This window comes from Peromyscus maniculatus, chromosome 4 (genome assembly GCF_049852395.1).
Source record: "Peromyscus maniculatus bairdii isolate BWxNUB_F1_BW_parent chromosome 4, HU_Pman_BW_mat_3.1, whole genome shotgun sequence".
Lineage (NCBI taxonomy): Eukaryota > Metazoa > Chordata > Mammalia > Rodentia > Cricetidae > Peromyscus > Peromyscus maniculatus.
Window position 1 is genome coordinate 52,695,574 of NC_134855.1, and position 72,089 is coordinate 52,767,662.

General features: G+C 38.2%; 1 protein-coding gene, 1 long non-coding RNA gene, 1 other non-coding gene and 1 pseudogene across 11 annotated transcripts; all 4 read left to right on the forward strand.

Moving 5' to 3' along the window:
• The first annotated feature begins 3,130 nt into the window (after positions 1–3,130).
• Positions 3,131–57,653, forward strand: Mtx2 (metaxin 2). Of its 9 annotated transcripts, none has more exons than XM_076569712.1 (12): positions 3,155–3,375; positions 7,127–7,222; positions 7,755–7,830; positions 25,564–25,611; positions 26,601–26,647; positions 42,632–42,704; positions 46,957–47,033; positions 48,040–48,132; positions 48,604–48,642; positions 49,026–49,151; positions 50,300–50,376; positions 57,223–57,653. In XM_076569712.1, exons 3-12 carry the CDS (start codon positions 7,827–7,829, stop codon positions 57,392–57,394), a joined length of 756 nt encoding a protein of 251 aa, XP_076425827.1. In that variant the 5' UTR covers positions 3,155–3,375; positions 7,127–7,222; positions 7,755–7,826; the 3' UTR covers positions 57,395–57,653. The 9 variants fall into 9 exon arrangements, with proteins under 9 accessions (XP_076425825.1, XP_076425827.1, XP_076425830.1 ...); XM_076569713.1 differs by lacking the exon at positions 3,155–3,375 and adding an exon at positions 3,436–3,575; XM_076569711.1 differs by lacking the exon at positions 3,155–3,375 and adding an exon at positions 3,443–3,587.
• Positions 7,837–22,591, forward strand: LOC143272896 (uncharacterized). Its single transcript, XR_013050529.1, has 2 exons — positions 7,837–17,127; positions 17,503–22,591. It is a non-coding gene; the product is annotated as an uncharacterized LOC143272896 (long non-coding RNA).
• Positions 33,999–39,334, forward strand: LOC143272803 (large ribosomal subunit protein uL16-like; annotated as a pseudogene).
• Positions 50,475–50,610, forward strand: LOC121829221 (small nucleolar RNA SNORA57). The gene has a single exon (XR_006072004.1). It is a non-coding gene; the product is annotated as a small nucleolar RNA SNORA57 (small nucleolar RNA).
• Positions 57,654–72,089: the final 14,436 nt, after the last annotated feature.

Below are 72,089 nucleotides of genomic sequence, written 5' to 3' on the forward strand. Positions count from 1 at the left end.
TGCATCTTATTGGATTTAATTTTTAGTAATAAAGACCTCCCACATTACACATTCTTTCCAGCCTAAATTTGCCTGTGTGGGAAGCAAAGAACTGTCAGTCAGAGAGGAAAAAGTAAATCCATATGCTGTGGAGGATTCAGCTTCCTTGGCCACAATGAAAAGAGCTGTGTACATAGACAGTGCCCCAGCAGATCTCCTTTTGAATTTTTTTTTCCTCAAAAGTCTAGCTGCTGTGGTCTGAATGCTGGTACCCCTTCAAATTCGAATGTTGCAACTCAATCAGCAATATGATAGTCTTTAAGAGGGAGAGGCCTTTGGGAGGGTTCTTCCCTCATGTATGGAATTAAAACCCTTATTGAAAAGGCTTGAGGGAACTTATTAGTCCCCCTTTCCCTTCCACCATCTGAAGGCATGAGAAATTACATCTATGAGGAGCTGTTCCTCTTGGAAGGCATTGGCTCTACTGAAGCCTTGATTTTGGATTTCAGAGCTTTCCAAAATGAGCAATAAATCTGCTGCTTATAAATTACTCTGTCTAGCTGAGTGTGGTGGCACACACCTTTAATCCCAGCAGAGGCAGGCAAAGGTGTGAGTTTGAGGCCAGCCTGGTATACATAGTTCCAGGACAGCCAGAGCTATGTAGAGAGACCCTGTATCAAAACAAAACAAAACAAAACCAACCAACCAAACAAACAAAAAAACCCCAAAGCAAGCAAACAAACAACCAGAAAAAAAAAAAAAGATAAATTAACCTGTCTAAAGTATTTTCTTCTAGCAGCTATGGTAGGCTGACACTTGTTACAGCAGCAAAGGTAGGTATGTCCTAACCCAGTGCTTTTGATGCATCCTAGTTTATTGTGTCTAGCAAGCTATGGCTGCTTCACTAAAATTATGCACAAACATCCTATTTGCCTCACTCAGGCGCTGTTGTTCCTACATATTCCCAGTCTTTGGCTCTATCATTTTTTCCATTTTGGGGTCACCTCTACCCCTTATATTTGCTTACTGGTTTCATAGTCCAGTTGCCAGGACTGTCATCTAAGGACTTTGGCTCAGGTTATGAAATAGAACACTAAATCCATCCAAAATAGTCAAAACACAGTATCTGTAGCTTTAGAAAGGCAACAAACGGAAGAGGCCAGCGCAACTTGAACTGGTGACAGATTTTCACTTTTCAAGGTTAAACATACTATCCCCTGTGCAGAGGACAAGAATGGGAAACTTGATTGGCAGGAAGATACCGGAACAGCTCATTTCTCTGGGTCAATAGCAACAAAAGGATGGGGAGGGAATTGGGCACCACATACTCCACTATTAGTGTTTCTCCCTTCAGCACAAACAAGAACAACCTACTATCTTCCTTGTATTTCTACGAGCTTCTCATTAACCTTCCTCATCTCAGCCAGAGAAAAGATGCTTTTTGAAGTACATTGTGTCTATTTAAATTAATGGGTAAGTTTAAATTTGTTTTCACAAACTTCTTATTTGCTGCGGGGGCTACAAATATTGCTATGCTTTAGTCTTCAAAACTTTCTACCATTTTACATCCTCTGAGAAGACATCTACATGCTAGCTTCTGGCATCTACGGATGTGACCTTATCTGGAAGTCAACTCTTTGTAGATGGAATTAACAAGAGGTCATTCTTTAATAGAATGAGCCTCAATCTAATGACTGGTGCCTTCATCAGAAGAGGGAGTCACACAGGGACTCTGCCATGTGATGATGGAAGTAGAGGCTGAAGTGATGTGTCTAAGGTCACGGAATGCCAAGGAGCACTGGCAATCCTAGAAGTGATGAAGAGCCAGGAAGGATGCTTCTTTCTATGTCCTTGAGAAAAAGGAGAGTCTTGCCAACACTCTCACTTCAGACTCCAAGCTTCCAGAACTAGACAATAAATACACCTGTCGTTTGAACCACCCCTTGTGTGGTAATCTGTATGGCACTTTTAAGAAAGCAATATACTACTTAAGTCTAGTTAAGGAAGCAGAAATACGAACAATAAATTGTAACGGAGGGTCAGAGATCTACAGACATAAAGAAAGGAGACATACCTTTCCCAATGTCATGGACAGTAATTCTTAGAACAGCAGCTTTCCTATGTACAAACTTCATAAGCTATGTGATGTTTTTTTGTGGGTGTGTGTGGTGGGACTGAAGATGGGAAGTAGGGTCTCAAGCTAGGGAAGATATTTACCAGTGAGCTACCTGCTCAGTCCTGACTTTTCAGCATACTGTTGGTCACCTTAATCCTGGAGTTTCTGATTCTCAGTGACAGACCCTAGATGAAAAAAAAAAAAAAAATGATGTGGAGAGTGACTCAAGAGGAATTTAGTCACTGACCACTGGCCTGCCCAAGCTGATGTATGTGTATGCCTGGGCTAGCCCGCCAAGCCTGATGACTTGAGTTGGCTCCCTGGAATCCACATGGTAGAAGGGAGAAGTCTGATGACTTGAGTTGGATTCCTAGAATCCACATAGTAGAAGGAGAAAACTAGCCCCCCACCCCTAGTCTTCTTGCCTCTCTGAGACTTCTTCTCAGCATCGAAAGGCTTTCTTTGGCTCACCAAATGATCTCTGAAGTCTATTACAAGTGTAGCTTCATGTTTCTAATTCGGTAATATTTCTGATTCTTCTCCAATTGTAACCTATAATTAAAAAAAATGATTAGGCTAAGAGGAAAGACTCAGGGAATCTAGTGTCCCTCCTTCACTGCGTCCCTTTACACTCAGAAACAAGAAATGGACATTTTTTGATTCTCCAAGCTTCATTTTGGGTGCACGGAGTTGGAAGACAAACTAGGTCTCAGCTCACGAGCTGTTCAAACCTCCTTCTGGCTAGAGCACTTGAATAAATAACTGACACTTAATATCTGTCCGGGGACCTCAAATCCTGCAGGCGGTGGAACTGAGGGAATTCTGAGTTTCTGGGCCTCAGCAGTACCGGCCCGGATACTTTAAGTTCTTTAAGCTTGTTTCCATCTTGGTAGGTTGCTAGAAGCATGCAAAAATATTCAAAAGCACCGACACACGTGTGTCTCTAGGCACCTAGAGACATCACACACGGAGAGCCTCATCTTCAGGGGCTCCCGCGGGGCCGGGGCGCGCGGGGCGGAGCAGCCGGAAGTGCCGGCGCGCGCTGTCAGCGACGCCGGAAGTCCCCGGCCGGCCTGGCGGTAACCTTGCGGCCGGGCCTCGGCGGCTGAGGTGTCGTCTGCGTGTCCGAGCGCGGGCCCAGCCAGGCTCGTTAGCTGCAGGGGCGCCGCCGGGGTCGCGCGGGCGGGCGGGCGCCGAGGGCCGCGGGGCGCAGGCGCGCGTCCAGGGCCCCGCAGCCGCCATGTCTCTGGTGGCGGAAGCGTTCGTCTCCCAGATCGCAGGTAGCCCTCGTGGGCGCGGACGGGGCGGGGGCGGCGCGGGGCCGCGGCGGGCGGGGAGCCGCGCGGCGGGGGGAAAGGGCCGGAGTCTCCCGGTAACCGTGGGACGAGGGTCCTGAGCCCGCAGCCCGGGGGGAGGCGGCGGCGGCCGTGCAGGCCGGGCCTCACTTTGCGCTTGAGGAAACTGAGGACGGAAGGCCAAGGTCACCCCGCAGGCACGGAGTCCGGCCCGCTCCCCTCCCGCGGCGCTTTGTTCCGCCGCTCGGCGGTTTGGGGGTTTGCCGGGGAGGCCCCGGGGTTGGGAGCCAGGTGGGGGCGTGGTCACAGCGCCGTCGGCCCGCCCCCCACCCCGGGCCTCTGTGGGTGGGGGTGGGGCCGTCTCTGGGGGCGGTGGGCTCCCAGGTTGAAGGTGACCCTCGCCGAGGAGCGTCCCCCCTTGACCTGTTGTTGGCCACCGAAGTTCTTGCTTCTCCAAGCCATGTGCAAAATCCGTAGGGTTCTTGGCTCTCTTCTCAATTTGCATGAAGTTTAAAGAAAGTAAACACCTTTGACCTGATGGTCGAACTGGACTTGTAAATAGATTTATTATATATATTATATATTCTTATTGAGTTTTTTTTTTTTTTTTTTTGGTGGAAGTGATAGGTGGTAGAGAAAGTGAAGGTTTTAGGTTAATGAATGAACGTTAACTCCTGCAGTGTTTTCCATATGAGTATGATAAGGAGACAGTCACTACAATAAACAGGGACATTTGAGATAAAGCAGGGAAATGAAAAGCATAATGTGTTATAACTTTGCCAACTGTATTGAGTTTGCGTGGACATAGATTTCCTTTTTCCTTTAAAATATTCTATGTGAGAAGGGAAAAACTAGAGAGATTGTAAGCTTCATGAAAGCAGGGATGCTTTTTTGTTCTCCGTTGTATCCTAGTACCTGTCGGTTGGTTCTTCATAAATACCCATGACTTGAGTAAGTGAGTGATACTGAGATTTCAAGTGATGGTTATTTCTGTACCTTGCCTTAGCTCTTTGTAGTAATCTATTATAGTAGGAGGAAGCATTTCAAGATAGATAATTCAATAAATAGTATTGGAACAGCTCCTAAGTCAAAATATTGCATGAGTAAATTTTAGATGTATTAAAGATTTAAATGTAACACAAACTAATTTATAATAAAATAATTAGAAGAAAATATCAAGGACAAATGCAGGATATTATTTTAATAATACTGGATAGCAGAAGAGGTTCCTAGGCAAAACACAGAATATATACTCGATAAAGGAAAATATTGGCAGAGTTGGTTGTATAAAAATATTGAAAGCTTTTGATGATAAAAAGACAGGTGAATAGCTGGGTGTGGTGACTCTTGTCTGTAATCACAAACACTTGGGAGGCTGAGACAGGAGGATTGCAGGCTTGAGACTAGCTAGCCTGGGCTTTCTAGGAACATGTTTCAAACAAAACAAACATTAACAACAGGGAAAAAACCACCATAATAAATTTGTACATATTAATAAGAAAACCAATTAGAAAAGAAAACCTTCCAAAAGAAAGGCAAGGAATCTAAATGGTATTTCATAAAAGGAGAAGTACAAGTAGACAGTGGACAGGGGGAAAGCTGTACTCCATGAATAACTGATAAATTTTCTACTTAGGTAGGCAGAAGTGAATATGACACTCTCTAGTATTGGCAGGGGCATAGAGATTAGAGAAACATTCCTTAGTGGGTCTGTAAGTTGGGCTCCCTTTAGGAGTCAAGCACAGTAATATTTACTAAAATGTTATACTTTAACCCAGAAATCATCTGTATGTGGATTTATCTGATAGAAATTTGAGAGCCAATTCTTACAAGAACTATACAGTAATCTTTAGTATAGCATTATTTCTGATAGCAAAAAATAAGAATGTTCCAGATGTTTGTCAGATTTTGATATACCAATCTAAGTTCCATTTCAGTACCTAAAATAAGTGAGTTGTCAGAGAGCTATCTTGACTCCATTATTAACACTGTTCATAATAGCCAAGCCATGGAAGCAAACTAGGTGTGTGTCAGCAGATGAATGGATCAAAAGGATGGGCATATATACAAAATGAATACTATACAGCCTTAACAAGAAGGCAGTTCTTTCATTCATGATGCCATGGATAGAACTAGGGGACCTTAGATTAAGTGACACCAGCTAGGAACAGATCTGGCTTTTGTGTTGAATCTGAACGAAGTTCATCTTACAGAAGCAGAGAGTGGACAGGTGATTGCCAGAGGCTGGGGCAGTGGGTGGTGGTTAGGGAGGAGAGAGGTGGAAAGGAGCGCTGTTGATCAGAGAGCACAACGTTTCATTTAGACTCATGGTTTGTGTTCCTCCATGGTGACCACAGTTGATAGGAACATTGTCTTCCTTAGGTTTCTAACGCCATGGTAGAGGCCATGACAAAACAGCTTGGGCAGGAAGGGGTATTTCAGTTGACAGTTGACAGTCCCTCAGGAAGGGAAGGCAGGGCAGGAAGTCAAGTGCAGACCTGGAGGAAGACCACTGCTTCCAGTAGCTTTCTCAGCCTGTTTCTTCATACAGCCAACCCAGCACCACCTGGCCAGGGGTGGCACATGCCCACAGTGAACTGGGCCCTCCGCATCAGTCATTAATAAAGGAAATGCCCCACGGCCTTGCCCACAGGCCAGTCTGATGGAAGGATTTTTTCAGTTGATTGCCCTCTTTCACAATAGGTCTGAGTTTGTGAAAACTTGACAGAAACCAACCAGCACAAGTGTATGTTTCAAAATAGCCAAAAGAATAGATTTCTAATGTTATCACAAGAAAGTTGTTGATAAGTTGATGATGGACATGTTAAGTAGCTTGACTTAATCTTTACACAGTATGTACCAATGTTAAAAACATCACATTTGTCGTTTCAGAAGGCAAATTTATTTCTGACATGGTGATAAACACTGTAATAGTAGCCATTGGAAAGCAGAGGCAGGAGGATTGCCAGTTCCAGGCTAATCTGGACTGTATAGAGAGATCCTGCCTTTAGTAGAGGAAAAAGGAATAAAGAAAATTTATAAAAAGCAGTGGATATACTTGTATGTTTACAGATACTAAAACTGAAGAAATGCTATGTATATTAGCTTGCAGGCTAGAATTAATATATTAAGTAAAAAGTTACAGCATGATATATATTCTGTATACACACATATATGCTTACATAAGCAAAGAAAAACTTGTTAGAAGGGTTCACAAATTCTCCTTAGGAGTTTCAAGTAAGTATAAAATGTTGCTAGAGGGTGGAGGACTGTGTTTCTGAATTGTTTGAATTACTATAGTGAGCCAACTTGACTTCTGTAATTTAAGTGATTATAAATTTTTAAGTTAAAAGATTATACTTAGTTGAGAACTGAAAAGAAAATAATCTGACTTTGACCTTGACCTCTAAGTGATTTATAAGTGTAACTCAGACCAACAACTATCCGCAGTGTTTTGTTTCTGGTTAATTTAGCATTCTTGGAAGAGGGTAACCTGTGGGGTAGAGATATATTTACAAAGTCCTGTTATAACAATAAATAATTATCAATTTTTTTGTAATTGAGAACTCTTTAAGTTTTAATATAAATGATAGTTTGGTTATACTTCCAGTGAACATGAGCTAGCACACTTTTTTGGTATTTCTTTTAGAAACATTTAAGGCCTCTGGTATCTGTCTGTGACATTTCTGCAGTGCCTTCCCTGAGAGACTGATTTGTAAAGGACATGTTTTTGTAGGCTGCTGTAGTGTGGATCTGGAGTGTTCCCCGAAGACTCACGTTTTCTAAAGTTTTGATCCTCTCTGTGGCATTGGGAACTGGTAGAAACTAAGAGGTGAGGATTGTGAGACCTTGGTCACTTGCTGTGTGTCCTCACCTTGAAGTGAACAGCTTTGTTGTGATGTACCTGCTTCCCCACAGGTCCAAAGCACTGATCACTTTTGTCTTTTCCTAGAAGTGTTTCTCTCTTGCTCACAGTTTCCCATTCTTATTCCTTAGTGTGGCTTTCTCTGTCTCCACAACTCTTAACTTGTTTTTCAAGATTTTGTTAATTCTTAATTAGCTTATTGTATTAGTCTTTGAATTAGCTATTTTTTGGGATTCCAATATCTCTTGACTCCTTCTAAAATAATCTGTATATTACAAGTCTCAGTGGGATTGTTGTCTTTTTAAGTTTTATTTTCTTAAAATATTAGTGCAACTTCTCTTGTTTCAACACCTTCCTTGGTTTTCCCAGTGTCAGTAGGGTTGAGTGGCTTCAAAACCTCCCTACACCTAAGTCCAAGCCTGTCTCTCTAGCTTCATCTCTTGTCGCTCGCTTCCCTCAACCTCAGCCTTTCTAAACTGTTTGTAATGTCCATCTTTAGCACATGCTGTTGTCTGCTTGAAGTGTCCACTTAAACAACTCCTGTTTCTTCTCAAGACTGAACACCATTTGAATGTGTAAGTGCCTCCGACATTTTTTTCCTTGTCAAATGAGATTTTTAAAAATATAATAATAATAGTAATGATACATGGTCATTATAGAGAATGAAAGTAATCCAGAGAACTATAAGGAATAAAGTGAAAATCACTTGACAACCTACTGCCAGGATTAAGACTTTAAAATCCTATCTCATATTCAGATCTTTGGTGAGCAAATCTATCATTTATTTCCCCTAAATTAAAATACAGACATAGATAATATAGAGGGTACATTTCTTTTGTCATATAGAATGGATCTCCTCTTATGTCTATGATGAAATTATATGCTGTCATATTTGAATAGCTATGTAGTATTTCATTATAGTAAAGAAACCATAATTTACTTGTGAGATCATTTTTTTGTTTGTTTTTTGATTTTTGTTTTTCAATACAGGGTTTCTCTGTGTAGCTCTGGCTATCCTGCAACAACACTCTTTGTAGATCAGGCTGGCCTTGAACTCACAGAGCTCTGCCTGCCTCTGCCTCCCAAGTTCTAGGATTAAAGGCATGGGCCACCACTACTTGGCCATTGTGAAATCATATTCTGATGGGTTTTTAGTTTAGTTTAGTTTTGTTTTGTTTTTGTGAGACAGGGTCTCACTATGTAGCCTTGCCAGGTTGGCCTGGATCTTACTATGTAGACCAGGCTGGCCTCAGTCTCGTAGAGCTGCCTCTGCCTCTGCCTCCTGAGTGCTGGGGCCTTGACGTTATTATATCAGTCAGTATACATGAAAGATGGTGGCAGTAGGAGCCCTGTGTCTACACAGGAACCCTCAAACCAGCTCATGCTCCTGTTGTGTGTCTGACCCAGCAAATTGAACATGTGAAAAGCAGATAGTCAGGAACAGGGGCTCTAGGGAGAAGAGAAAGCATTTTGGGACCAGTGCTGTTTGGAATGTGTATCTCAGGCAAGACTTAGTCCCTCTTTTAAAGGGCTTTTAAGTTTTTAAGCCAGACTACCCATTATAATCTCTTTTTTAAAAATGATCTGATTATGAATTTTCATTGTATCAGTTGAATTCCTTCACAGCAGCACCTCCATTAGTATTAGAATAACCAGGTGGAGGTGTTTTGTGGGCCTCATGATGGCTGTTGTCTTGTTTTGTATTCCTACCACTTAGTGTGCAATAGTCTGGCCATTCGTATTAGCTGGAGAGTAGACGGGATTCGGCAAGTCAGTTTGGTCATGTTGAGGTGTTATTGTGTAAGTCTGGCCGTCCATATTAGCTAGAGAGTAGACGGGATTCGGCAAGTCAGTTTGGTCACGTTGAGGTGTTACTGTGTAATAGTCTGGCCGTCCATATTAGCTAGAGAGTAGACAGGGGATTCGGCAAGTCAGTTTGGTCACGTTGATGTGTGCCAAAGCCATTGAAGGAATATATGATTTTTCTCTTTGCTATGGTGCTTGCATTTGTGTTTGTGGGTTTTTTTTGGGGGGGATAAATTTCTTAAAATGGGAAGAGCATTTTCATTTTCAAGGCCCTGTATTTGATGTTCTGCACTACCAAAAAAGTAGGGTGGGTTCTTTGCTGGTTTGCTTGTTTGTTTTTGGTGTGAAGGGGCAGTAGTGCTACTGTTCACAAGGCCGTATTGACTCTCAAAGTATTTAATGATGAAAACTACAACAGATAATTGAAGAAATGCACTAATTTAAAAAATGTGCAGAGCACAATACATTCAGTTCTTTTGCTCTTGAAGATAAAATATTTTCTTAGTTGTTTTTAACGTGGTGTTCTGAGGATTTCCTAGTATTGAGAAAGGCACTAAAGAATTACTGAGAAATTATTGAACTGGCCGTCGCATTTCAGATAATCTTTTTTTTTTTTTCATTATCAGTCATATGGATAGTATTATATTATGGAACTTATGTTGGTGATGTGAAGTTGATATTGAAGGGGCAGGTGGTAACACCAAATAGACAGATAAGGTTATACTTTAGATGAGAGGCAATGTATAGTTGATTGACAGGAGGATGACCTCTTATTTGGTTTTACTGTATTCATGAATTTATTGCAAACCAGATTGTTAAAGGCAATGCTTTGCTCCCTTTGAAAACTTTAATATGTTGCTAAGATTCTTTGAAAGACATGTTTACTGAAATAGTCCACAATTGAGCTATAATGTGAATTTTAATTTTCTTGTAAGTTCTTACAATTTGATACTCTTAAATAACATCTTCTCTCTTTGAGATGTATGTGGGATGGAACGCAGTGCCTTGAGTATGTTAGACAAATACTCTGCCACTCAGCAATACCCACAGCTCCATGATTTTTAATGACTTAGCTTAAAAGATTTTGGTGATGGGTACCCTGTAAAATATGTCAGTATTATCTCTGTGAAGGCTTTTGAGTTATTAATATTAGCTTAAGCTTTCCATATTTGAGTGGAAATTAAAAGAAAACATCAAATCTCTTAACATTTTTCAAACATTTAAAAAATATCTTGAGAAGTAGTTATTAGATAGACTGAAGATAATCAAATAGATGTTGAAAATTCAGACTTTCATTTTTTTTAAAGACAGAAATTATAATATTCAGTAAATTTAGCTAAACTCATTTACATGTGGAGAAGTATTCGCCTTGCCAGTAAGAAAAATGAATGCTTTAATTTTTTATTGCTTTGTAAATGACCCTCTATTCTTGAACTCTTTTCTTATTTTTGTATAGTCTATAAATGAATCATGGTTTTGAACTTTTTTACATCAGTAATAAAAATGAAATTTGATGGGCTAGTAATGAAGGTTCTTTTCATAAAAACAATCATTTTGTCATGACAATTTCCATTAACTGTAACTGTGTTAGCAAAATAGAAGCCATAAAATTCATTTCATTGTGTGTTTTTGTGCTAATTGCATATTTTTATCACTAAGAACTTTTCTAAACCACAGAAATTTCTTTATAACTTAGTTTGCCCTTGGATTAATAAAAAGATATCCGGTATATATTTATCCTATTGAATACTACATTCTTCGTCATAATAGAATTTTCACATATGTTTCATTATCTGGTCAGCCTAAGCATTGACTAGAACTTTATGTAAATAAATTTTTCATCTATTGAGCATTAAGAGGCCATCATTACTGGCCATTTGTTAGTTTCCTTTGCTTATCAGTCTTTATGGTAAATGAAAATGTTGGGGGATGGGAACATAGCCCAGTAGAATACTTGCCTAGCATGCTTTCCTAGCACGCTGAGGCCCTGGTTTCAGTCCTCAGTACCACAAAAACAAAAAACAGGCAAACAGAAGCTATGGACATCTTTAACTGTAAGTAATGTTTCTGACTTGCCTGTTTTATTCATTTAAGGATTGTTATGTTTTCATTGTTTTTACCATTACCATTTATCAGTTTAAGACACTGATTTGGCTAGTGATGAGAACTAGTTATAATATGTTAACTGTTTCACTGGTAATTGCTTTTTTTGTTCTTAAGTTGGAATGACGAATGACTCTGTATGTATTTTCCTCTGTATTAGGGTTCTCCAGTGGAGGAAAGTCAATAGGGCACAGGTATAGGCATGAACAGGTGAGAGGGGCTTTCTTGGAGGAGTTGGCTCATTGGCTTATGCAGGATGAGATGCTCCATACAGGCTGACTGTAACCTGGAGATGGGTTGCTGTTAAGTGGGCTCAGTCCAGATCTGAGGTTCTCACAATCAGGGAAGCTGATACTTCAGTCTAAGAGTCAAGGTCTGAGAGAACCCAGGGAGTGACTGATGTTAAGTCTCAAGAGTCCAAAGATTGTAGTTCTGGTGTCCCGGGTAGGAACGAGGACTCTGCTCAGGGAGGAAAGGAAGCAAGAGAAGGAAGAGGGAGGAAGGGAGCACGATCTCCTCTTGTGCATTATTATTTATTTTTGGTGGTAGGGGAATGTTTGTTTCCTCTTACACTTTGTAGTCCATCATCGGGGAAGTGAAGGGAAGAAGTCAGGATAGGAAGGAGACAGGGACTGATGCAGAGGTCTTGGAAGAATGCTGCTTACTGGCTTGTGACCTGAACCCATGGGAATAAGGGTCCCTAATGGGCAGGTGTTGATGGGGAGGACCAGGAATGAGAAGATGACAGAAAGCTGGGTCCAGGAGGTCTTGATAAACTGGTAGCTTATGCAGTTTTATTAAAAGTATAGTATCTTTTTGGTTTTTTGAGACAGGGTTTCTCTGTGTAGCTTTGGGCCTTTCCTGGATCTCGCTCTGTAGATCAGGCTGGCCTCGAACTCAGAAAGATCTGCCTGCCTCTGCCTCCCAAGTGCTGGGATTAAAGGCATGCGCCACCACCGCCTGGCAAAAGTATAGTATCTTATATGCTGTTTGTAGGGGAGAAGAGGACCAAAGTCAGCAGAAAGCTAAATCAAACAATGTTGGCTAGGAGAACATAGGATACTTAAGACACAACTGCCTTAGTGCTGATAACCACACCCTTCAGTGGGGAAAACCAGATTCCCAGGAACTGAAACCCTAACTCTTTCTAGGCCAGTGGTTCTCAACCAATGGCTTGTGACCCCTTTGGGGGTTGAATGACCCTTTCACAAGGTTCACATATCAGATAACCTGCATTTTTACAGATATTTACATTACAATTCACAATAGTAGCAAAATGACAGTTATGAAGTAGTAGTGAAAATAATTTTATGGTTGGGGGGGGTTTACCACAACTTGAGGAACTATATTAAAAAGTTGCAGAATTAGGAAAGTTGATAACTACTGGTCTAGGCCATGGCCCTAGCCTGAGACCAGCCCTTGCCAAGTCTGCCCCTGGGCAAGGACACAGAGCTAAAGTTCTATTTATTCTTTCATCAGGGCCTCTGAAAAAGCCTTGGATTGGCCTGGCTTCCAACAGGCTTGTTCCTCATGGCTTACTCAACCAGCTTTCTGATACAACCCAGGACCACCTGCTCAGGGATGGTACCGCCCACATTGGGCTTGGCCTTCATATCAAATTTTTATTTGCTTTTGCTTCTTAGCTGATTAGGAGAAGCACTTCTTTACCACTCTCTTCTGTAAACATCCTCACAGACAGACCCACAAATAGCACCTTGATAGTTCTCTGAATAGTCCTTGATATGTACAAGTTGACACCTAAAATTAAATCACTGTACTCCCCTAAAATATTTCTCCATCTTGCCATGTGTTTGTGTAAAGAAATCATAGAGTACAGATTAAAGACAGATACTTATATTTCAGTTTACTGTTTTAGATGATCTTTGCACCATAGGTAATCGACTTTATTGGTCTGCCTGTAGAAAAAGATGTGGTAAGATTTGAGTTATGTTAGATGAATTGAATTAATCAGTTGGAGTCTATTTGTTTTTCTTTTTGAATAATGTAGCAACTGCTGAGCAGATCAGCTGTGTGCGCGCGCGCTTGTGTGGTCGGTCTAGATTTCTGTTGTCTTCACTGGTTGCTGTTCACCTTATTCACTGAGTCAGAGCTTCCGTCAGTCTAACCCAAACCTCATGAGTAATGGCTAGTCTGGATAGCCAGCATGCTCTAGGGATTCCTGTCTGTGCCTCTCATGTGATGGGAACTAGGATTCTTAATATAACTCATCTAATTTTATTCTTTCAACAGTCTTAGAAGACATTTACTATTTCCCCTTTTACAGTAAGATAATGAGGTCAGAAAAGGTTAAGCAACTTGGCCAAGGTTACTCAGTTGATAAATTGTAAAATTGGGAGAATCTACATGATTTGAGGCCTTAACTTTTTCTTTACACCACCTGTTTTCACTTACTGTGCTGTAAATGGTTGCTATCCCCCTTTATTTCCTTTCCTTCCATGTTACCCATTCAGTAAAATTAGATTCTGAAGTACAATGACAATTTTATATTCATCTTTTTCTTATTAATTTATGTGTTTTAGGCATTTAATAGCTCGTTTGTTCATTTAAATGGCTTTAATAATATTTTTGAGGGGAATCTTAGGATTACAATATATCACCAAAGTATGTTTTAATGTGCATATATCCACAAATACTTAACTTGAGTAAACAGTAAGATGGCCAAAAACTTTTTGAATTGATCTGCATAGATCCTCAATATCACCTTAGCTGAGCTAAATGAATGAAAGAGATGGAAAGAATGTAATCTCTTTTTAAGTGTCATTTGTGTCTCTAGGACATTGTTTTTATGTGTGTATTATAATAAGTGAACAAAAATTGATTGTAGATTTGCTAAATGTACTTTCTGAAATGAATGCTTGTACAGTATATGTATTCACACACCACAAGCAACAAAGGCTCTGATATCAATCAATAGATTTCTTCTTCCTAATGACTTAAGATAATTTGTAACGAAGAAAGGGCCACAAAATTTTTTTTTTTTTTTTTTTTTTTTTTTTTTTTTTTTTTTTTTTTTGAGACAGGATCTCATATAGTCTGGGCTGGTCTTGAACTTGCTGTGTAGCCAAGGATGGCTTTGAACTTCTGATGCTGCTGCTCTCACCTCCTGACTGCTGAGATTATAGGCCTGTGCCATAGTACCTGGTTTATAGGGTATTAGAGATTGAGCCTAGATCTTTGTGCATGTTAGGCAAGCAATCTATACTGAGGCACATTGGAAGCTCTGCAGAACCCTTATTGAGTCCTTATGAATCTGTTAGTCTTTAATCTTTGTATATGCACATTCTTGCTTTAAATTCTAAATTACTTAACCACTGTGCTACATAATACCACCTACCTGTATTTTAGGTTTATGAAAATGACAACATGAATTCTGCACTTCTCCCTTTTAATAAAAAAACATGAGCCATTTTCTAGTATGAACTGATTTCTCAAACTGTTGAGGTGCTGGGAGAATTTTTTTAAAAAAGATTTTGTAGACTAATTTCTAAACAGTCTTATTAAATAAGAAACATAGAGCCAAATACAGAGATAATAGCCAAAGAGATCAGAGAACTAGCGAAGAGCCACGACTACCTTATCTTACCACCTCGCCACTGTAGCTTCCCCAGAGAGAGTTTCTTCCTGTCTAACTTGTGTTTTTATTGCCTTCCTGTTCTGCCTTCTCATTGGCTCTAAGCCCAGCCACATGACTTCCTTGTCACTGCCCGTCTATACAAACCTCCAGGTCTCTATGGCTGGTACTGGGTTTAAAGGCGTGTGTCACCACGCTTGGCTGTGTCCTTGACCCCACAGAGACTCCGCCTGTCCATGTGATCGGATTAAGGACGTGTGCTACCACCACCTGAATCCTGTTTATGGCTATGTGACCTCCCTATGTGACCTCTGATCTCCAGGCAAACTTTATTTATTAACATACAAGTAAAATCACATTTCAGCACAATTAAAATATCACCACAAGATTTATTTTTATTTTTAATTGTGTGTGTCTGTGGTGGTATATGCATGTGAGTGCAGGTGCCTTTGGAGGCCAAAAGAGGTCATTGGATTCCTTGGAGCTGGAGTTACAGGTGAGTGTATGCTTCCCAGCGTAGGTAATGGGATCTGAATGTGGGTCCTCTGCAAGAGCAGTGTGTGCTCTTAACTGTTGAACCATCTCTCCATCCCTGGAAGAATGGTTTTAAACTCCTGTTTTGGGAAGAGTCATTCCTTAACACATTTGTTGTCAAGTCTTTAAACATCCTCCCTTCACCTGTACCTTGGGGACATTATTTAATCATCCTGTGATTATTAGCTGGGGTTTGTCGTTGCCTTCTTTTCTATAGCTCGTAGGTTGAATTAATGTTGAATTTAATGCCTAATACGGCATTCCTTAAATCCCCATTTTGATAGTCTTATATCATATTTTAAGTCTAATTATCTTTTATTTTAATTAAGAGATTTTCTATTCATTTTACATATCAACCACAGATTCCCCTGTCCTCCCACCCCCCAGCCTTCCTCTCCAACCTACCCTCCATTCCCACCTCCTCCAAGGCAAGGTCTCCCATGGGGAGTCATCAGAGCCTGGTACATTCAGTTGAGGCAGGTCCAAGCTCCTCCTCCCTGCACCAAGGCTGCCCAAAGTGTCTTACCATAGGCACTAAGTTCCAAAAAGCTGGCTCATGCACTAGGGACAGGTCCTGGTCCCACTTCCTGGGAGCCCCCTAAACAATTCAAGCTAAACAACTGTCTCGCTTATCCAGAGGGCCTAGTTCAGTGCGATGGGGCTCCTCAGCAAACCCATTTGATTACATTTGTCTGACAGAAGATGGGTTTTAAATGTAGTGTATTTGTTGATATCTCTGAGATCATCAGTCTGGTGTCTATATCAAATTAGCAAATTTATTTCTTGTTTTCTTTGTGTGTTGTACAGTAACTTTTGATTAAGATCTGCCAAGTGCTTGTTTGAGCATTTTGTTACATTTGTATTTACACCTTTGGCAGAAAGTCATTTGAATTTGGAGATAGACTGCACATGTGTCTTATTCCATTTCTGTAACACTGTCTCTAAATAGTGTTGCTGAGCTGAAGATATGACATCTATGAGCTTTTGGAATATAGTCGCCTAAGGATAAACTGAGTTTGACTTCATTAGTGTACAAATGATAGGTTTGTGTAGAGTTATTATAGCATTAATCAATTTGATGGATTGGAAAAATGACAGAATTGAAGCAGCGTGTAATATTAGTGCCTATTATTCTACAAATTATGTCTTCACCTACGTTCATATGCCAGAGGAGTCATGTTGTGCATTAGAAATGCAGAATTTAAGAAAAGAGAGACCAGCAACAGTGGGCACCTCTTTTCATGGCCTGTCTCTTGTCCTCTTAGATTAGATCAAGAAATGGACCTTGGAATCTAGACTTCTTTATTGGGTCACCACTTTGGTAGTGTGAAGTAACCCTGAATGAATGGGATGGAAGAGTCATCTGCCACCAGAATGACTTATCACTTAACTTGACATTGAGGACACTGCAAGTAATATGTAAATTCTCTAAGGGACCTACTGATATACATATGTGGATTTATTTGCTACCAATCAAATCATTTCAATAGTATTATAATTGACTGCTAGTAAAGAATATTGATTTTTATGATTATATTTATTGATAAGGCTTGAGGATAGCTTAAATACAAACAAATATTTATGTTTGGTGTTGTTAGTTTATGCTTTAAAAAATTTAAGAGCTGTCTTTTTAATTTAATTTAATTTTTAAAACTTAAAAAAGTTTTGTTTTTATTGAGACAGTGTCTGTTTGTTGCTTATGCTCACATGGTACTTATGATACCCCTGCCTCGGCCTCACATGTGCTGTAATCAGAGGGTGGGCCACCTGCCTGTGCATGTTCCTTTGTAATTTGTTTTGTCTTCTTCAACATAAATACATGCAAGAATAGAGAAAGGTCTGTTGCTGGAGGGCTTCTCTCCAGGTTCCCCAAGCCCCGCAGTCCCACAATCCACTTATAAAATAATCACTCAGACGCTTATATCACTTATAAACTGTATGGCCGTGGCAGGCTTCTTGCTAACTGTTCTTTTATCTTAAATTAACCCATTTTTATAAATCTATACCTTGCCACGTGGCTGGTGGCTTACCAGAGTCTTCACATGATGTTTGTCCTGGCGGTGGCTGCAGTGTCTCTCTGCCTCAGCCTTCTGCTTCCCAGAATTCTCCTCTCTCCTTGTCCCACCTACTTCCTGCCTGGCCACTGGCCAACCAGTGTTTTATTTATTAACCAATCAGAGCAATTTGACATATAGACCGTCCCACAGCAAAGGTCCATTTTAAGTTTAAGAACTCAGTTGTATAAAAATACTTGTCTTTATCCCCTAAAGACTGAAATTAGAGGTGCCTTTTTTTTTTTTTTTTTTTTGCTTTTGGTAAAGGAACACACTAAGTAAGAAATTATCAGGGTACTGACTAGGGCAAAATAGTAAGTTGGTAAATGAATGACAACCTACCTTCTCAATAACAATTGGGATAGGCGCTTAGAGTGCTCTGACTTATTTCTAGTTATTTTTTTATATTTACAAAATAGGAATATAATTCTTTATAAAAATAATAAAATTGAAGGAAGTTTACCTGAATACTGTTAAATTGCAATTCTATTGTTTTGAATTTAGATTTCTTTATTACATAGATGAGTTTTGCCTTTATGTATGTCTGTGTACTATGTATGTGCCTGGTGCCTAAAGAGGTCAGAAGAGGGTATCAACTCCCTTGGAGCTAGAGTTGCAAGCCATGATTGTGAACCACCATGTGGGTGCTGGAAACTGAACCCTGGTCCTCTACAAGAGTAACAAAAGCTCTAACCACCGGGCTATCTCTTTTAGTTCCCAGTAATTCTAATTTTTAAAATGTAAATTAGAGTAGACCACCAAGAGTGTCTTTTTTTTAGCATGAAAAAGTTGAAATAGTTTTTTTAATCTTAGAAAAATTATATCCCAGTTTTATTTAGAGGGTGTGCGTGTATGCATGTACATTCATGCCATAACATGTGGAGGGATCAGAAAGTACCCATGGGAGTTGGTTTTCTCCTTACACAATATGTGTCCTGGTTATTGGCTTTAGGTAATCTTTTACCTACTGAACCATATAGTAGTTTCTTTTCTTAGAATGAATTAATTTTTCCACAAGCAGGCAGTAGTTTTTGTATGCAAGTGTGTACCACATGTGTGCATGCACATGTGTACACATGGAGGTCAGTGGTTGATATCAGTTACTTTCTACCTTATTTTTGAGACAGGTCTCTCACTGAACCTGGAGCTCGTTGATTTCGCTCATTGACCTGCCAGCAAGCCCCAGAGATCTCCTCTTTGCCTTTCCATCATTAGGATTCCAAGCATGTGCTGAAGATTCAAATTTTTTCAATGGTTCTGGGTATCAAACACTTTACCAACTGAGCCATTTTCTCTAGCTGCCAAAGTAGATAGTTTTACTTTGGAATTCTTACAACAAATACATTAGCTTGAAATGGTAATTAGACAACAAATTAAGACTTAATAAATTCAAATGTACTATTTTGGCATGTATTATTACAACTGCTGTGATTTGTTTTGATGCAGTTGAGAATCTAAGATTTTAACAAATAACTTCAGAGCTACAGAAAAACATTTGTATCTAAGAATTTATTTGTAGGAAATGAGAGATACAATATTGACCTCACAGTATGATAGGGTAGAAAATTATGACATAAGACAAATACAAACTTTATGGACAGTACATATAAAAGAGAAATAATGTGACAAACTTGGCTCTGAAGATATTTAATTGGGGTTTTGACAATAAAAAGAAATATTGAAGGGAAACTATTTGAGTAAATTTATAAAAGCAAGTGTTAAGTGTTCAGGGAAAATTTGACATATTCAAGTTAGACAGAAGGAGCTTGGTGTTAAGTAAGCAAGTAGACAAGTAGACAGGAACTCCGATTCCCTACTAATTTATATATGTTCCTCAGCCTTTTCTTGGTCTAAAAAACTGATTTTTACCATGAAAGAGAAGGACTCTTTGTTCAGGAGCACATGAATCTCTATGGGTTCACCATAGAACCCATATGGTATTGTAGTTGTACATGTCTCTCCCACCCACCAGTTCCCAAATAACCACTTAGAGGCTTAATATTACTTACAAATGCATGGCCAATAGCTCAGGCTTGTTATTAGCTAACTCTTACACTTAAATTAGCACATATTTCTTATCTATGCTTCATATATATACATTCTGCTCCCTTGTTGACTGCTTCCTTGGTGGCTGGCTGGCAGCTCCTCTGACTCTGGCTCTTCCTCCTCCCAGAGTCTTCTGTGTCTGGGTGTCCTGCCTATACTTCCTGCCTGGCTACTGGCCTGTCAGCTTTTTGTTAACCAATGAGAGTAATACATATTCACAGTGTACGCAAGGATTACTCTTACAGCAGTAGTTATTTAGAACAATAGTCTGCCATGTGGGGTTAGAGTGTATATTTTATGCTATGCTTGACAGTCTGATATGCAGAATGAAATACCTGTAAATTAGCTGTGCATGTCTTACCCAGATATAAACCCTAAAACTTAAAATTTCTATTTGATACTTTACACTAACTACACAGTTTTCATTGGTGTCTTTGTTGCTGTGATTAATTCCTGTGAAAAAACAAAGCAGAAAGGATTTATTTATGGTTTCAGAGGTTTCCATTCCTGGTGGGCTGGCCCCATTGCTTTGGGCCTGAGGCAAGGCAGTCAGTCATCTTAGAGAATGTAAGGCAGAGTGGTCTACTCATTCTCTGGTGGCCAGGTAGTAGGGTAACGATGGACTGGATCAGGAAGGATGGGCCTTCAAAGGCATATCCCCAGTGATGTACTTCCTCTAACCAGGCCATGCCTCCTAAAGTTTGTAGGATTTCCTAGAGTAGCTTCAGCTGGCCACCAAGCCTTTTATAAAACACATGAGCTTGTGTGGGGCATTTCATGTTCAAATCGTAGTAATCAGATATTAATGTTATACTTCTCTAAGCTGCATAGTTAAGGCCCAAACTCTAACATGCTGTCTCACTGTTAATGCTTTCTGCGTCCTGTGACTTTAACCCAGAGTTCATCATTTTAAAATCTCACATCCCTTTTAATGCAGTATTCAGGATGCAGGTCCAAATAGATTTAACAATCATGGTTGTTGATTTCTTTAATAGGTATCAGATACATAAAAAATTTATGCTAGAATTGAAAGTAGGAAGATTTAAAAAAGTAAGTTGAAATCGGAGATCTACTTGTTTTCAGGCAACTGTTTAATAAGTTAGATTTGTGTGGTCTTGAAGTTGTCTGGGTAAAGTTTTTTTTTTTTAATGTTTTTCTACGTGGTGTAGTTTTCTTATCTTCCCTGCAGCACTGTTAGCATATAATGATATAGAGTAATAATAAAAGAAGTGCTAATAAGACCCAACCTTATCCAGCCAGCATTTCCTATGCTAGGGTCTAAGGATGGCCTCAATCCTAGATTCACAGTTTATTTTCTGCTTGGAGATATAACTAAAAACTCAGATTGTAAAAATATCAACTGTGATAAGTGGTGTAAAGGGTGTCTGTGTAAGGGAGCATTTGAGCAATTTAGGGAGATCAATAAAGACTTCCTGGGGATAAGTTCATCTTTAACATTTGTAGGGTACAGTGCAAAATGAAAATTTGAGGTTCTTGCTCACAGACTAAAGACTCCAGGACTAGGACAGCAGAACACTTAAGTAGGTCCTTCCCGAGTGCTGGCTCTGTTCAGCTGCATGGGTTATATATCCACAAACCAGACTCTCCCTGAACAAGTGATGTCTGAACTGAGCTGTGACGTAAGAGGAGAGAAAGATAATTCTAAGTAGAGGAAAGAGCACAAAAGAGTTCCTGGGCAGGAAAAATGGCGGTGGATTCAGAAACTGGAGGAAGAGCATTATGGATGGAATGCAGGGTGGGAAGGACTCTGGAGAAGGTGTGTGATGGGTAGAAAGAGTGACTTTCCAAAGACCAAGAAGGATCTGGCACATCAAGTTGAGGGTTTGGGTCTTCATTCCAAGTACCACATATAACTCTTGGGATGGTCTAGGCATAAGTAACTTGCACTTTGACAGTATTGAACAACCCTTTCTCCCAACCTCTATTTCTTAACCAACTCCCTTTTAAGAAATTATTTTACGGGGCTGGAGAGATGGCTCAGCAGTTAAGAGCACTGGCTGTTCTTCCAGAGGTCCTGAGTTCAATTCCTAGCAACCACATGGTGGTTCACAACCATCCGTAATGAGATCTGGTGCCCTCTTCTGGCCTGCAAGCATTCATGTAGGCAGAACACTGTATACATAATAAATAAATAATTCTTTAAAAAAAAAAAAAAAGAAACTATTTTAGTTTTACCTTTTCTAGTTATTCTGAGGCTGCTCCTTCTCTAAGGATGTTTAAAATGGCCTTTCCTCTTAGGGAGTGGTTTAGTAGTGGAAATTGAAATAACATAGGGGTAAAGTGATATGAAATATACTATTGGAGGTAGTCTAAAACAACAGAAGTCTAAAGTCAACTGAAGAACAGTTAGTTAAAAACTGAAAGCGTTTTATTGTTTTAAAAATAATTTTAAGAATGCTACAGGTATTATAAGTCTATTGTCATCACTATGCTTTAAAAATGTCCGCCTCCCTTTATTTGATACATAATTTAGGGCAAGTGGGGGAGTGGGTATTGCCTTGCTTGACATTGGGAAAGAGAAAAGTGGAAAAAAGGTTGTCTTTTTGGACTGCCTCTTTAGTCAGGGGTTCACAATAAAAAGCTTTAATTAATGTTATTCATGTCAAGAATAGTCTTTGTATCTTGCCATGTGTGGTGATGATTGTTCATGATTCTTGGGTTTACTTAGATCAGTGCTTCTCAACCTTCCCAATATTGTGACCCTTTAATACAGCTCCTTATGTTGTGATGACCCCCAACCCTAAAATTATTTCGTTGCTACTTCATAACTGTAGTTTTGCTGCTGGTAGGAATCATAATGTAAATATCTGATATGTTCAACCCCAAAGGGGTTGCGACCCACAGGTTGAGAACTGGTGACTTGGATAGACTGGCACCTCCATGGATTGTTAATAGATCTAGCAATGTGCCACCGAAAGTGAGGTTTTCACTTTTGGCACACTTACAGAATAGCGCTAGTGATTTCTTTTCCCACATTATAATTATTTAAACTAGGTCACTTAGACTGTGCTAAAAGGTAAGCCAGGCAGTGGTGGCACACACCTTTAATCCCAGCACTCAACAACAGGCAGAGGCAGGCGGATTTCTGTGAGTTCAAGAGACTCTGGTCTACAGAGTGAGTTCCAAGACAGCCAACCCTGTCTCAAAAAACCAAAAAAAAAAAAAAAAGAAGAAAGAAAATCAGTGGTGTTTGTGTGCTCCGAGATGTTCAGGGTGAGTTAAGCAGCAGGTCATTTTCTGCATACAGTTTCTTACCTGTTGATCCATGACACTAGAATTCCCAGGTGCTAAAATAAAATTGCCACATAGGTTTCATCAGTCTACTTGCCTACTTATTTAAACTGATATGTTCTATTTGTGAAGAAAGTATCAAATGTTTGGTAGAGTTTCTTCCTGGGAATTTATTTTCAATAACTTATGAGTTGAAATATAATTTATATATTGGACCAGGCAAAACATTAACCCCCTCTACCTTAGTTTCCAGCTGTAGGTCTTCATACCAGAGCTTTTGATATTGATAGACAACTTACTTGCAGTCAAGTAGAATGTTAAAAAATTTCTATTGCTTTTATATACTCTATTGGATTAGATCTGGAGAGCCCATCATAGTGGAGGTGATGAATTAACTGTGTGTGTGTGTGTGTGTGTGTGTGTGTGTGTGTGTGTGTGTGTGTTGGTTGAATTTGCATCCAGTGCTTTATGTATGTGAGTGAGCACTCTGTCCCTAAACTACTGGAATTATTGAAGCTTGAATTAATGTTTACATTATAGCTCATATTATAAACCAATAGAGTAGCTTCTCATTTATCAATAAACACTGCAAATACCATATTTTTAATGATAAATTGTTTTGAAAATTTGCAGTCTGTGTCTAGTCTAGAGACAAAATAGCTAAACAAAAATTAAAATTACCAAAATATTTTAGAACACCCCATTACAATAATATTAAGTTGCTTATCCATGTTTAAAGAATGAAAGTATGATAGGTTTTAATTAAATGCTTATTTTCTTTTTTTACTTACAGTGGGTAACAACTATATGCAAGGCATGTATATTATGGCTCACAGAGAGGTATAGGACACATCTATTCTCTCAGGAACTGAGTTTTAATATTTATCTTTTGGAAATTTTATAAATGTTATTTTGGTGCTTTATGTGGTACATATTAAATATTTGGTGATTATGGATCTTATAATAAACAAGTCTCATTGTTTTGTTTAGAGAAGTAAATGGTACAGGTGTGTTGGCCATATAATGTATCCTAAAAAGTTACTTTTGAGTAATTTGCTAATGACAACTTACTTTTGTTGCCTTGGCTTTTAAGAATTGTATTATGTATTTTAATTGGGTTCTCATTGAAATTTTACTTTGTTAAAATGTTTGCAGTAAAAGATATTTAACCTGGCTGTGTGTTGAAGTCCAGTGGCCTTTGCATGTATGCACAATATTGCAGCTAACAGTGTAGAAAACTATTCCTGGTCCATTATTTGCTTAATGATTTCCTAGTATTATCACTAAGTGTCTACTTAATTTTATGTATATTAATTAGGTCAAGTGTAACATTTGCAACTTTTGATATGTTTTTCATTTTGATTCTAAAGTATAAGAACACATTCAAGTGGTTTCTTTTACTTATTGTCTCTTATATTATTCATCTTAAAAATGCATTACATATGTAAATTTCTTTTAAAAATCAACTATAATTATATATTAAAATGATTTGTTGCTGTATCAAAGACTGGATTAGTATAAACACAGAAAACTATCAATTATTAACTACCACAGCCCACTTTCTTGCTAAGAACAGCCATAGTTACTGTATTAGGATTAGTTATTTTGATGTTTTATGTCCTTTACAGAGAAGAATTTGGTAAATGAGATCCTCATAATCCTGTATGTTCTGTTAATGCAACTATTGCTTTTTTTTTTTAATTTTTATTTATTTATTATGTATACAGAAGAGGGCACCAGATCTCATTACAGATGGTTGTGAGCCACCATGTGGGTGCTGGGAATTGAACTCAGGACCTCTGGAAGAGCAGTCGGTGCTCTTAACCGCTGAGCCATCTCTCCAGCCCCTATTGCTTCTTTTTTTGTTTTATGGTTTGTTTAGTTTTTGTTTTCAGTACATCTGGTGTGCAGCTTCCCCTCCCTCTACTCCTCCATTTCTCCCCCAGATCCACTCCTCTCTTTTTGCTGCTGCTTCTGTTTTTTGTTTTTTTCCGAGACAGGGCTTCTCTATGTAGTTTTGGGAGCCCTAGCTCTGTAGACCAGGCTAACTTCAAATTCACAGAGATTCTCCTGCCTCTGCCTCCCAAGTGCTGGGATTAAAAGCCATCAAACAACCTCTCCATTATCCCCCCCCCCCCCACACACACCCACATCCCCACATGAGCAAAAGTTGTTTTGCTTTAAGCACTGTTAGGAGACAGCATTTAGAACTGAGGGCTTTTCCTTAGCACTGATAGGTTGTTATATTCTTCTTGTAGTTGGAATTTGGTGTAGATGGGAAAGTGGGGTCAAGGTCAAGCTTCATAGCAGAATTAATTAGTTTTACTGACTTTGTTTCTCATTGTACTCAATGCTTATTATGCATTAATGCTTATCATTTTATAGGGTGGCAGTCCTGCAGTCAAGGCAGCAAAGCCTTTGTGTTCGTTGGGATGCCTGTGTTTTTAAAATACTACTTTTAAAAAAGGAAAGGTGGTCAGGTTGTAACAGATGTGTTTGGTTCTTTCATCTGGTGCGAAAGAGTTTACTTTTTGAAAAGCTTACAGTAAAACGTTCTGAACATTATTTTACTATCTTTTTTGTACTGAATAAAATACCAGTATTTTTTTATGTATGAACAATATTTTGCATATAACTAATTTTAAGGAAGCTAACTTTATTTTTTAATTGTCTTTTTAATTGGGCAAGTTATCTCCCTTTTTTCTATGAAAATCCTTATTACCACACAGTAAACATTTAAATAGGCTAGCCTTCTTATGCAGGTTATCTCATACAATCTAAGGTAGTATGATTCATTGCTGGTTAAATGTCACCTTAACAGTAGATTTTAAATGCTTGCCAATGTACATACTGATGGATTTGGCTGAGTATTAATATACTTTTGCCTCATGTGCCTGATTATCATTGCCTTGTTTCTGCAGCTACGGAACCTTGGCCTGAAAATGCGACCTTATATCAACAACTGAGAGGTAAGTTCTTATTCACAATTAAAAATGGCTTTATGTTAAAATACACTTATAACTAACAGTAAACCCCAAGTTAAACCGAACCAGCTGACCAACCAAATAAACAAACAAAACTCTGCAACCACCAAATGCACTAATATAATTTCCTGCAATGGGAATGTAAAACACAAAGAAGGGATTCCCTCGTATAATTTGTCTACAAGGTTTTGCCTAAACTTGTATCCTGCCAGGTAAACCAACTATTCATAACCTATAAGGTCCTTAGTTTATTATTGACTCATTATATTGGCTGCTGTAGGCAGTGTAAAATGATGTGGTTGCAGGAGCACTTGGCAGATTTACTGCACCAATAGCTGAGACAGCAGATTTTTGAAGTCCCGTGGTAAAGTGGACTCTCAGTAAAAAGGAACTGTGAAAATGTATAGGCTGGGATGGTTCAGGCTCCCGTTAGCAGCTCTTCATATATCATCAGATCACATTATGGACCCCATTTGGGGCTCAGCAGCCTGCTACAGTTGTCAGAAGACTGCAAAGTAATGAAGACTAATAGGCAGCAGCCCCGTCCTCTAAGCATGGAATTTTTATTGCAGCGAACTTGTCATCTTTCTTTTGTGTGACAGACCTAGACACACTGTGCAATAGTAACTATAAGCTGCTTTATGTGGTTGTGAATACTTTTACTTTAAACTACTTCATTTTAATGAAAAGAAAAAATATTTTTAAAAAATATAAAAATGAATGTGTTTTTAAATAAGCAGTTTTAATTGTTGATAAAATGAGATAAATGATCAAATAATTTTAGAACAATCCTATTTTATCACTTACACATGGTAATTTAATTGAAACTATTGCACAACAGCATTGAATAAAAGCTTCATAGCTTTATGTAGGATATCTCTTTAAAATAGAAATAGCTTTTAAAAATATTTTAATACATTTTGCTTATTTAGCAGTTAAACTTTGGACTTAGACCTTTCTTTATGTTTCCACAGGGGAGCAAATTTTGCTTTCTGACAATGCAGCATCTCTTGCTGTGCAGGTAAATATGTAAATAATGTAATTTTGTTCTTTGTGCTAGAGGATGTATATCATTTTGAGTTGCCGTCCACCCCCTACTGAAGTCTGATACTGTATGTTTAGAGTTTTTCTGTGTGACTTCACCATTATCAGTATAATCTTACTCTTCTGTGAAGTCTAATTTTATACAGTATTTTCAGTTGTCAGTATGTAAAATAAACTTCATTATCCATTCCTTTAAGCAAAAGTACTTTTAAATGGAGGACACATTCTGTCTTATCAGTTGTTTTGGTTTTGGTTAGATATAGTATTTTATTTGGAGACAATAATTTCACTTATATACTCAAAATTCTTTTCTAACTTATTTTAAAGAGTTATTCACTACATCTTTTTAATCATCATTCTGCTTATTATACACATGCTAACCTTAATTCTGTTTGTTAATCTTGAAGCAGATAGATTCTTTCTAGCTACTCTTCATATATTTATTGATTATATGTGTATTTATTATTCCCAGCCCACTTATTACGTGCAGTTGCTTTTTAAATTTTATATTATAGTTGTGTAATCCAAAAAAGATGTTTGGCAGGGTAAACTTAAAATTGCACTATGGAATATGTGGAGAATTGTTTATTTGAAAAAAGTCAATGTTTCTGCATACTGTAAAATCATATGAACATTTTATATATTTAGCTGCTAAGGTACTTAGTTCATGTAGTTGGAATCACAGAAGATTGGCTGTGCAGCATGTAAAAGGAATTTGAAGATTAGTGATATTTATTGGAGGTGAGACTGGGCTGCTGGAGGACAAAGAGGGAGGAGAAAGTAGTTATCAAGCTTTTGTCATGTTGGAGGCATAATGCTAAGCATTTAATTTTAGGTCATCCCATTTAGATTTCTTGTTTAGTTTGATAACCTTTGGTTTCAATGCCAGTGTCTAGTACTGTCATTCAGTACGTCAGTAGATAGCATGGTATTCAGTTTGTCTTTGTTTTAAGGTGGAGAAGGAAAGAAAGATGGGAAGAAATGTGCTTGGGCAAGAATTTATTAGTTGGTGGATCTAGTATGTTCCTTTTACATTAGCTTTATATCTTTTACCAAGAGTATAAATTACAGTTTTGCCTTTATTTTTTATTTAAATTCTATTTAATTTTTATTTTCTTTTTATCTTAACTTTTGATAAACAAATTTTTAGTTATGTGCAATAAATATAGCCTTTATACAGGTTTTGTCAATCTCTTTAGTGAGAGAAATGGAATTTAACATTTTGCGCGCACACACACACACACACACACACACACACACACACACACACACAAAACATAGTTGCCTGGAATAAAGAATGCACTCGGTAGATGTACATTGTGTAAATGGTTTGTTAGTATGATGAAGCAGTCTTGCCTGATAAATGACAGTGCAAATAAATTATTTGCTGTGTATAAAATAATATTTTTAGTTTTTGTATCTTTGAAGTGATAGCTTCAGGGCATAGTGAATATTTTAGTTGAAGCACTGTTTCTTGACCCCTTTAATTGCCATTTGGGGGTAGCTCTTTAAGGATTTTACCAAGCTAATTAACATCCTTTTCCCCAGAAAAATCTTCTAGTGCATGCAGTAAAAGAAAAATGTACCCAGGCTATTTTATATGTGATTTCAGCAGGTTTACTCCTTACTAAAGTCATGTAAGGATCACTTATGAAAAGCCCTTAAGATGAAATAGCATTATTGTAGGGAGTACTGCTGTAATTAATTTTGAACAAATAGGAAAGAATTTTGGGTAGGAATAGACTAAGGATTCTCAACCAGGGAGAGTTTGGCTCCTTGAAGCTGTGATGGTGGTTAAGCCTGTGGGCTGTCAGAACTATGGGAGGAGTACCATTGGACATCCCTGTTGGGTAGACAGGGAGGCTGCTCACTCACTAGTCCACGTGTGGAGGTCAGCGCTCTGCAGTGAGCTCTCGAGTTCAAATAAAATGGTGTCAGGTTTGAACAGCCAAAGGCTAGATGGTTTAATCAGTTTCTGTACAAAGCAAATTATCAGAATATTACTATTTTAAAAATTGATATTTAAGTTTTTCTTGGAAGGGAAGATAAAAAGACCCAACTTGGTATATATTATTTTTGTTATGGTACCTATTAATTCCTTTTCTTACCCTAGTTTCTCAAATCACAGCTGCAACTGAAAATAACACCAAAAGACCTTTTAAAATAATTGAATTTTGCTTAACCATCTCAATTTTTTATCCTACATATGTCACTTAGATGATAAATTAACTAGCATATATTAAAAATCCTTGGTTTTCTTCAATATTCTTTGACTTGACAGCTGATAGTAGCCATGACTATAAATGTGACTTTCCCACATATCTGATATAAACTTTATGGAGTAATTTTCTTGTATATAAAGCAAAAGCATCTGTTTAGAAGAACCAGCTAAGGGCTTTATGTTTGATGTATAAAATTGATCAAAACAACGTGACAAGTATCTATAAACTGTATATCTTCTAGAAGATACCAGATATAAAACATTGGACATTTTAATAGTCCGCCAATTATGCCATCAGGAAATTCAAATCTTACTTATCACTAAGGCAGGTGTTTATTATATTCTAGAAGCTAAGTGCTTGGCTATTTGTAATGAAAGGCACCTTTATGACTTCAGTTTAAAAGAAAATCATTTTCTTCCCGGTGATCATTTCCCGGTGATGTGCTTTCTTTGTATCTTCTATCTACAAATATAGACTCACCTGAGTGCTGTTTGGTCCTAATGTGATCTTGATTCCTGACTATAGTGAAAAGTTAGTCTGATATATTTTCATGAGCTCAGTGTTTATGTAACATTGTGTACACATGCATGCATAGAGACATTTCTCATTTTAAAGTGCTACTTTGAGGGACTTAAGCTTATATTGTTTAGTAAAACAAACTTGATAATTCTGTTACTATTGTCTCTTACACTCCAAACTTAGACCAACTATCCAGTAGATAATATAGTGCTAGCTACTAAGTAATACAAAATTTCTAGTACCTTCATAAAAAAATTAATTTTAGTAATGTTTTACTTAGCTCAGTATATAAAAATATCATATAATCAATACAAAATTTATTTTACTTTTTTCAAATTGAATTCAAAGTCTGATGTGTACATTTAGAATACATCTCTTTGTGCTAGCCATATTTCATATGCTCAATAGCCATATGTAACTGTTGGCCCTTATATTGGACAGTGCTAGTTTAGAAACACAGCATGAACAAATACATATGAATTCTTAAGTTTTTTACAAAAAAAAAAAAACTTTTAAAAAACTTAGGTTCTGGGTATGTGCTTTATTCCTTTAATCCCAGCACTCAGGAAGCAGAGGCAGGCATATCTTGGTTGAGTCTAGTCTGGTCTACATAGTGAGTTCCAAGACTGCCAGGGTCTCAACAACAACAGCACTATGATATGTATGATATTTTGTTTGTGTTCTGGCAAATAAAGCTTGCTTGGAGATCAGAGAGGATAGAGCTAGCCACTAGTTAACCATAGAGGCCAGGCAGTGGCAGGCTCACGCCTTTGATCCAAGTACTTGGGAAGCTCAAGTACTTGGGAAGCTCATGTCTTTAATCTCAGCACTAGGGAGGTGGAGACAGGAATATAAGGCAGGTAGAGACAGGATCTCAGCCCATTCAGACTGAGGATTCATACAGACAGGTTGCTCCTATTTAGTGGGATTTTTTAGAGATAAGTTTCTGGTGGCTGGCCGCTCTGCTTCTCGGATCTTTCAGGCAAGCTTTACTTGTCAGAATACAAACAAAATATCATGCAACAACAGCACAAAAGAAGTTATGTCTAGACTGTTTCAGTCAGAATATGTTTTATTTTATAGCAAATTCCACAAGAGAAATGGGCTGCTTATCTCTGTTCTAAGGAGAGAATACCTTAAGAACTCTGTTTCAAGTTTCTTCCTCTATAAAATAGACATAAAGTAGATGCTGCCCATTGGCTAATGGGAATTGAATGTCTTAACATATTTAAAACATTTAGAAAGATACTTGGAGTGTTGTAAATATGCAGAGGATATTGATTATTTCCTTCTGTCCTGATTCTTGGCAGAAATACATTTAATCAATTTCAGCAAGATAATTAGAATCTTATAGGCTTGATAATGCCTAAAGAACATTACTGGGAATAAATGTTATATATAAGGTTTTAAGGAGAACATTTTTATATTGACATGAGCATTAATAGTTTTTATAACCACATTAAATACAGGATTTTGTGAATTCTTTGAGAATTTCATACATGGATTTTGATCATATTTACCCTACTACTCCTTCCCCACCTTCTTCTAGATCCATTCTCCATCCTCACCCTTTCTCAACCTCCTGTCCTTTCTTCTTCTTTTTTTAAAAAATTTATTTATTTGTATTTTATGTACAATGGTGTTTTGTCCACATGCATGTCAATGTGAGGGTGTGGGATCCTCTGGAACAAGATTTACAGACAGTTGTGAGCTGCCAGGTGGGTACTGGGAATTAAACCCCGGGTCCTCTGGAAGAGCAGCTAGTGCACTCTTAATCACTGAGACATCCCTCCAGCCCCCTTTTTCTTCTTTTTATTCCCCATCAAGTCCAGTTTCTGCTGCCCACTGAGGCTATCCACTGGAGTATGCATAACCATGTTTTTGTGCTATGCCTAAAAATGTTAATATTCAATGTGTATACCTAATGTTATTTCAGAATATTCAAATTTGTTTTAAAATTTAACATTAAATATGTTTGTGTATACCCAACTCTACTGAGAGCTTTTATGTAGAGTATTATGATCAATCCTTACTGCAGCCTAATGCAGGGTGCTACTGTACTCTTAATTTTTAAAATGTGGGACTAGAGAGATGTAAGAGTACTGGCTGCTCTTCCAGAGGACCCTGGTTCAGTTCCCAGCATCCACGTTGTGCCTCACAATTGTCTGTAACTCCAGTTCTAGGCATCACATAGTCAAAGATATACATGCAAAATACCCACACATGAAAAAAAATTAAAAAAATCAAAATATGGCACATGCATATAATCCTAGCATTTTGGAGACTGAGGCAGAAGGATCACAAAGTCCAGCTGTGGATAGATGAGTTTCAGGCCAGCCTAAGCTATATAGTGAGACTCAGTTTTAAAACAACCAACAACAAAGCCAGAAAACACAGAACAAAAAGTAGAAATCTTAAAGTTCAGAGCTGATCTTTTTAAATACAGGCCACTAATTATGGAAGAAAACAGAAAGCCATGGTATTGGTTGAGTTCTGTGTATGGGTGACACTGTGCTGAGCACCTTATTTTTATTAGTTTAATCCTTATAGGGGGCCAGTGCTGTGTGAGTTACAAGTCAAAACAACCCTCTCTTACAGCAATCCCGTGGAATTGGTACTACTACAATTCCTACTTCCCCACTGAGAAGAGCGGTGAGGCAGAGAGGGTCAGCTGTTGGTCTAAAAATACATGACCTTTTTTCTTTTTCTTCTTGAGACAGGGTTTCCCTGAGTAGCCCTGGCTGTCCTGGAACTCACTCTGTAGATGAGGCTGGCCTCGAACTCAGAGATCCACCTGCCTCTGCCTTCTGAGTGCTGGGATTAAAGCTGAGTGCCACTACTGCCCCGCTAATAAGTGAATTTGTAATCATACATTATTTCTGATGTTTCCTAGCACATTACAATTCACATTAATGTATGAAAGATAAACATGTCTCAGTTTTCGGAATTTGGAAATGTAGTAAAGGCATTCTTATGTTATTATTAAACTTGTTAGGTAGTGAAAAATTCTTTTGAAAAATATTAAAGCTGTAGAAATAGAAGATATTGAACAGAGAATTAATATTCTGTTTTGACTTTAAACATTTATACACTTACTTGTGAATATCTTATGTATATATAATAAGATAGTACTTTCTAATGGGGTTTCATTTAATATATATGAAGCCAATTTAAACAAGCTGGCTTTTCTTTTTTGTGTGTCTGAATATAAAGTCTATAAAAATTAGAGTTGTTTTTTAGTGTCACAGACTGATGGTCATTATTAGAATACTGCATGAAAAAGTAACCTTAAGTTTAATTAAGAATGACATTTAAGCTCAGATTAAAAAGAACATTTGTGTTTCACTTAATCTTTTTTATTTTCTTTGGTTTTTGTGAGTAAATAACCCTAAAAATGAAAAATAGATAAAAGCTATTTTTTTCATTTACTATATTATATTGTCAAAAAATTCAACATTTTTGTAGGTGTCATTAATGCTATGCTCACTAGCATGTCAGATAGGCTGATACTTACTTAAGCTTACTTTAGCAAATGAAGCTTTGTAGGTAGAGGTATTTATTAGTAGTTAAATGGTCATATTCTAATGTAATAATCTTCGGAGGCGAGCAGTGAGGAGTGCCTTTTTCCTTTGAATTGCAAGTCAGTTGTTGGATGGAGAATGTATGAAAATAGCTCCTTGTCAAGTCATTTAAGTAAATGGCCAAGGTTGACAGCTTGCCTGCAGAATTTTAGATGAAATAATCTTGAGTATTGATGGGTTGCATACATTTTTGTTTTAAATAAGTTGTTATATGCAGTATGAAGTGCCAGCTTAAACATGATATGAATACTGGTAGGATGCATCAGTTGATATATTTTAATAGAGAATGAATAAAATATTATCTGTGTAAAATATTTAAAAAATTAAAGCTGCTTTATAGTTTCATAAAATATGAATTTAAAGATTTTAAAGTCTGTCCTCACTTCGATCATACTCTGTAAAATGAGGTCTTTGTATTTACTTTCAGAGTTAGGAGAAGGCAAGAACAACTAAGAAAAAGAGAACATAGCAACAACTGTCCTTTTTAGTATTCTAAAATGAGCAAGGTGAAGGCAGCAGATGTTTCCTTATTATCACTGAATTTAAATTTAAATTCTTCAATCTTATTGTTTTATTACATTAATTAGGTCATGATGGTAGGTTATAGTTAAAACATCTGGCATGAATTATGAAGTATAAAGTATGAAAAAGTATAAATATGATGTTTCTAAAACAAAACTGGTTTTGGATAGTAAGCTGAACTTAACAGAGTAAAACAATTTCAGTATTCATATTAGTTCTTTAGCATATAGATAGTATGATGTGCAAAACATCTGAACTAGTCTTGTAGGATTTGCAGTCATGAAGTAGTGCATATTCAAAATAAAATAGGTGGCTAAGTTGTCATTTTTAATAATTTGTGAAATAGTTTATGTCATCTAATATTTTCTAATACAATATTTATTTAACTTATTAAAAATCCATGTCCCTATAGGTCTCTGAGAAATTCTAAGTTAGAGTATCATCACTTTTTGTTTGTTTCTATAAAAGGTAAATAGCAAGCAGTATGTTAAAGTTTGTGCAGGTAAATAGAACAATGAAGACATAGTGGTAAGAAGAAGACAATCTATTTTTTTAAGTAGAAAAATGCTAGCATTCTTCATTATTAGATGTACAGTATCAGCATAATCGATCTAGCAGTATTACATTTGAGCTGAAAACACACTTAAAATTGAGACCATACACTATCCTGTGTGAGTGAAACATCTTTCATATAGTTCTAAGATGAAATTACCCTTGAATGAATAGCATCTTCATTTATCTTCAAACCTCTTCTGTGCTTTTAGTGAATCTACTCTTTCAACATTCCACAAGAATTACATTATACTGTTATACCAGAGTACCTCTGCAGTGTGAAATAGATTGGTTTGGAAAATGAACTTGGCTTTGCTATAAATTACATTCACAGGTACAAAGGAATTTGTTATTTTGTTTAAAATAGTCACAAATATAATTACGGTCTTAATTTATGTTAAACTACAAATAGCGCTGTTACTGTAACTGTATTAGGAACTTAATATGTCTCTTTAAGAATGATACCTAACATTTCTCATTTGTAACCTTAGATACATTATTTCAATTATGGGATCTGCAGCTGTTTGATATAAAATGAATTATTTTGTGGGTAGATTTGTTCATGGTTTTTAATTTGAAAACATCTCTTCAGTAAGGTGGAAAATAATTCTTCAGCTGTCCCCACTCATTTTCCTTTGTGTTCTCATGAAACAGGATAAGAATTAAAATCAGAATCATTTTCATTTTGTGCCCTGAAAGGGGCATTGCATGATTGAGAATAAGCCTTATAAAATTTTCACACAAAGTGTTTCACACATAATTATGACATGAATAGAAAGAAGTTTTGTCCTAAAGTGGAAGCCTGGGTAGTGCAGGCTGTGATAACTGTCATTTGGTTGGACTGAAAGTGGGTCATTACCTAGCTAGACGTTGAGCAGCTTTGTTAATGTGCTCTATGTGATGTAAGAAGCTGTATTTAAGCTTTCCACAGTCTCAAAATTTGATTAAAGAAAATTATTTAAAAATTTGAATTATTTACATTTTACTGGCACTTGGCTGATTTACTGCTGATATGTAAGAGTTATGAGAGTATTATGTGTTTAACTCATACGACAAATATTAATATATCTTCAAATGAGGAAGAGGAAAGGAGCTAGCTGGTGCAGCTCACTGGTAAGCATCCAGGGTTATGTTACAATTACTTAACTGAAACGATGTGAGTATATTATATGTCCCTACCACCTGTTTAGCTAATAAAAATTAGATTTTTTGGTTGCTGTTATTTTTCTCAGTTGGAATTATAACGAAACTTTATATCTCCATAGAGTGTAGAAAACACTTTGTTTTCCCCTCACTCCCGGCTCCAGTGCCAGCTCTGTTGCTGGTGTTGTTAGGTTCTTGGTGTACAAGGATTACTCTTTTTCTATGTTTGACTGCTTTATACTTCTTTTGCTTAATTTTCCCTTAAAGTTTATTTTCATTTATATGTAACTTTAATAGGCAAAGGCGCTCTATCTTTTTCTATTCTGATTTTGGTTGCTTTTATAAAGAATCTAATTTTTTTCCAAGCTGTCAGATGTTGATGTATCTAAAGTTGAGTTAAATATTCTGGGAATAGTTTTCATGTGTCCTAAGGATGGTTCTATTCTCTGATGTAATCTGTCTTCATATGTGCTCTTAAATGTCATTTTCATGCTTTGGGAACAGATTTGCCCTATATAAAGCATTTTTTGCTTATTGAGTTATGATTTCTGATTACTAAATAAGTAAATTGAATTCTGTTAGTTTTCTAAACCAATGCCTGCTTATTGATAGCTATAAGTATTGATTTCTTAAAACATTAATTAATAGGAGGTGAGTTACTTTAAAACACTGAGGTTTGGATCTATAGAATTAAAAGATGCCAATCCTTATGGTAGCTTGCCAGTGCTTTTCAAGAACTTACTGTATGCCAAGGATAGGTAGTAAAGACACTCATGGTCTGTTGGTTCTGACAGAACTTACAGTCTGAAGGGAGAGATCTTTTATCTGCATGATAGTACTGTGTATTTATTTACTTATTTTTGCTTTGTTAGAAAAGATTATATAGTTATGTGTGTTGAAAATTAATCATTCCTTTTCTCCTTCGGCTCATTACCAGTATTGTAAGAATAACCTGTGCCCAGAGTCTCACTTCTGCTGAGGTGTCCCTCAGCCAAGATCCACATCTTTGACTTGAAACAGAAGGCAAAAGTTGATGAATTCCCACTTTGTGGCCACATGGTGTCAGATTAATATGAGCAACTCTCTTCCAAAGCCCTGGAGGCTGCCCGTATTTGTGCCAACAAATACATAGTAAAGAGTTGTGGCAAGGATGGTTTTCATATTCCAGTGAGGCCTCACCTTTTTCATGTCATCCAAATCAACAAGATGTCCTGCCCTGGGGCTGACGGTATGCAGACAGGTATGCATAGTACCTTGGGAAGACCCAGGGCCCAGTGGCGGCCAGGGTTCACATTGACCAGGTCATCTTGTCCATCTGCACCAGCCTGCAGGATAAGGACATGTGATTGAGGCTCTGCGTAGAGCCAAGTTTCCGTTCCCTGGCCGCCAGAAGATCCACTCTTAGAGAAGTGGGGCTTCACCAAGCTTGATGCAGTGAGTTTGAAGATATGGCGGTGAGAAGCAGCTCATTCCTGATAGCATCAAATATATCCCCAGTGTATTGGTCCCTTGCATTTCTGAAGGAGGCCACAGTACTCTCCTGTACCCTACCAAATCATGTTCAGTAATAAATCTCACATCCAGTCAAAAACAAATCCCTTAAACCATTCAGTACTTTATATTGTTCTTTCAAAAAATAATTTATGTTCTTTTATTTATCCCTTTAGTATCTAATTGGAGATTTTTATTTTAAACCACAAATTTGCAGTTTGTTTTATATAAAAATATAATTATAGTATATACTATTTTCCTCTTTTTCTCATAAGTAGGTACCCAAAGTAATAAAATATGTAAGGTCGGCTTTCTTTTGAAGTCATCAAAATTAAATAGGCTCCCTTCTCAGGTGGATAAATAAGTTACTGTCATCACCACCAGTATAAACCTTGTATTTGTTGAACAGCTCTGGGCCAGATGGTATCTAAGTGCTTAACAAATAGCACCTTAGTCAACCTACCAGCTAGTTGTTTTATTCTAGATGTTAGAAAGCTTTAAAGGTTATGTAGTCCCTGAGATTCATCCAGATAGTCTCTCACTGGGAGTCTTCTGCTCTGTTACCCTCTTGCTATTTTATACTGACTCGCAGGGATTCCATTTTTCTAGTATGTGCACATGCTAGTCTTCCCGTTAGGCAGCCTCCTTTGAAATCCATCAGATTCTGCTGAGGTACTTAACCCGAGGATGTCAGGGAGTGGGAGAGGCTTATCTAGTCAGGAGAGGGATGGTTAGAGGACTCCTACAGAAAGTAAAATCACTCTAAATGGTGCTGGAGACAGCAGACAAGGCAGCACTACCTTTATGCAAAGTTCATGGCCAAGGAGGCTCCCTTTGGCTGCCTGTTCCCACCATGAGCCTTTCTTACCATTTTCTGAACTTAGTAATGCCCTTTAAATTCTGCAATTGAATCAAAGGCTACTTGATGTTTGAAGGTTTTAATGTTGTAGATTCTGTATCTTTATCTGTATATCTATATTTATATCTAACTTCTTTTAAAAGTCATTAGACTTAGCTTTTCTGGAAATGGGTGAGTTTTTGGTCTTTTGGTTTTTTGAGACAGGATTTCTCTGTGTAGCTCTGGCTGTCCTGGAACTGACTCTGTAAACCATGCTGGCCTTGAACTCACTGAGTTCTGCATCTGCCTCCATGAGTGTTGGGATTAAAGGGTGTGCCACCACCACCTGGCAGCTTTAACTTTAATTTAACCATATTTCCTTTTGGAATATTACTAGTACTTGGTAATAAAGATTTGAAATGTACTATGCATATTATTTGGGATGCTGCTGAGGCATCTTTCCAGTTCTTGTAGGTTGTCTTTATAAAGTTTAGTCACCTTCAGGTGATGTCAGCCTTTCGTGCCTCATTCATTCTCTTCCTTACTGGCTACCCATGTTGTTATACACCCATGTTATCCAGTAGACCTCCAGTAGATATCACCCCACCCCATGCAAGTTTGGTATCTGCTGTATAATAAATGCAGTAGACTTGAGGCACAAGTGCCTCTTGAATATGAAAAAAAAAACTTGATTGCCTGAGAAACTGATTTTAAAATTTTGTACGATATTATTAAATTTAAATTTAACCTAAATAGCAACTTGTTGCTAGTGATTACCATATTGGACAGCTTGGTAATAAAACATTGGGATACCATGTACTAAGGAAATTGTTTCATGTTGTTATTTCTTTGAATTGCTTTGGAATTAAGTGTCCAACTGAAGAATAAGAGGTTAAGTTAGCCTAAATTCATTGTTATAACCAAGACTACATTTGTATTACCTAAGAATAAAAATAAGTATTTCTATTTCAAATCAAAAACAAAATGTGTTTTTGGTTGGTGTATCTTAGCTATTATTTGGAGTAGTTTTAGATTAAAAATAAAAATGAGGGGCTGGAGATACCTCAGTGGTTAAAAGCTCTTACTGTTCTTTTAGTGTTGGATGGCTCTGTAGATGTAACAGTCTTATTAAATAAGAAACACAGAGCCAAATGCAGAGTTAAAAGCCCAAGAGGTCAGAGCAGTAGCTAAGAGCTGAGACTTAAAACTGCCTTCTTACCCTTCCTGCCGCTGCTGCCGTCCTTCCCCTCAGCAAGAGACCTACTTCCTATGTATCTGTCTTTTTATTGACTTTCTGTTCTGCCTTCTTATTGGTTGTAAACCCAACCAGATGACCTCCTTGTCACTGCCTGTCTATACAGACCTCCAGGTCTTCTATGGCGTGGGTTTCCATGCTGGTGGTGTCCTTGAACACACAGAGATCTGCCTGTCATGTGATCGGGATTAAGGGCGTGTGCTACCACTGCCAGACTTCTGCTATGGTTTGCTATCAGCTCTGACCCCAGGTAGCTTTATTTATTAACATACAAATAAAATCACATTTCAGCACAAATAAAATATCACCATGTGGCTCATAGCTACCTGTGACTCAAGCTTTATTGGGATCTGTAACCTCTGACCTCCATGGGTACCCACACATGCATGCACCCTCCACCCCCTCCACACACACACTTAAACATATTTTAAAAATGTGAAAGGTGCTGTTTTGGAACTTCAGCTCCCTTCCGTCTGACAAAGAGAGTACAAAAGTACTAGTTGAGTCAGAACTTCCTTTGCTTTGAAGTTTTTACATACTGAAGATAATCATGATAATGCTTTGTTTTTACATTTTCAGTATTTGGATGGAAGTTCTGTGTTATTATCAAGCTTCTTTGTGAACTCCAGATGAATTCAGAAATTCCTTCTGAACTAGTGATAAAGAGTAAATATATTAATGTTACAAAATTAATCTTTGTCTAACAAGAATCATGCCCTCAGTGGAGGTTTGTACGTTGAGTGTCATTAAATTGGTCAAAATTAATTCAGTTTTTATTAATAAAGAAGCAAAAATTTGGGGGTTTAAGTATGGGTTTGATTATACAACAATATAAGTGAACTAAAGTTCTATGGAATATTGATTGGCATAATTATACTCTACGTGTACAATTTCATACCATATGTACCTTTTTGTATAGTATTAGTAGTTGCTAATTAACAGTTGGAATTATTCAGGGCTTTGAAAAGAATTAAATTCTTTCAAACTCTTGCTCCATTGAAGGCCTTAGTCTCTTCTAGATTTCCCTTCTCAACAAATGATCTCTCTTCATATCTCACAGGTAATGTGAGTACATGCTCATCTCTTGTCTTTGTGTGTTTGCGTGTTCATGTGTGCGTGTTTATGGAGATAGGGGCTGTGTCAGCTGTCATTTTCCACTTTTTTTTAAAAATAGATATAGGGGCTCACTGTGTAATAATCCTGGAAAGCCTGAAATGTCTTATGTAGACCAGACTGGCCTTAGACTCAGAGATGCCTCTGCATCTTGAGTTCTGGAATTAAAATCATGGGCCACTGTGGCCAGCTCCACCACAGTTTTTGACACAGGGTTTCTCACTGAACCTGAAACTCAAATGAGTGGTTGGACCAGGTAGCCAGGAAGGTTGAGGGCTCTGCTTTTCCTCCCCTCCTTCCCTGAGGTGGGTTACTCTTTGTGCTTGGCTTCGTATGTGGGTCCTAGGGATCCAAACTCAGGCCTCCAGTTTGAGCTGAACTTGTACTGACTGAGCTGTCTCTGCAGCCCTGGTCTTTTTGCCTTTCCCGAAATCGGTGTGCAGTCCTCGTCGCTGATCTCGAGCTTCTTTGTGTTACAGTATGAAAAGGGTCCTGTTTCCTGATTGAAGCCCCTCTCCACCTGACTATTAGTCTTCTGGATTGCCTCTTCATAGATGCTGTCTGTTTTTCTGTTTCTTCTGATTATGTCTGTTTCCATTGACTACACGTGTGCCTTTTGTGGTGCTGAGATAGAAACTAGGACCTGGCACTTAGTGTCTGCTGCCAAGACTTCTCCCACATCAGGGAAAGGGGACGACGTGGACGGGTGAGGCTAGGGCAGATAACAGCATCTGCCACAGTCACCTCTTGCCCACTTTGGTTGGTGCGCTTAGATAGCATTGCGGACAGAGTATGCAACATCAAAGTCCTAGCATCCAGTACCACAGTGTTGTAAGTTAGCTGTACGAAAATTGAAGGAGATTGTGAGGAGGCCAGGAGAGATACAAAAAGGCAAAAAAACACATTCTTTGGCTTTCTAAAACATTTCTTTTGCTTAGGGAGATCAGATGTACATAAGTTACAAAACAGTGTAGTGGTCAGGCTATGAGTAAAGGGGATTTTTTTTTTTTAAAGGAAAGCATATCTATGTTTCTAGAGGACTAGAATTTTAATTGACATACTTTTTAAAATAGAGAGCTTTGCTTTATTTTATTGTGACAGGGTCATGTAACAAGATAGGGTTTTGTAATGTAACCCAGGCTGGCCTGGGGCAGTCTTACCTTAGTTTTACAAGTGGGCAAATGGGATTTTTTTTGTATAGAATGTTGTTCATGTTCAATACTGATTTTCAATCCAGAATGGAAAGGAATCACAGGAAACAACACTATGAGAAATTTATATTGGGTATAAGCAGGCTGTTCTAGTCTTAATCTCAATTTGTGATAAATAATAGCCTTGTTAATGAAGTCATTTATGGTAACTCACATTTGACTGTTATTATTATAATTTCATCAAGTTGTGAAAATAAGAAAGGTTTTTTCCCCCCTTCTAAAGTGTGTATGGGAATTAGAACTACAGTAGCTTCAGGTTTCCCAGTTGAATAAATTATTTTGTAGAACATGGGGAAAGTATGAAAGAGGAAAAGTCAGAAAGTCATGAAAGAATACAAGTGGAGTAAACCTGGAGTATTGCAGAAAATAGTAGATTAGGTAGAACTCACTGGTGACCTAAAAACATTTAAAAACAAGTCAGTGTGGATGTAATGCAATTTGTATATGTGTATATTTTTTTCTTTTTCCTTTTTCCTTTGAGACAGTGTCTCTATGTAGCCCTGGCTGTTTTAGAATTCACTATGTAGCCCAGGCTGACCTCAAACTCAGAGATCCACCTGCCTACCAAGTGCTGGGACTAAAGGCGTGTGCCACCACACCTAGCTTATGTTTTTTTCTTTATCATAGAAAATTCTTCAAAAGCATAAGCTTTTAAAACAGCTGTGTAACATTCTGGTTTGGGATGTACTGTGATTAACCTACTCCTTTATTGGTAGACATTTAATTCCTTCAAAAATTTTCTTCCTATAAACCAAGTAAAAATAATTTGTCTCTTTAAAATTTTTATTTAAGTTTATTTTATTTATTAGTTGTGTGTATATGTGGGGGGGAGGGAGAGCAAGCACATGAGCATGCATGTCATCTGTATGTATAGAAGTCCGAGAACAACTTTTGGGAATTGGTTCTTTTCACCCACACGGGTTCTGGCGCAGGGTGGGGGGTGGGGTGGCGGGGCTCAAACTCAGATTGCCAGGCTTGGTAGCAAGCACCTTTGCTCACTGGGCTATCTCACTGGCTCCCAATTTTAAATCTTAAGTGATGAATTAGTTAACATAGGAAACACATGTCAGTATTTTGAGGATTACTGGAAAGAACATTGAAGTAGCAGAAATAACATTTTGAATTTTCCATTACAACGAGAAAGATGGTGATCCTGCAATGAATAAAAAAATTAAAACATCAGTATCTTAATAAAATTTTGACATTTGTCATCCATTAAAGAAATAGATGTTAAAGCAATATGTAATATTGTTTACTTACATAAAGTAATACAAAATGTGAATAAAATTTTTTAAGTATATATAATTGTCTTAAGTTTTATATATTTACCAATGACTTAGTCTTTTTTTTTTTTTAAAAGTAAAATATTTTTGTTTGGAAACTTTAAACTGCTCATAATTTTCCAGTATAGTATTATTGTACGAACTATTTAGTTTAGGAAAGGAATGAGGAAGAGTTCTTTTGAAATATGCATGTATTTTTACTAGGTTTATTACGTTTCTCTTTCTTTACAGGCCTTTTTGCAAATGTGTAATCTGCCTGTCAAAGTGGTGTGTAGGGCAAATGCAGAATATATGTCTCCCTCTGGTAAGTGTGTGTGTTTTCTGTTAACACTACTTGTTATTTGATACTGAGAATTGAACCTAAGGCCTTAGATATGCTAGGTAAGTACTATACTACTGGCCATGTTTCTAGCCCCCGATATTAAAATTCTTAGTTTTTTTTTTTTTTTTCCCTTTGAAGAATTATTTTCCGATTTTTTTTTTTTAAAGTAGCAATTATAAGCTTAATCATGAAGGCCTATGTCTACTTATTTCAACTCTGGTCTGAGGTTTTTAACTGGATGTTCAGGACAAAAATGTGACATCAGATTTCCTCAGTCTGATTTACACTGGGCTTTCCTTTTCTGAAAACAAATTTTAATACTAATGAGTCTATTAATATTCAGCATCCCTAAGTTATTTTTCCTGTAGAACAGGTAGAAGAAGAAAGCTCATGAAATAATTAAATTGTCAACTTTCTTTTTTCTAGTGTTTTAAAGTACTTTTATTAAAGCTTCACTTTTACTCTTTTAAATGATAATGATGATCTGTGTTACATGCTACTAGATTTAACGATCAGGATGATTTGTGTGTTATATGTCAGGAGATCTAACTAGTGCCAATTAAATAGGATTTGAATAATTTTGGTATAAAAATATAATGCCACAAAGCTAATTAAATGTTAAATATGATGTCACAGATTATTTTGGTTTTACTAGAGCAATAACAACACAAAATCATTTCTTCATGAATAAGTGATTATGTATAATTGATTAGCATAGGTATGCGATATTGCTTTTTGTACATATAAAAATTTGTCAATCTCTTCATTTTGATATGGTGATTATTTAGGAACTATTTGTGTTTAGCATTTTCTTTTCACCCTTAAGCTTTTAAGGATGATAATGATTGTTAGACTATCTGTAAACACCCAACCCATAACACTGAAAATTCCACATAAATGTAGTTTATTAGATTTCTGAATAAACTTATAGAAAACATTTCTAAAAAAGTTTTCTAGACTTGGAAATCCAGTATGTTTTGGATTTTAGAGATTACTATTGCTGTGATGAAACACCATGATCAGACGAGCTTGGAAAGGGTTTATTTGGCTCCCATAGTTCTGCTAATAGTGTCACCCTATTAGCCTCTGGGGGCCATTTTCATTCAAACCACCATACTCACTATGTTTCTTTGGCTATTCTGGCACTCTATGTAGATCTGGCTGGCCACAAACTCAGAGATCCACCTGTCTCTGCCTCCTGAGTGCTGGGATTAAAGGTATGCATCACCACACTTAGCTTGTAATGGACTTTTAAAACAGAACATAGGACAGTTAGAAAACATTTTGGCTACAAGTTAGGAAGTCATTAATCCTGTTACTTTGTCCAGTTATTAACTATTTCTTTGGGGAGTTCTGCTTCTCTTCTTTTAACTTCACCTGTTACATGAGCTACTCAGACTAGATGACATCTACGTTTCTAGCTAACATTCTCTGAATCTACAGACTTACTTGACAATATGTTACTGCTTTCTTTAGGAAAAAAAAAAAAAAAACAGGGCAAGGGAGATGGTTCCATATTCACTGTGCACACATAAGGCCCGGTGTTCAGATCTCCAGCAACCACACAAAGAGCTGGGCATGCCAGCACCTGCCTGAAGTCCCAGAGCTAGGAAACAGAGACACCAGTCTAGCTAATCCTTGAGCTCTAAGTGCAGTGAGAGACTCTTTATCAAAAATTAAAATAAGGTGGAGACAGACTGATAGAAAAATGATAAAGGACACTGATACCATATAAACTTCTGGCCTCTGCACTCCCATATTTGTATGGGTGAATGTACCTGTACACATGTGTGCATGGGTACACACACACACACACACACACACACACACACACACACACACATACGTGCGCACGCACACACATGCACACACATACACACACACACACCACACACATGGGCAAAAAAAAGAAAAATTGGTCTGGAGTGACTTCTGTCTAAAATGAGAATCAGAACACACAGTTCTACTTTGGTACAGAGAATTATCTCACTGAGTTTTTGCCTGATACATGTAATAAAGACTGCACGTTGACTATAGTTAACCTAGTGAGAAGAAAAGGATCCTTCACTTCTCATCTGTTGCTTTGATCTCTTAGTCTATCTCTTTATTGGATATTTTTGCATATACAGTTGGCTAGCCACATTATTTCTGTGCTTCATTACCCACAATGCTTATGTATGTGGGTGCTAAGTGTGGGTGTGTTGCATGCAGAGGCCAGAAGTTGATATGTCTTCCTTTGTAGCTCTCCACCTTTTTGTTGGTTTGTTTTCTTTTGAAATAAGATCTCTTTGAGCCAGTAGCTCACCATTTGGCTAGACTAGCTGACCAGCCAGCCCCTGGGAGCTTTCTGTCTCCATCGTTTAGCACTAAGGTTCCAGACCTCACGTCTGTGCAGCAAGCACAGTCCTCACATCCGCCCAGTTTAATGTATTTGTAAGGAGACAACGTGCCCCCACCCCCCTCTAAGAATTTGAAAGGAATTGAAAAGGAGAAATATTCTGCTTCTAAAAGTGTTACTCTCTAGGGGGCTGGAGAGATGGCTCCAGGGTTAAGAGCATGTACACCTCTGATAGAGACCCTGAGGTCAGTTCTCAACACACATGTCAGGTGGCTCACAACCACCTATAACCTTAGTTTCTATTCCTTTGGCTTCTGCAGATACTGTCATTCATGTGTATACATGTGCGCATGTGCACACACACACACATCAAATAAAATTTTAAATGTCATACCTCACAGTACCCATTAGTCTAGGCATGAAACTTTTTTTTTTCAAAATCTCAGATGACCTGTATTTACTCTAATGAAGATTTTTTCCAAGTCAAAACCAAATAACAATATAGCGTAGTGTTTATCCAGTTTAGCTTGTTTGTTTTTTGAGATTTGTAAAGCAGTTAGAAGGAATACACCATTGGTAATAGGGAAATAAAAATACATCTATTGAGTGTTGTGTCCCAAAAGGCTCCCCTTTTCTTTGTAGTGTTATCCCATAGATGCAGAGGAAGCTTTTATTGGTGCCAGGCACCTCATCCATTACCCTCAGGCTGACTGAATTAGAGAGAAGCGAATATACTCAACAGGAGCAGGAAGAAGCCTGCTGTTAGTGTGAACTCTGGGTGAACTAAATCTGACAGCAGGTTTCATCCTTTAACATCTGGAGTGGACTAGCTTGCTATTTAGAGACTATATTTTCCTTGATCTCTAATAGTTGTATTAAGCATTAATGTTTATTAATGTGTCATTTATTTAAAGACACCCGTTTTCTTTTTTCTCTCTCTCCCTTACTTCCCCCTACTGAGGTGTGAACCTGAGACCTCATGCTGGTCAAGCACTGTAGCTCTAAGTTGAGCTATGTCTCTCAGTGTTGACATTTTCAAAAGCCTACCGTTTGGTTCTTTTTCCTCTCGTATATTGGGAACATAACTCAAACTAGCATACCTTCTAAGGTGGTGAATTCTTTGAGTCTAAGACATTTATTAAGGAATATTGACTTTAATGGGTATCAGATTTAAAATTAGAAAGCATAAAAGAAATCTTTTGAAGACTACCTTTCCCAGCACACAGGAGGCAGAGACAGGTGGATCTCTGGGAGTTGGAGGCCAGCATGGTCTACAGAGTGAGTTCCAGGTCAGCCAAGACTACATAGTAAGACCTTGTTTCAAAAAACAACAAAACTTTTCAGTATAGATTGAAGTTTTGTGCTGTACCCTGAAGAGAAATCCCCGTTACATTTCTGTGGAAGTTTTCAGTGATATTGAATTAGTGTCCTATGTGATGTCCTTGAACTAGCTTGGCCCATGTGATTAATAGTCTTATTTAGTGTTAGCTCTGAAATGAGAATATGATGATTTGTTGGTATATCTAGGCAAGAACTCTAGAAATGAATCTACTTACTCTTTCCCCCTCTCTACCTGTGTTTCAGTAATTTGATTTCTGTGAGGTTTACTTTCAGGGCTGTTTTTGACCTTAGAGTCTTCCTGCCTTGGACTCCTGAGGATTATAGGCATGTGCTACTATACTTGGCTCCTTTATTTTATAACTTATTGGCAATCATTGCTTAAAGTTTGTAGACTTTAGCAGATGCTTCTGGCTATCATTTGGAAAGTTATAATTTTATAATATTTCTTTATGAATAAAACTCCTGAGTTTCTTGGTTTTGTTTGTTTGTTTTTTTACTAGCACAAACTTGAATTTCCTGAGGCTGTTTTCTCACATCTTTTCTCCTCCTCAACAGGAAAAGTACCTTTTATTCATGTGGGAAATCAAGTAGTGTCAGAACTTGGTCCTATCGTCCAGTTCGTTAAAGCCAAGGTAATGGAAAAAAAGAGTAAATGCATTTGACCATTTTTATTGATTTTTAACCTAGCTTTATGAAATGCTAATGTAAATTATTAGAAAATATTTCTAAACTTAAAGTTGGGTGTTTTTTATAATATAAATCAATAGTAAAGATATAGGTGGATTTTCTAATATAGGGTAATTAGAATTTGTCATAAATGAAGCTTTTAAGTTCTTAAGAAATATATGGTTGCCCTTTGAGAAGGGAGATGTAGGATGTGTTTTGAAGTTTAAAATACCAAGTTGCCTACTTGTCAATCAGTAGTTATGCTCATTTGTTTAATTTAGATTTTAACAGTTACGAAACACTTCATTAGCCAGGCTGTGGTAGTGTATACCTTTAATCTCAGCCCTCAGAAGGAGACAAAGGCAGGCAGGTCTCTGTGACTTTGAGGCCAACTTTGTCTACAGAGTGAGTTCCAGACCAGCCAGGGCTACAAATTAAGACCATGTCTCAAACAAAGCAAGCCAAAAGATAAATTCCTGAAAGTGTTATTGGGCTGCTTTGGCATGTATATCTTCGTCAAGGTGAGCCAGAGCTGTACTGTTTCATGTCTCTCCATTGCTACAGTGTTTTTGATAGCACATCTTTCTCCCCATGCTGTTACTAAATTGTGTTTTTTTTCTTCCATCTTTGTCCATTTTATAAGTAGCACATGTTTGGCATTTCTTTTGTTTTTAAGGTTTATGCCTGAAAAATACAAGTTTACTACTGACCAATTTGTTTTCTCCTTTATGAAGTAATTCATTCTTGAATATTTTCTCTTGAAAATACATGTATATAATGACAAATTAATACTTAGTAGTAGTTAAATATTAGGTGTACTTTTATATACAATAATTTTGTTTTAAGAAGCTTTTTGGAAATTAATCCATTGGACATTTACATATTACATTATTTGTTATGATAGTAAGATAACTGAAAGATTTTGTATATTTAATATGATGCTCTTTTAAAATTTTTTTAAATTCCCTTTAGGGCCATTCTCTTAGTGATGGGTTGGATGAAGTCCAAAAAGCAGAAATGAAAGCTTACATGGAATTAGTCAACAATATGCTGTTAACTGCAGAGGTATAAGATTATAAGGTTTGAAATAAAATGTAATTTTGTATAATTTGTATTCTCATATAAAACTTTTCTTATGGGTTACCTTAAAGCCATTGAGAAGTAGGACGCAGACTGGGGTGGTCATCTGAATTGTTTGATCATTATCTGTAAACAAGTTTCTGAATATTTTCAGGTCTAGATTTTCTGCTGTAAGGAGTGAGTCTTGCCTATTCACAGTTTTACTTTAGTCTTTTGAAGTTTAATAAAACCCATAAAATAATGATGTTTAGACATATAATCTGTGCATAAGAAATGTTTCCTGTAAAGTACTGCCAATAAATTTGATAATTCTGTGCAGTGAATTATCCAAGACGAAAAAAACTCATGTATTTGATTTACAAAGTTGGCTTATTAGAAATTACTATGGCAAGAAAGCCGTTTGACCCTTTGCCTGTTGGTGTTTTCAAGTTTCGGTGACTGTTCTTTTGTTCCCAGCTGTATCTCCAGTGGTGTGATGAAGCTACAGTAGGGGAGGTGAGTGGTTCTGCAGCATTTATCTTAATTAAAATTTAATGAGAAAACACTTTTGCTCAGAATCGCAAGTCCCTGCTCATAAATGAAACATTGTGGTTTATACCATTAGTGATACAGTTTTTCACTTACTTTAATTTTGCTTGCACATACATTTTAGGGAAGCTATGTGTCATTGTTTGATAGAACTGGTTGTAAAGTACATAAAAGTTTATATATTTTTAAAGGGAATGGTTTAAAATTTTAATTTTTTATGTTGTAAGCTATATTTTTTTCAGATTGCTTTATGTATGCTCTCTGAAAGTACATACATATTAGAATTCTGTTTGTAAAAATGCATTATTTTTAGGAAAGATTCTGTGTTTCACAAAGTCTTTTTGCTTTAGATCACTCATGCTAGGTATGGATCTCCGTACCCTTGGCCTTTGAACCACATTTTGGCCTATCAGAAGCAGTGGGAAGTCAAACGTAAGATGAAAGCTATTGGATGGGGGAACAAGACTCTGGACCAGGTCAGTACCGACTGAAGCTAATAAAAGCTTCAATTCCTATGCATTAAAATGGCATTACTTTAAAAAACAAAACAAAACCTCAATGTAATAGTGTAACATAAACAACAAAATACTTGATATTATTTCTCTCTTATGATGTAGTTATATTTCCTTTATGAAAGTTGCATGTGCTTATTCGCCTATAAGGTCTAAATGACAAATGATTTCTGAAATCCTGCCACCTCAGAATTGTCCCTCTTCATTTGGAGAATATTTTTCTAGATGTCTAAGTAATACTGTCCTCAAATGGGATCATATTATGCCTGCTATTCTATAACTTGATTTTTTTTTCCTCCCCCTAAACAGCATATTGTGGGAAACTTTTATATCAATAAATAGATCTGCAGCATCAGAGCTTAAAAAACCTTTATTAAGTACAGTACTTAGCTGGGTGGTGGTGGCACATGCCTTTAATCCGAGCACTTGGGAGGCAGAACCAGGTGGATCTCTGTGAGTTCGAGGCCAGCCTGGTCTAAAGTGCAAGATCTAGGACAGGCACCGAAAGTACACAGAGAAACCCTGTCTTGAAAAACAAAACCAAACAAAAAGTACAGTACTTAACTGAATTTTTTTTCTGGTGAGGGGTGTCTTAAGTTTACTACAGTAACAAAAAAGAATTAAAAATGTAATTTTCAAGGTCATGAGGTTGAGCATCAGTCATTTAAGCTAACTGGTGTTTCTTTTTGCTCTCCCCGATTTCTAGCCAGACATCTGACTGATGTGTGCTGCAAGGAGGTTAGCAAGTGACTGTGAATAGACTAAGTGAGATCAATCTCAAGCGCAGTTCAGTGTGTCATTTTCATGGAGCAGCCGCCCTTAAAGTATAAGCAAAATCATTGGCTGTATGGACTCAGTAAAACATTGTTTAGAGAATTAAATTTTGAGAGAAAAACTTTTTGTTAAATGGTGATCTTTATCAGTAACGTAAATGTACTTGTATTCACTAATTCCCATTAACGTCAAAAGCATTGTCTAGGTCATGTATATGGTCTGTGGTCTGAACTTTAAGCTGAGTTTTTCTGTTATAAACTGTGACATAAGTAGAGTCTTACATACTTTTATTGCTTTGCTAATGTGGATCTTTTTCTTTTGGTTCGCTGCCTATGTAGGTCTTAGAAGATGTAGACCAGTGCTGTCAAGCCCTTTCTCAGAGACTGGGAACACAACCTTATTTCTTCAATAAGCAGTAAGATGTTTTATTATTGTGATATGTCTTTGCTTCACATAGAGGTTCCAAATGTCTTTTATCACAAAGGTATTCTTTTTTCAAGAAGTACATATAACTCTGCTCTTCTTGGCGGGGACCAGCTGTGCGGCTCCTCTTGTTATATACAGGGAAGGGCTCTAGCCCCTTGTGGTCATGTCATTGATGTTGGGAGCTTTCTATCCACAGATTTTCTTTTCAAGCAGTAAGACACATTACAGAATGAATATATAGAAAAGACTTATTTTTAAAATTAATTTTTGTACTCATTAAACATTTATCCCTTCTTGGCTGTTAGGCATAGTGCTGGCTCTGAGATCATATTTTTAAAGTCCAGTCCTTGTTGCTAAGTTTTCTTAAGATCAGTCTTATAAATCAATCAATTTTTGTATGATTTGACAAAGATTTTGATAGAGATATTTCAAGGTTTTATAAGAAGTACAAAATATTAAACTTTCAAGTACAAAAACATGAATATGCTGCTAATACAACTCTAATCCATAGTGAAAGGTGCTTGAAGGCCAAGAGAGTCATATGAACAAGCAGAATACTGTCAGATGGATGAGAAACAGACATTAAGAAGTATAGATTAAAAAAATATATGTAAATTGAATAATTCATATTCTGTTAACAAGATTTTAAAAATTTAATGCTAATTAAATTTTTAAAATTAAAATGGCAAAGATTTTTCCTTTCTTAAAAATTATAATTTGGGGGGGTGTTTCAAGACAAAGTTTCTCTGTATATCCCTGGCTGGCCTGGAACTTATTCTATAGACCAGACTGGCCTTGAACTCAGAGATCCAGCCTGCCTCTGCCTCCCGAGTGCTGGGATTAAAGGCATGTGCCTCCACTGCCTAGCAGAAATTAAAGTATATTGAATATACTTTAATAGCAAAAATAATATATTGAAAGTGGTTGTCAATTTGTGATCCAGTATAGATGAGTTTAAATTAATATTTTAATCTCAATGGATTTCTTAAGGCTATATTTTTCTTGACTTATTATTAAAAACAATGTTTTTAGGTTGATAATCTTTTTTCATGTATTTTTATGTGTGGTGTGCATGCATGTGTGTGATCCCATGTGTGAGCACATGTGTATATGGGTGTACATGCATGGATAGGCATGTGCCTGTGGAAGCCTGAGGTTGATGTCAGGAACCTTCCTAGATTGCTCATTGCTTATTCTTTTGAAGTAGGGTCTGTAAGGTCTCTTATCAAATCCAGAGCTTGTTGATAGGGCTGGTTCCTGCAGAGCCAGAAGAGGGGATTGGATCCTTTGGAGCTGGAGTTAAGGTCAGTCATGAGCTGTGATGTGGGGGCTGGGAACCAAACCCAGGTCCTTTGAAAGAGCAGCCAGTGCTCTAAACCACTGAGCCATCTCTCCAGCTCCAATCATTTAAAAAAACATGTTTTATTCTGTTCTATTTCACATTGTGTGTATATTGGGTATGTGCATGTGAGTGCAAGTGCTCATGGGCCAGAGCCCTGGAGCTGGAGTTAATAGGTGATTGTGAGCTGTGACATGGGTGCAGGGAGCCAAACACAATCCTCAAAAGAGTAGTCCCTAGGTGATCATTTTTAAGGGATTTATTTGCTATGGTTTTTATTCTTCATAGAAATCTTCTGTAGCCATGCCAAACATATAGTAAAAATGAATGTGACAACAATTTAGAAGTATTTCAATTATATCATTTTGTAACACAAGTAATATAAAATTACACACACACACACACATATATATATATATATAGCATATATACATCTCAGGTTATAAAAATTATTTTAAGATTAAAAATTGGGACTTGTTAATCTCTGAAGCAGAAAGCCTACAGGATTCACCAAATCCTGGAAGTTACAGCTTCTGCAACTATGTTGCCTTTCCATTGTTTAGTCCCTAACACAAAGAAATATACTCAGATGTTAGTATTATGTAGTTCTTTTTCTTTTTGATATTGAATTCTTTCTAGTTCAGAAGTTGAGAGGGGTATGTTTTATTGTTTGAAGTGCATTAGTCTTATAGTCTTGTTGCACATTCTGTCTTTTGGGGCAGGCAGGAGAATAATTTTTAGTTAAAGTCATTGTCCAAGTGTTGGTAACTAGAGATCTTTTGGCATGTGATTTAGAGAAAAATTAGTTGTAAAACAGAAGACATGCATTTGATGTTTAATTGGTATTTAAGATACACATATTCAAAAATTTTACCTAATATGATACTTAGGCAGATAATTTTTTTTCCCGGAGCTGAGGACTGAACCCAGGGCCTTGCGCTTGCTAGGTAAGCGCTCTACCACTGAGTTAAATCCCCAACCCCAGATAAATATTTTTTATTAACCAATAATTGTGATTGAAGAATATATTTAATTTGTAATATTGCCTAATCTTTTTATTTAATTTTTGGAGATAAGGCTGTTACTGTGTAGCCCTGGAATTGGCTGTGTAGCTCAGGCTGGCCTCCAATCTATGCTTGTTCTTGCTTAGCCTCCCAAGTGCTGGGATTAAGGGTGTATACCTCGTGTCTGTCTGCCCATCATTTAATCAGTATTAGATGGAAGAAACTACATTTAGGAAAAGGGAGCTTGTAATTTTATTTTGCTATGCAAAACTCTTTTTCATTTCTTTATCTGTGGTAAGAGTCATTTGTTTGTGAGAGCTGAGAACAGAGTATCTTCGCTAGTAAGGTACTGGCTTAAGATGTATAGATTAGATTCTCTTTAGAAGCCTTGAATTCTATCTACCCTTGGCTCTCATGTATACTGAACAGTAACAAATTCTCTTTTCCTTTGTATTCTACTTTTACTTCCTAAAATTAAAACAAATTTTGGTTGTTACTTAACTACCAGAAATAATGAGAAAAGACTTTGAAAAGTAACCAAATGACTTGTTTGTTTTAAGAAAGAGAGGAAAGCCGGGCGGTGGTGGCGCACGCCTTTAATCCCAGCACTCGGGAGGCAGAGCCAGGCGGATCTCTGTGAGTTCGAGGCCAGCCTGGGCTACCAAGTGAGCTCCAGGAAAGGCGCAAAGCTACGCAGAGAAACCCTGTCTCGAAAAAAAAAAAAAAAAAAAAAAAGAAAGAGAGGAAAAAGAAATTAAGGGAGATCTTGAAACAAGAACAGTAATTGAGGAAGAAGACACAAAGAGCTTTGATTTGCATGCTTTAGTAACAGTTTTACAGCTCACTATTTTATATATGTATATATGTATGTGTGTATGTGTATTATACTATTTCTAGTAGTATGAAGAGATGGCAAGATATGTAATATTAGAAAAGAAAAGTTATGAAGACACTTAGACAAAATTAATGATTTTGGAATTAGATGATACTATAAATATTAGAAAGCTGGGCATGGTGGCGCACACCTTTAATCCCAGCACTCAGGAGGCAAAGGCAGGTGGATCTCTGTGAGTTCAAGACCAGCCTGGTCTACAAGTGAGTTCCAGGACTGCACAGAGAGACCTTGTCTTGGGGTGTTGGGGGGAATCAGATAAAAAAACAGAATAGTAATGAATAAATAAGACAAAAAGAATGGGTAGGAGAAAACTTTTAAATGGAAATGGTTAGAAAAATGTTTTCATTTTACAGCACTGTTTCCATTTTGATATTCAAATGAAAGAATGAATACTCAGCAGACATGATGATGATGATGCAGGATAAGGTAACTAGGATTTCAGGAACATCATCCTAGAATATTTTCCTAATAAGAAGTCTGCAAAGATGAGTGCAGTAATACATTTGGAATAGCTTAAAGCTCATAGGAAGAGAATTGGTACACACATATCCATATCACAGTCCACAAAGTCACTTTTAAGCACAAGAATGGGAAGTAGTATTTTTTTTCTTCATAGCATAACAAAGAAATTTAAGAACAAGGTACATGATGGTCTTTGTGTGATTCAACAGTATTGTAGAAATTCTGAATAATGTAAATTTTGCATTTTTTTTACATTGTGTGTGTGTGTGTGTGTGTGTGTGTGTGTGTGCGCGCGTGCGTGCGCGCGTGTGCGCATACATGGAGGTCAAAGCACAGTTTTTGGGAGTCGGTTCTCTCCTACAGTGTGGGGCCCAGGGATTGAGTTTGGATTGAGCCAGTGCCTTACCCTGGCTCATGTGTTTTTGTTGTTTGTCCTTGTCTTTCGTAAGAGTTGTAGGTTTTTCTGAATTGGTTGCTTATCTTTTCTTTTCTTTTGCATAATTCACATTTTATAAAATTGGCACTTTTTTTTTTTTTTTTTTTTTTTTGGTTTTTCGAGACAGGGTTTCTCTGTGTAGCTTTGTGCCTTTCCTGGAGCTCACTTGGTAGCCCAGGCTGGTCTCGAACTCACAGAGATCCGCCTGGCTCTGCCTCCCGAGTGCTGGGATTAAAGGTGTGCGCCACCAACGCCCGGCCTAGCACTTTTATGACTATGGTTTTGAGTCTTAAGAAATACATAGTTGTTGCATAACCACAAGTGCACTTTATTTAAAAACTTAAATCATTTATGTATGTGTTGGGGGGCATTCCATAGTGCAAGTGTGGAGGTCAGAGGAAACTTAGGGAAGCTGGTTTTCTCCTTCTACCTGGGAGTTCCTGGGATAGAACTCAGGTCACCAGGATGGGCAGCAAGTGCCTTAAGCCTGCTGAGCCATCGTTCCAGCCTCACAAGTACTTTTTAAAAGGAAGGAATTGTGGGAATTGATAATTTGTAAAACTCAGAATCAGTTAATATGAGTCACTGAAATCTGTAAAGATTGCAGGGCCTGATAGTGAACGCTTTTAATGTCAGCACTTGGGAGGCAGAGGCAGGTGAATTTGTGAGTTTGAAGTTAGGCTGGTTTACATAGAAAGTTCTAGACCAACCAGGACCACGTAAGGAGACATTGTCTTAAATTTTAAGGATGTGTTTTGATAATGTATATGCTTTGTTTGGTTCATTTATTATATCCTGCTTCCTCATGGGTTCTAAAAAGCAACTTTAAGTAGCTTTCTTTTTTTTTTTTTTTTTTTTTTTTTGGTTTTTTCGAGACAGGGTTTCTCTGCGTAGCTTTGCGCCTTTCCTGGAGCTCACTTGGTAGTCCAGGCTGGCCTCAAACTCACAGAGATCCGCCTGGCTCTGCCTCCCGAGTGCTGGGATTAAAGGCATGCGCCACCACTGCCCGGCTTAAGTAGCTTTCTTAATGTAACAGTTTTTATATGCTCATATCCATATATAAATTCAGTGCCTTTGATATGAGTATATGCTTTTAAAAAGCATATGACATTTTGATCACTTCTGGGTAATTCTGACCCACCCTTGAGCACAGATTCATTGTTGACCTCATTCAGAGCCTTCATTTACTAATAAAGAGTGCCCAGCTATGTAGGAAGTGAAGGATGATTGATATAAACCTGTGTTAAGAAAATAAGTCCCCATTTGTAAGACAGATATCTCTTTTTAAGAAATGTTAGGGATGTAGGAAAGTTAGTATTTATATTACTTCCAGTGAAGTACCTTAACTCTGCATTTATCCACTTCATGTCCTTGGTTCTTTGTAAGGATCTGCCTGTTATTGATTCATTTATGATGAAAACATTATGGTGCTATTAAGTTCAAGGACTCTTGTTATTTAAAAGAAATGCTACCCTTTTGACTACCTTCTTCAACATGACCACAGATTGCACACTTTCATTTTCTTTTATTTTTAGACAGGAATTTGTGTATAGCCCAAGATCACCTTGAATTCACAGTATTACTGACTAAGCCTGAGTACTTCAGTGAGAGGCATGGGCCAGGTTGTTCACCTCACTTTATGTAATACTCCATCACTGCATGAAGAGAGGGAAGACTGCGAAAGGATGTGAATAATTGCTGTTAGAAAAAAGACCCCACATTTTGCAGCGTACTTCTTTCTCTTTCCTTCATGTATTCAGCAAATCCTGGAGTCTACAGATACTGTACTAAGATCTAGGGCTATAAAGATTCAGGCAGTGCTAGCTGCCTTGAAAACTTCCAGACTCTGGTGAGGAAAAGAAACAGTTCAGTAAGTGCAGTTCTAGTGTGGTGTAAGAGACCTCACCTTTTTGTTGACTCTTGTGATGGCACATGGAGAACCTGCTGTGTGTGTGTGTGTGTGTGTGTGTGTGTGCGCGCACGTGCACATGTTCCATGTCTTAGAATATCTTTTTTTTTTTAATTTTTAACATAGTTTCTGCCACATTGGAAATGGAGTGTTTATTTGGTGATTAAAATAATGAATGCAGGGCTAGAGAGATGGCTCAGTGGTTAAGAACACTGTTCTTAATGTTCTTCCATAGGACCTGGGTTCAATTCCCAGCACTCACATGGCAGCTCACAACTGTCTGTAACTCCAGTTCCAGGGGATCTAACACCTTCATACAAACATACATGCAGGCACCAATGCACATGAAATAAATAATAATAATAATAATAATAATAATAATAATAATAATAATAATAAAAGAATGAAACTAATATGTTATCTTTTTCATGTTCTATAACAAATTTAAAATGAAAAAATTCTATCAAGTTGTGGTTGAGGTAGAATTTATTTCTGTGACTTTTTCCTTTTAAATTGATGAATAACTGCCGGGCGGTGGTGGCGCACGCCTTTAATCCCAGCACTCAGGAGGCAGAGCCAGGTGGATCTCTGTGAGTTCGAGGCCAGCCTGGGCTACCAAGTGAGTTCCAGGAAAGGCGCAAAGCTACACAGAGAAACCCTGTCTCGAAAAACAAAAAACAAAAAACAAACAAAAAAAAAAATTGATGAATAAAATGTTCTTCAAAAAAGAATGCTTTCTGACATAAAAATGAGGTGCCTCAGCTTTCCTCATCTTTACTTTTTTTTTCAGACCTACTGAACTTGATGCTCTGGTGTTTGGCCATTTGTACACCATTCTTACCACACAGTTGACCAGTGATGAACTTTCTGAGAAGGTGAAACACTATACCAACCTCCTTGCTTTCTGCAGAAGAATTGAACAGCACTATTTTGAAGATCGGGGTAAAGGCAGGTTGTCTTAGAGTTGTATGTCAGTTATTATTTTAAAAAAAATTTAACTTTTGAAATATGTATTACTTGAACAATATAATAAGAGATAATACTTTCAAAACCAAAAACACTGTTTTTTGAAACCTCAAAAAAATTGCATAATGTCATATACATGTTCTTTATACTGTTATTTGTGTCCACCTTGTTTTGAATTATTTGATTTGTTACATTGTATTCTATATCTTGACATTTTATTTCTTTATGATCATATACAAATAAACCTTAAGCAAATGTGGTCGTTTCATTTACTTTGGTCTTTTTGGTGACTCACTGAACTTAGGACGCATGGAATAAACAGTTCTCTAAGGAAAGCAATTGATGTGTGTACTGAGACTACTGAGCACATGGTGACACTGGCCACCCCAAGTACTCTTTTCGAATGTGCTGAGAAAGTGGGTGACTGGATGTCATCCAGTGAGGCGCGCGGTGAGCATTCTTTATACCTAAATTGAATTGAATTAAACAGTGTTTCATTAGGGCAGGGATGATTTTTTTTGGGAGGGGGTGAAGGGAGGGTAGTTTTCATTGGAGTAGTGATTGGGAATTCATATACAAAAACTAAGAATTATATATCGTCTCAGATTTCCCAGTGTTTTCTGTCCCATCATAGTAGTGATGCTATAATCAGATGTAAATCTGTTATTGACATGTCGAGTGATAGTTATTTGATACTGCCTTCTTATCCTTTACCAAACATTTCTAACTCACTTAATCTCACAGAACACTTAATGATGATCATCTCCAGTTTAAAAAAGAGGAAATGGAGTCACAATTTTTTAAAATTTTCATACATGTATACAAATATTTTAGTCATATCCATCCCCCCGCTCCCTCCAGTATCTCCTATCTCTTTTCCCACATATATCCTATCTCCTCCCTAACTTCCTGTCTTTAAAACAATTAGAAAGTTTTTACAACCTAAGTCACATTACTCATGTCTGTGAGGTCATCCAGTGTGGGTTGTGGGGGAGCACTGGTAGGCTTCCCCAAAGAAAAGTGACTCTCCCTCTCTCAGCAGTCATTAATTGCCGTTGGCCTCTCCATGAGGAGTGGGATATTGGGGGGAGCCCTTCTCCCCTCCATGCTGACATTGGGGGAGCCCTTCTTCCCTCCACACTGACATAGTTGTTCTCATTTTCACTTGTATTTCATCTCCATGCTTACATTTCCCCCTCTTCAGGACAGGGTTTCTTTGTAGCCCTGGCTGTCCTGGAACTCAGAGATCTGCCTGCCTCTGCCTCCTGAGTGCTTGTATTAAAGGTGTGTGCCACCACCACTAGGCTTCAGGCTAACACTTTTAAAGGGTAATTAAGTTTCATGTTTATATCCCATAAAGTGCTTTAGAAAAACAAGAAAGAAAGAAACAGTACCTCACTGTATAGCCTGGCCTGGAACTCACAGACTTGTCTGTCTCTGTCCCTAGAGTGCTGGGGTCACAGACATTTGCTAGCACTTGTTCTGTTTGTCTCAAGGTTTTAAAATTTGTGTGTGTGTGAGTACTTCTCTGCATGTTCGTGTGTATACCAAGTGTATGCCTGGTGCCTTCGGAGGCCAGCTCCCTTGGAACTGAAGTTACAGACAGTTGGGAGCTGCACTCTGCGTGCTAGGATCCGAACCTAGGAGCAGCAAGGACTCTCAACTGCTGAGTCCAGCCCCTGAAGTGCGTATTTTAACTCGTTCAACAGCCAGGGTTATGTAAAGTAAGTACTCTGGAGAGAGTGATGTATGTACGTGAAATTTAGATCAGAGTTAATCCATAGTAACTCAGTGGTTGCCTGGGGTCAGATTTTTTTGTTCTTAATGGATTAAATAAAGAGGGGCATTTTTTTTTGGAGGGTAATGGGAAATTATTTTGCTTCTGATGTTTATAAAAATCAAACTGCGTTTTATTGTATGTAAATTACAGCCCAACAAAGTTTATTTAAATAAATTTGATCATTCTCCCTTCCCCTCCCTTCCGTTCCCTTCCCCTCCCCTCTCCTCCCCTCCATCATAGGAGATAGAGGTTTTCCTTTAAAAGTCACTAGCTTTGGGAGGTAGTCTAGGCTGGCCTTGAACTTGGAATCAGCCTCCTGAGTTGAGATTCTTGGACTTTTGAGTACAGTTGACATTTGGTTATTGTCTGAGTCTTCTGTTTCCTCCTAGTATAAGGAAAGAGTCTGGTAAATCAGCTCTAGACTGAGGTTTTTCCCTTTCTGTTGGGCTTTATTCCATACCTGGCTAATCAAAAAGGTGATTCTCCTTTTAGATGGTTTCATTTTTCACTTCTGATTCTGGTTAAGTCTGATACCAACCTGGGTTCCAGCCCCCTGTCCTATTTTCTTTTCTCTTATACCACTGTGCAATTTTCAAGTGCTTTGATACTGTACTGCACACTGCTTTAGATAAGAAGAGAGGTGAGACATTTTTTAGTTGAAGAAGTCGATACTTAATCTGTGGTTCTTGAGAATGTCTGCTCGCAGTCCCACACCTCTCTCCAGGTTCTTTCGTGCTCTGCTGGTACTGCTCTGCCTCTCTCTGTTTAGCCAGCAGTCACAAATTCAACCAGAAAGATAGCCCAGTGATGAGGAGTGAGACAGACAGGCGTTAGTAATGGAGCTGTGCCATGCTAGAATTCAGCCATCTATATGAAGACATTGAAATTAAAAAAACAAAACCCCTACTTGTCTGCCAAACATGTCTGTAGGCCACATTCAGCTGCTTGACTCCCTTCATGAACCTGGTGATGTGATGTGTGACTTGCACTGTGTATTACCAGAGACCATAGCAATGCGTGCTTTTAATTCCTACATTCGGGAGGCAGAGGCAGACAGATCTCTGAGTTCAAGCTAACCCTAGTCTACTTGGTGTGTGCCAAGTCGTCCAGGATTAGCCAGTGAAATCCCATTCCTGGCTATGTAAAGGAGTTTGTTGAGGAGGCAAGGGAGCTTTTTCTGTAGTGCGGTCTCCTTACCCTCTGCCTAACTAAGCACCACTGGTACTTGAGTTTAGTGCTGACCAATAGTGATAAAGTTGATGGCATCATGTGGCTTTAGTTGCTGGCCATTGCACATAGCTTTCCTTTTTGCCAGCAGCAAATGTTAACATTGCTCTGGGTTTGAACAAAACTACATCTGTGCCTGATTGCAGTATTTCAGAAGTAACAAGAGAATGTGTGTAGCTCCCAAATGACCCGTGTTACAGTGTCTAGTACTTGGGTAAGAATTCCATTTTCTCATTTATTATTTGGTCAGTCACCCATTTAATATGTATTTAAATGGCGGCAGAAGTGAGTTGGTGGTTTCTTTTCTCTGAAGGTGCTTAGAACTTAGTGCTAGGAGTAAAAAAACCAGTACTGGGACCGCAAAGGCGAATATCGCTGAGATGGGCTTAATGAAGCCTCGAAGGATCAGCTGGACTGTTGGCAAATGCCTCATTTCCTGTGGCTGTCCCCCCACAAGGGGAGCAGAGCTTCCCCAGTTCTCACAATTATCACCCACTTGTTCCCTAGGTCTCAAGTTGTTGTTTTTTTTTCCCTTGCATTAGTCAGGTTGAAGGATTCATGGTATTAATCACGAGTGAAGTTGTTATTTATCACCTGCTGGGTGAGAAATAATAATTTTGGCACTAGTGGGGCAGCAGGCCAGAGGTACCAAATTAAGTAAAACATCTAAACACTAGCAAGGATCATTTCTCTGATTAATGAATTGTTACAGAGAAAAAGCACTACTCATTATCTGGTCTTAACAATACAAAGTGGGGCCCATAAGGAAAAACGACCAGCTTGCTCAAGCCAGTTTTTGTTGTTTCATTACTTCCCCTTCTGATTCTCTCTACAGAATTTTGCTGAAGTCACACCATTTTTTGGTTTTCTTTGTTGCAACCTGCGTAACTAGGATTACAGGCATGTGCTACCAGGCCCAGCCAAGTTAAAATGTTATCTAAAAGGCCGACATGTTTACTATTTCAGCTGAGTACCGTTGATGAAGGGCTTACTTAAAAGGGGTCCGTTTTCATTTGTGGGTCTTTCTCTTTGACAATTTCAAAATAGGGGAGTTTGTTTCACTCTGATTTCCTCAAGAATTGTTTATATTTTATAGTGACATTAAGGACCCCCCCCCCCATTCATAATGGGAATAACAAGGACCAGGCTTATCCTGCCTTAAATAACTTAAAAAAAAAAAAAACCAAACTAACAGATAAAATACATGAAATGGTGGTTTCAGGCAAGGACAGTGATCCTTGCCTGAAGGGAAGAGCATTTCCAGGCTGCCTAAAGCAGATGAGGTAGAAGCCAGCAGTCTCCTTTAGTTCAGAAGTCACAGGGTAGAGTACTGGAGGGAAGACACCTGTGTAGAGAACTCTGGAATGCTGAAGAAGGGCTTTTAGTCTTCTTCCGACTGTTGGCTCTGCTGTGCCTATGGAAAAACCACCGGGGGCCCCAGCAAAGAACTTTGGGGACAGAAGAGCAAAATAACCCTCCTCTGACAGAAGGCTGTACATGGTTCAGTTCCTGCTAGAGTAGAAAGGCCACCTAAACACAGGGCATCTGATAGAGTAGAAAGACCACCTACACACAGGGCATCGGATAGAGTAGAAAGACCACCTATACACAGGGCATCGGATAGAGTAGAAAGACCACCTACACATGGCATCGGATAGACAGCTCCGAAGGATACTGCTTGCCTTGGTGTCCATGTGGAGTGAAGTCCTGAGTGACTGTGTACTATTGACGTGTCAAGGACTCCAGTGTCTCAGTCCCATGGGGATGGCAAAGTCTCCCCAGGTCAGGTTAAGAGGAATGGCAAAGCTGCCTTCTGTCCAACCACAGATGTTACTAGAGGTTAAGGGTTAGCTAAAACCAGTGTGTGCAGAAACTATCAACCACAGTTTCCCCTTCCCAGACAGCTGCAATCTGAGACTGTACCCCTACAGACCTACTGAGATTAGATTTCCGGTTCAGCTAATGTTCTGAGTTTCCCAGTTGCTATTGGTGTCTCTCCATCAGAGCCCATGGCCCACCCGATCCCATCTTTTCTGTGTATTTGTCTATTGTTTCTTCATTCCCTGGCACTCCAGGTCATTCCCTAAGCTGGGCAGGTCGTGGCAGTTAGGGCCAAATTAGGCCTCTACTAAGATGGCTGTCTAAACCCACCAAACAAAGCTTAAAGAGAAAAACTTTGAAAGAAAGGAATTCCAAGAAACATTTTAAAACAAAGCCTTCAATTAGTTAAGAAACACAAAAATTTCTAGTACCCAATAATGTCAAAATCAACATCTGGAATCCAATGAGAAGAGCCCAGGTGTACAAGGAAACGGGAAAAACCAATTGGTAGAACTAGGCCTAGAAATGGCACATGGAAAGAATTAGACAAGAGTGTGCAAGCAGTGATCATACTTCATATGCTTGGGAAGGGAGACAGGAATGCTCTTAAAACACATTCTAGGAGAGGCAGGCCCAACAGGAGGGTGGGGTGCAGATTTCAGAGCTTGGGGGACTGAAGAAGCAGCAGCACGGAATGAGCAAGACAGAAGTGCTTGCACTTCAGGATGCTCTGTAGGCAAAGTGTGCTAAGGACTGGATATAAAAAAAACACCAGGATTATATTGTTTCCTTTTCAGAAAATGCATTTCAATAAGTATTAAAAGTATTGAAAAAATATTTTCAAATGAGAATAATCTCAAATGCAGATTGAGTTGCTAAACTATTGTTGCGTTAGAAATTTTCTTGTGATGTTTATATCTTATGTAGATACATGTGTGTATATATTTATATATAGGAATTATCAATGTTTCCTTTTTTGGTATTTTGTCAAAGGTTTATAATGCCTATGATAATTACTGTAGATTAATAACACATTTCTGCTTCCTGTGGCCTTTAATAGTACTTAAAGAACATTATCTCCATGCACACCTAATCTGAATATCAAATGAGAACTTCACTTCTGAAATAGTCCAGGAAAAAGGGTGACTTTATTTTAAGCTCCTTTGACAAAGATTAATAAGGAGGATTATATATAGTACTTAAAGTAACTAATTTTTAAAAATAAATCAAAAGCATCTTTAATGGAAGGGTAGTCAAGGATAGCTGTATTTGGTCTCCTGCTGCAGTGCCAGGATGAAATCACAAATAGGAAAGACACCCACTGACAAAACTCAGCCAGTGCTTCCAAAAACTGAAAACTGAACTGCCGTATGATCCATTTATACCTCCCCAAGGTATATTACTGAAGGAATCCACGTCAGGATATAATAGAGATATTGCACATCTGTGTTTGCCACAGCACTCTTAGCAAGGACCAAGTTACAGAATCAGCAAGGGATGCATGATAAACATCGATACAATGGAGGATTACTCAGCCACAAACAAGGGAAAAAAATCATGTTTGTGGAAAATGGAGTGAACTGGAGATCATCCTGTTAAAATAAGCCAGTCTCAGAAGACAAATAGCTGTGGGATGTTGGGAGGGGGGCGAGGAAATGGAGGGGAGACGTTTAGGGGAAAGGATGGGAATCACAGTGGGGTTGAGTGGGAAATGAAATATTAATTACGGTCCAGGCACTGCAGGAGCAAGTTTGGAAATGTGATAGTAGTACCCATTATTTTATCCAATTAATATACTAGGAAGAAGCTAGAAAAAAAACAAACAAACAAAATGAACTGAATTCAAACAAATATTAACTGAATATTTTTATACTTGTTGAATTTTGAAGGACAGCCAAAACCAGACAGCTCCTATTCTCAAGAAGTCTCAATCTATACATGTAGATAAGGTGAAAATGGGGCCAGGGATATAGCTCAGTGGTAGAGCACTTCTAAGCATGCTTAGGGTGCTGAACTTGGTTCCCAGCACCAGTGAATGGATGAATAAATGAATGAAAACAATTTTTTTAAAGATGACAATGTTTAAAAAGTTAAAGGAGAATTCTGAAAGGCGTACACCACAGAGAGTATCAAAAACCAGATGTGCTCCGGAAAAATTAGTGACATTTAATGGAACAGCTTTGAAAAGCATCGGGGAGAAAGCTGAAGAGCAAAAGCTGTAGACTTGAAGGCCACAGACAAACCGACAGCAGGTGCCACGGACACCTACCTCAGTGTGGTTGACAAAGTTTCTTTGAACCAGTCATGGAAGATGAAGTTAGAAGTTAAATTTGAACTAGATTAGCAAGAGTTTTGAGGGAGGTATTTAAGTAAGTAAATATGCAACACATGACATATGCTTATTTTAGACACAACTGTGCATGGAAATTGCACTGGACTTGGAGTCAAAAGACTTGAGTCTCACTCCTGGCCCCAGTTGGTAGCAGTAAACATGGTCTCAGACAGCTTCCTCCCTTTCTGAGTCTGAGCTTCCTCATTACAGAGTGGAAATCTTAATACTGATTATGTCCACCTCACTATCGTGGTGTAAAGATCAAATGGATGATGAAGTACTCTGGAAACTGAAGTGTTATTTTTATTGGAGAAAAGAATATGATGATCTGATTGGCTATTGAGTAGGATTCATCAGGAAGTTGTGTACAGTATGCCACCCATAGTCAAGAGACCAAAAAAGGTCATCCTATTAAGCTTACATAGTAAGTACCTGAATTAGGAGGATTGTGAAGAAAAAGGACACAGGGGCCAGTTTTGAGAAAACCCTGAGTGGAAAGGCCAACAGGGATGACAGGTCTTTGGATGTGATGAAGTAAAAGTGGGATCCAGAGCCTCATGTTAGGAAACTGAAGGGCATTCTTGAGAGATTAGGAGTTAGGGGACCAGCTTTGGGTGTGTTGAGTTGGACATGCAATGGTTAAACAGCATTGATTTTTATGGTCTAATAAAACTGCCCAGGACTCTTCAGCAACATAAGAGATATTCAATAACCATGTAGTCGGCATTTTAAGGCCATGAGAGAACAAAAGGTCTGGAGACGGGGAGCCTTGACAATTCTCATTTCATAACAAGTAAATTGAACTTGTCAGAATAAGCTCCTAGGGGGTTGCCGGCCACATCTTACAAACGCCTCAAATGTAAATTCACTAAATCCATCATGCTCATTTTTCTTCTAAATTTATTGTTAGCATATGTATGCTCTGTTTTCCCCATCTTGCTGTTAATTGAAAGAGTAACAGGTAATCACAAGTGGCAAATAATGATGGAAATTTTGTTAACTGCCTTTTTTTGAAAAGTACTGTCAATTGAACTCAGCACTTTATGAGTGCCAGACAGACATGCTGCCGTCTAGCTACAGCCTGCATCCATTGCCTACTATTTCAATTGTGAGTGTTTAATTTCTGGAAATGTTGAGGCACCACCAAGACAGCTTTGATGGCTCTGGATCCCAAAGCGTAACTGGTCTTATGTGTGATGCTTGTTTTAGAATACTTAAGTGGAACTTTTTTTTTTAAATTAAATTTGTTTGTTGACAATTTCATGCATGCATAGTGAATTATTTATTCTTTTTTCTATTTTTTTAATAAAATTTATTAAGAATGTAATTATATCACTTTCCTCTTTCCCTTTCTTCCCTCTGGACCCTCCCTGGTTGCCTCCCTCCATCTCCTTTCATGTCCCATCCATTCTCAAACTGATGGCCTATTCTTATCCCCTACCTTCTCTTACCTTTCTCTTATCCTTGTTATCTCCACTTCGTCCTCTACAGATTCCGCCCCGCTTTTGTTTTTACGTCTATTACATCCATGCCTTTTTTTTTTTTTTTTTTTTTTTTTTTTTTGGTGACCCTCTGATTTTAACCAGGATGTTCTGTGTGACTGAAAGCATCCATTGGAGCCTGGTGGGCTCTTACACAACTGAAAGCAATGGCCACCCCTCCCCTAGAATCCATCAGTTGCCAATAGTTCATCAGGGAGGGGGAGGGCCCCATGAGGCCCTCCCCATCCACGACTGGTCGTTGACAGGCCTAGACGTGTGCAGCTCCAGTGGAGGCAGCTGGAGTTGCTGTGAGATGTGCTTGCAATGGCTGTGCTGTGCTCTGAAGATAGCGTTTTGCATCCCTTTACATTGCTCCCACTGTTCCCCAGTGTTCCCTGCGTGGTCCCTTGGAGCGGGTGGTGTGAATGTCCTGTTCAGGGCTGAGCACTAAGTCATCATTTATTCTAAGCGTGTTGAACACCCATGAAGTGTCTACATTGACCACCATTCACTGCATCAAGAGCTGGAGGGGCCAGTTTTGTTTTAGAATTTACTTTTGAATTAAAATTAGAGACTTGGCCCAATCTTCAAATTTTGCAAACTTTTCAAGTCTGACTGGTGGAGGATGAGAGTCAAATACATCTTCATCTAGGGAGATATGTTTGTCCATGTGAATTTTATAGTAAAATGAATCCATCTGTTTCAGATTAATTTATACTCCACCTATAAAAATGATTTTGTGGAAGTCATTTGGTGTCCAAACAGACTCCTTTGGGACGGTCTTTAAAATTCTTAGATGATGATCCTCTATCATCCCCTTTCCTACCCTAATAAAGATGGAGAATAATAATGTGAGGAAAATCACTGTGCTCTGAATTGAATGTCTGGATTTAAAAAGAAAATAAGGGCCAGGTGGCGGTGGCGCATGCCTTTAATCCCAGCACTCGGGAGGCAGAGTCAGGCAGATCTCTGTGAGTTCGAAGCCAGCCTGGTCTACAGAGCGAGATCCAGGACAGGCACCAAAACTGTCTCAAAAAACAAACAAGCGCCGGGCGGTGGTGGCGCACGCCTTTAATCCCAGCACTCGGGAGGCAGAGGCAGGCGGATCTCTGTGAGTTCGAGGCCAGCCTGGTCTCCAAAGCGAGTTCCAGGAAAGGCGCAAAGCTACACAGAGAAACCCTGCCTCGAAAAACCAAAAAAAAAAACAAAAACAAAAAAACAAAAACAAACAAACAAGCAAACAAACAAACAAAGGAAAAGAAAATGTTTCTTAAAAGGAAAAATAAAACTTGCAATCTCAAAAGTTCAAATTTGCAATTTAAAAGTGTGTGTGTGTGTGTGTGTGTGTGTGTGTGTGTGTGTGTGTATGATAGCGCACAGATGTGATAGTATTCCCAGAACTATAGTGATCTGCAGAGGGGCTTCCTTGTCACGGTGCTTGGAAGGAAGGCACCAGGTCTATAGTCATAGCAAATCCTTACAATGAATTGCATCTGCTAGTGGCAGCAGTAACCTGCTCTGTTTACAACTGGTGATAACAAATATGCCCCGTACATTCTCTTCCAAAGGAACAAAATGCAGGTCATTTCTAAGGCATTTGGCACAGCAGTCAAGCAGGGCCAACAAGCTTTCCCCTTTATCAAAATATATTCATTCCAGTTTTCAAATTGCTGTTTTTGAGTCCTAAATCTCTACCCACACTAATTTCTGTGGGTCAGACTTTGACCCTGATTGGAAGGAAATCTGGAGTCGGATATTCACGGCGGAACGCTTCCCGCTCCCCGCGTGTCAGAAGCCATATTGCTGCAAATGCCTCACACACCGAGGAGGACGGCTTGTGGAACTGATGAGGTGAGAGCGCGTGTACGGCGGCGCGGGCCTGGTAATCACAGGACTGAGGAAACACATACATCATCTGCCACACAGGTTGGCATTTCAAGTAAAAAACCTTCACACTGTGTAAGGTGTTGGACAAATGATGGCCATATGCATGTTTGTCTGGGTGCAGATGGCTCTGTGTTCTCCGAGAGGAGAAAGCTGAGCTCGGCTCTTTTTGCAGACAGTTTAATATTGGTGACACAGTTTATGTCCTCTGCAAAAACAATAATGGAACGGAAGGTGACATAAATTATTTGCAAATCGTTTGACATATGCAGGGCATTGTCCTTGCAATAATCACCATCAGTCTGTCAGTTTAAGATATGAACCATGCCACTGCCATTTTATATCACTGTGTTAAAGCTTTCACATGCTGTAATTTTACAGATTTGTTCTTCGGGGATCCACGGCAACACAAATCATATTGGATTGTGTTTAGTCATGTACTGTATCATGCACATTGCTTAGATAAAAACAAAAGCACACATTCCGTAAGATGGGGGTCTTGAGGCAGTCTTCCCTGTCCTGTCTTTGTGAGGTGGTGCCCAAATTATTGCCTGCCCCCATGGATACCGTCCCTCAACTTTAGTTCATTTTTCAGGTCAGTGAGGTTATTTATGGGAATGTTAACTTTCTATTTACCAGTCTCTCCAGAATATACAGAATTGAAAATGGTTCATCACGAGGATATTTCTTAACTGTGTTTTCTAAAATTCACGAAGTTAGTATGCAAGTATCCCATGTTATGTCACAACCTCTCTTTAGTTTTGGAAATGGCATCATTGTGTATATTTTCAGCCTAAAACTTTAACAGCAAATGGTGATTAGGTAGCAGACTGTGTTTGTTGTCCCTTTTCTATTGTATGAACTTAATGCCATATGGCATGTTTTACTTATTGAGTAGTTGATGCCAATTGGTGTTGAGAACTGCATTTTCCAGTGTAGCCATACGGAGCAAATGTTTGAAATGCATCTGCGTCACTGCTGTATCGCACATATTTGGACCAATTGATAAATGACCTTTAGAGAGAGTTTCTCAATTTCCCAGGGTTTATAAGAAAACTATAAATTCTAAAACATGGCATTCAGAACTGGAGAACAAAATTTTCAAGAGAAATATGATTTGTTTTATTTGGCAAAGTTACTTCCACTCTGTTATATCAACAAAGCTGCATCTGCTGCCTCTCATTACACGGCCCTTAAAAAAGATTTATTGCATTTCCATCTCTGAAATAATATTTATTCGTGTGGCAGGTAGCCATGATCAGTATGCTATCATAATTATCGCTATACTGATAAGTGCACGGAGACAAGCATTTACAGACAAATTGTTTTAACCTATCTTAAACGGTGCACTTAAATGATACATCAGGGGATTTGACATTAAGTTTAGATGATTTCAGAAAATCTTTATAGTAGCATTAAATTGGGATACTTAGCACTCAGGAAAAATTTAAACAAAAAATTTAAGCTTGATGAAGATGCCAATACAATCAAACATTAGATTTAAAGGATAGAATTTTTATTTCTTCCAACGTACTTAACTAATTCATTATTTCGTGAGTTTCTGCCAACTTGCTGACTGGAGTACTGCACTTCTGTATTTATCCTTCTATTGAGCTTGTCCAGCGGATGCCGCATGCCATTTCTGAACATGTACTTATTATATTATTATTATTATTATTATTATTATTATTATTATTTCCCCCAACTTGGTGATCTCACTACCTACTCCCGTGTTCCTTCCTGTCCTGGAACTTGGATGCTAATTTCTGTTATGAAGCATATTTATGCTGTAGTCAATTCTTTCCATTTTTATTAGTCTGCTAGGTCTGAGACCGTGTTGGTTACAAGATGCTCGGTAAATACTGGTTGGATTTAATCATCTGGGGCAGCTTATCATCTCAGCATTGTCACAAACTGTCAGTGATTGTGGTGAATTCACCACCTCATCTTCATTTGACTGCCCCCTCCCTGCTTCCGACCCACACCATCCCTCTGCCAGCACTTACTAAATAACCCTTTGGGGGGGGTCCTGTTCTGCCCCCTGCTGAACTGGAGTCCTTGTTTCTTCAAGAACCAAGTGTTTCTTCTTCCTGCTCCAGGGGACTCCTGGTCCTTGGGAATGTTTTTATTTATTTCTCATCAGCAGGGCTGGCCAAATATTATCTTCATGCTATCATTTGTAGGGTATTTTTTTTTTTTTTTTAGTTTTGATTCTTTTGTTTGTTTGAGACAGGGTCCCTCTGTGTAGCCCTGGCTGTCCTGGAATTTACTAGGCCAGGCTAGCCTCGAACTCATAGACATCCACCTGCCTCTGCCTCCCATGTGCTGGGATTAAAGGTGTAGCACCACTATGCTCCATGGTTAGCTGTAATCTTAAAGCTGTGGCTGTCACAAACTCTGACCTCTTAACACCTACTTGTAGGTCTCACATGTTCAGATCTTGAGTTCTCTTTTTCTGTCAATTATTTACAAATAGTAAATACTTATAAAAACTCTTCCATTGTGAAAAAAACTAAACACACCCTGCCATACAGAGGGTAGTATAATGAGTTCCCGTCCTCGTCATCACCTGGCTTCAGCAATAATGGCTCTGAAGACAATCTTACTTCTTCAAGACAACTGTTTCCCTGTGTGCCTTTGTTTTGAATAAGATCTGAGATAACAAACATCATATTCAAATAAAGTATGTATTTAATAAATCTTTTGAAGCCTTAAGAAATATCATCACGATGGCAAAATTGCCTTACTCTCTTTTAATATGCAATCAAAGTTCAGGGTTCTTGGTTGTCTCATAAATGTAGTTTTGAAATTGTATTTGTTTGGGCTGAAGTATGGTGGCACATGCTTTTAATGCTACTTCTCAGGAGGCAGAGGAAGCAGATCTCTTTTGAGTTCAAGACCAGCCTAGTCTACAGAGTGAGTTCCAAGACAGCCAGGGTTATATAGAGAGACTGTGTGACAAAAAAAGAAAGAGACAGAGACAAAGAGGAAGGAGGAGGAGGAAGAGGGGAGGAAGGAAGGAAGGAAGAAAAGAAGGAAGGAAGGAAGGAAGGAAGGAAAGAAGGAAGGAAGAATTTATATTTGTTCAAATAAAACCCAAATAAGGCCCATATTTTTCTACCGGGCTGATTTCTCTTCAGTTTTGAGAACTTTTTTTTAAAATTGGAATTTAGTTGTTGGGATGTCAGGCCTGTGTCCTGTAGCCTTTTCGGCCATTTGATTTCAATGATAGTGTTTTCTTCCCATTTATTCAATAATTTCCAATTAGTGAATTGGTTCTATCATATCCTTCAACAGTGCATTCTTTTCATGAATTAATTTTTCACAGTATTACTAAGAATGCATGAATTAAGAAGTGTTTTTGGGCCAGGCAGTTGTGATGTGCCTTTAATCCCAGCACTAGGGAGGCAGAGGCAGGTGGATCTCTGTGAGGTCGAGGCCAGCCTGGTCTACAGAGTGAGTTCCAGGACAGCCAAGGCTGTTAAACAAAGAAACCCTGTCTCGAAGTGTTTTGGGTTCAGTTCTTGACTTTATCATTCCAAGAGAGTCAGAATTGTCCCACTTTTGGCCAGGAGGAGTTTCTTCAGTGTGGCTTCTGAGTCTTTTTGACTGAGTGATATTTGGTAACCTTTATTTTGGCCATTCTTATTTCTTGCCCCAGACCTGGCATCTGGACTCTGGAAAGCTGTGGGTCTTTTTGGTGGGAAATACTGTGTTCAGAGAGGTCTGGACTTGTCCTGACTAGGGTAGTGGGAGAATGAGGAAAGGGCAGACAGACACACATGTAGAAAAGCTATGGTCATGGGTTGTGTGCCCTTTGATGGAGTGGTTCCAACTACAGAACAACCTGGAAGCTCAGCACATTTATTATGGACTCTGAGTAGATGGTGTCTGCGGGCAAGCAGTCCTCCCAGGGTGTGACCCTCCAGGGAGAGGAAACGGCAGTGGCTAGTCTTTGCACACAATGGTCACTTATTCAAAACCCCGGAAGTTGCTTGCACACACTGCCAACACTCACACTCAGATCAGAAGAGGGCCTTGCTCTGCTGAAGCCTGGCTTGTATGTTGAAGGCTCTGCCATTCCTACGGGTCTGAGGCATTGGTCCTTGACACGGCCGTGCCCACATCAACAGTACCCATTCACTCAGGACTCCATCTGCTCTTTA

What these genes read in the sequence shown, in the direction of transcription:
- Mtx2 (XM_076569710.1), top strand. Translation starts at nt 3,336, where the DNA reads ATGTCTCTGGTGGCGGAAGCGTTCGTCTCCCAGATCGCAG. An exon ending in ATATGCTGTTAACTGCAGAG is followed by an intron (nt 48,133 to 48,603) that starts GTATAAGATTAT and finishes TTTTGTTCCCAG; the next exon opens with CTGTATCTCCAGTGGTGTGA. An exon ending in ATGAAGCTACAGTAGGGGAG is followed by an intron (nt 48,643 to 49,025) that starts GTGAGTGGTTCT and finishes TTTTTGCTTTAG; the next exon opens with ATCACTCATGCTAGGTATGG.